Source organism: Chenopodium quinoa, unplaced genomic scaffold, assembly GCF_001683475.1.
Source record: "Chenopodium quinoa cultivar QQ74 unplaced genomic scaffold, ASM168347v1, whole genome shotgun sequence".
NCBI lineage: Eukaryota > Viridiplantae > Streptophyta > Magnoliopsida > Caryophyllales > Amaranthaceae > Chenopodium > Chenopodium quinoa.
In genome coordinates this window covers 3,627,032-3,699,120 of record NW_018745286.1, presented here as the reverse complement: position 1 = coordinate 3,699,120, position 72,089 = coordinate 3,627,032, and the positions used below count along the sequence as shown (strand labels likewise).

The window sequence follows — 72,089 nt, the reverse complement described above, 5'->3', positions numbered from 1 at the left end:
GTATGTGTTTCAGTGTATTGTTGCCTGTTTTTTTTTTATCTTGTGCTTTTGTGGTTTAGTAATTGCTTGTTTTGCCTTTATTATTTAGCAGATATTTTACTTGGATCGGTTGGATATGGATCCTATTCAGTGGGATGTTTTTCCAAGAATTAAAGTGTGGATAATGCAACAGATTGGGAAGGCAGCAAAATTAGATAAATTGCTGTCCGGCGACTACGGGAAACTAGGGGTAAGCACTTTTGTATTTGTATTATATTGCATAGTATGCATAGTGTTCTGCTTCAATCAAATAAGGTTTAGAGTAACCTTTTTCCATTTGTATTTGGTTGTGTGGTTGAAGCTATTGGATGTTGCTTACGGTGAACAACACCCAAGGGATGCAAGGGATAGTGTAGGACCCCTACAAGCTGGAGCGAATAATGTGAGGTTTGATCTTAAAGTAGTTGTTTCACCTGTGTACTTTGAATCCGAATCTGAAGTAACTTTGTTCGGATGCAGATGCATGAATTACCAGTGCCTGGGGTTAACTTCAAGGCCAGGCAAAGGAGGGGCCGAATGCCTGAGCTGACAGATCAATGAGCTCAGTTACTTGTATTTCTATTTGTATTTTTTTCCAGTGTGGAATGTTCTGAATAATCTTATAGGATTTGGATATTGTTAATTCATTTCAGTTTGGAATGTGTAATATGGGTTCTAGGATATGGTTATTATTTTCAGTTTTGTTTAATACTCAAAAAGTTTGTCAATTGACGAAATATTATTCCTATTGTTTGTTGTATTAATAATACTCCCTCCGTTAATTTTTATTTGCAACTTTGGGGGGTTTTGCGGTTCACGAGGCAAAATTTAAGGGGCAAACATTAGTGGGAATAAATGAAAGTGATTAAAGTGTTTGGAGAGAGAAAGTTGGCCCACCCACTAGCAAATGAAAGTGATTAAAGTGTTTGGAGAGAGAAAGTTGGCCCACCCACTAGTAAAATTATTAAAATCAGAATTTTTAATTAAGGGTAAATTTGTAATTTTCAGGGTTTTTGTGTACTAAAAATAAAAATAAAATAAAAAGTTGCACATAATGGTTAGCGGACTAAAATGACAAAAGTTGCAAATAAAAATTAACGGAGGGAGTATAAAATATTATTCCAGTTGTCAATTGTTTGTTGTATTAATAATACAGGGTTAAGGTCTTGAGATCATTTTCAAGGCTGTGTAAAATAATTCGTAGAGTGTCTTCAAAACTAATGTTTGAATGAATCAGTTTTGTACTACAGTCGCCTTAAAGAAAAAGAAATCAATGAGCTCAGTTATTTGTATTTCTATTTGTATTTCATTTAAGGGTTAAGGTCAAGGCCTTGAGATGAGTGAATATTTAATCCAAATTTGTCTTTTGAAAATAAAGCCGATTATAACTTAGAAAACAAACTTTGAAAATATCGGACTTGAACAATACAACCTGTATATTAGCAATGGCTTTGACTTCCATCAAACATACAAAAAAAGCGTACAACCCACTCCCAAGTCAAAATCACAACTGATATAAGCTTGTTATAGCACATATTATCTCCCCTTGTTGAATTCCGGCAAGGATGAAGGGTCAATAGGGTGATGGAATAATAACAAGTATACTCTAAAAGGGGGGGTTGAATAGAGTATGGCCAATTGTCGCAAGTTTTAAATTTAAAGGTCTTGCCGAACGCAGTTTCAATGCGTACCTGATTTAACTATTCAGTGTCAAGGCTTTGAGATTGACTTCAAGGCTTAAAAACAAGTTGCGTAAATAAAATTGAAGTAAAAGCATTACGAAGTTCGGCAAAAAAATACCTACGTCTCCGCCTAGGGTTGTTCAAAGGCGTAATAAACTGATTTAACTATTCAGTGTCAAGGCTTTGAGATTTACTTCAAGGCTGAAAAACAAGTTGCGTAAATAAAACTGAAGTAAAAGCAGTAAAATAAAGCAAAAAAGCAGTAAAAGAGACATATATTATTACAAAGTTCGGTAAAAAATGCCTATGTCTCCGCCTAGGGTTGTTCAACCCGTAGGTTTTTAAACGTTTTTTTTATTTCTTCCTTTAGAGCCCTAAATCACTTACAAGATCACCTCTCTTCTACCTGAATCACCCGATTACACTTTAGAAACATTTAGTAAAAGAATTCAAAATAGGAATAAAAAAAATGCCATGGAGGAACAATGATAATATGCGTGACTGTTGCTTCTGTTGTCTGGATTGGTGTTCCGCTAAAAGTTCTCATGACACTCATCTAAACTTTTCATTACATCAGGCTGCTCGGGTGAGAAGTTACAGGTCTGATTCTCGTTGTAACAGAGAGAATGATGACACTGACTTCCATCTAGATAGGATTAAGTTGCGTGGACATGATTTGACCGTGACTGAAATCTCTGCAAGTGATGAATCTTTCAAATAATTTTACCATCCCAATTGATCAAAATTACAGGTAGTAAAGGTCAGATAAGAGCATTGCAAGTGAGACCTTACTGATAAAATTCTCCCTCACCGAGTACTTGTAAATATAGCATCTCTTTCCAAATCAAATCCAAGCACATCATTTTGGTTATATCTTCCTCAAGTTTCGATAACCAATTTTCGGCTTTTTCCATCTTAACTGTTAAATTCTTCTGCTCTATAACTAAATCCTATTTCTCTTTGTTTAGGACCTGAATCATTTCATCTTTCTCTCTCAAACATTCCAATTTCTCCCTCTCTAAAACCTCCTTAACTTCCTCAATTATGGTTGGTTTTTTCAGGATAATGACGCCATAAGCCACCTTAAGAAATCCCTCGAGAGATACTTCCCCAAGACCCCAATTTCAACCATTTTTTCACTAGTCACCCCAAAAACCCAAAATTGAATGCTAAAGTTCATCACACATACAAACATCACTTCCGATCTAGGTTCTGGCGTGACTACTAGTAACCAAATAAACCCAATTAACAAAATCGGCTACCAGAATTAAATTCAAGGAGTTTAAAGCACAAGTTGGATAAAAATATTAGAAACCCATTTACCAATTTACAGAAAATCAAATACCCAAAAGAGTAAATGATTAAATTACTCTAAAAATAGTATAAAAAGTGAGAAATTAAGGTTCAAAACTTACAGTAAATGGGTATAAAATCTTAGGCAGGGTTTTGAACCCACAAACTCGTGTTTGATGGGAGGTAAAAAAAACCACTGGGCTGCAGCTTTAATTCTTGACATATATCACACAAATATTCTATTTAACCCTTTTCCTCTTTCTCTTTTTTCTTAAAAAAAAAAAAACTTTTCAATTTTTTTTAAAAAGTCAGTGGGTTCAATGAACCCACTTGAACCCACATTGGATCCGCCCCTAGCTGCTGCTGATTATTGAAATAAGCCGGAACGTGATAACATCATCCTTGACAAGGGCTTCATCTTCGCCGTTTTGATTGTCAAGGGCGCTGTTTTCACTGTTCCGGCTTATTTCAATGACCTGCAGCGTCAGTATCTCTCGAGGGATTTCTTAAGGTGGCGTATACCGTCACTATGGAGAAAAAACCAACCATAATTGAGGAAGTTAGGAGGTTTTAGAGAGGGAGAAATCGGAAAGTTTGGGAGAGAAAATTGAAATAATTCAGGAACTTAACAAAGAGAATTAGGATTTAACAGGCAATGGACTTTCTTTTGAGCACCATTGCTAAAAAGAATGAAGCTTTGAGGTGGAGATGAAGGTGAAATAGGTGGAGACAGGAGAGAGAGAGAGAACGGGGGCTTAAATAATGGATGAAGTGGCGGTTTAATAGGAGTGAGAAGGTGAAAAGGTGGAGTGAAGAGTTGTGATTTGACAATTCAATGGATGGAGACAATAAGTACATATGCATGTATTTGGCAATAGGGACGCAGGAAACAAGGTTAATAAATACCTTGAAAATCGGAAAGGTTTTATCAAAAATATAAGTTATTTCCAAAAAGAATTTTTCAAAACCTTATTTAATAAATATCCAAAGATATATTCATTAAATATTATGTTCCTATTTTTTATTCACTGCCATTTTTCTGTTCCAATATTCATCAAATTTTCTATTTTAGCTTTTTTAGTTGTTTTTTGTCTCCTTTTTTTTTATGGAGTTCATACCTTATTTTCATTTTTAATATAGGTTTAAAGTTATTATTTCAATTATTGTTAAGATAAGTTACATTGAAATAATACTTGAATATTAATTGTAATTGAATTTGACTATTACAATTAGTCAAGCGTTGTTGTCAATTAAAATAAAATAGATTTATTTAATTCAGAATGTATTGAGGATCAATTTAGGATTCAACTGTTTTAGTCAAAATAGATTGAGGAATATTATGTAACTTAATTCTATTCATATTTGGTTTTAAATTAGGTCAAACATGTGTACACATAATTAAAACACTTTGACAACATAGTACATGGTTATTGTTATTGGAATTTGATTGTATATAAATACAGATTCTTCTTAACCATAACATATTAATTGTAATTTCTAAAACGTAGAGATGTATAGTAACCTGCCATGTCATATTGTTATGTTTGGAGATGCATGTAGACATACTTTGGTAGGTTATTTGGTTTTTGTTTTATATATTATGTATGATTTATTGTTTTTTTCCTGTTTATAAATAACTTTGTGAATATTGTAGGTACTTCCAGAGGAATGGACTTCCATGTTGGCTGAAGTTTGTAGTCCTGTGGAAGTTCTTCGAGGCCCTAATAGTCGTATATGGCCTATGCAGCTAGTGAAGGTTATTGAAGATACTAAAAGTAATATGTGTCTTGATATTGGGTGGGAAAGTTTTGTTAATGAAAATTACTTGGTTGATGGTGAGATAATGTTTATTTATTATGCTGGTAATAGAACATTTTATGTTAGGGTCTTTTCTCCGGCTATGGTTGAAAGACTTGCTAGTATTGAACCTATTAAAAAAGATGAGGATATATAAATTTATGTAATTTTATATTTCGACTTTATGAATAAAACATTATTAGAGGTAATTTGAAACTTAAATATTTGACACTGTTCAAAGATTTTGGTATGTATTTTCAAAATAATAATACACCACAGTGGTCTATTTTTTCCGTGCCTTCATCGGTAGTTTACAGTGGTCTATTATTAGCTTTAACATAGAATTATGAAAATGTATATCTAAATAGTTAGCTTTGTTGAGGGGGATATTTAAAGATGGGCTGAATATTTCTGTTGAAAATTGGACGTTGTTTTTGAACCCCAAGTAAACCGCAAGACCTATTCAAGTACACGTTCAGGCTTCAACAACTTTTGAATGTCGAACCTCATATATAGGATTGGAGTTGGGCATGTTAAATAAGAGTGCATCTTCTCAGGGGGAGCAAAGGTGTGTTACGCTGCATAGTATTTCAAGACCTTGACCCTCATGTCGAACAATTGATTTCTTAGTTTACGAACTACAACAAAATGAGTGCATATAAGCGCATAACAGCTATTGATTTATCATGTATATAGGAGGGCGTTTTGGTGTTTTCAATTCTTTTTTCGTTTGATTTTTTTCTACAGTGGTAAATTTAGATGTACCATTATGCTACAATGGTACATTTAGATGTACCATTATGCTACAGTGGTACATTTAGATGTACCATTATGCTACAGTGGTACATTCATGTGTACCATTATGCAACAGTGGTACATTCATGTGTACTACTAAGCATGCATAACGTATAGTGGTACTTTTTACCATTATATTTTCCACCAAATTTCCTTCCACTTTGGCCCACTTTCACGTGACAAACTTGCACTTAATAACAACTTTGCCATCGTATACATTAGCAAATCAATAGCTGGTATGCGCTAGTAGTTATCCTAACAGAATACAACTACAAGCCTACAATTATAAAACATATAGCATCGAACACACATTTTGTACTATATTGGTAGATACTAAAAATAGCCACCTTATGTCAAGACATCATTAACGCAAAAGCACAGAAGGACATCAGCATCTCACAATTCATTAGGTACTTCAGTATAAAGAAATTGTTGTATTAGGCCAATAAAAACCAAATCTTTCACTAACAATGCAAGAGCTTGATCTAAAAGTTCAAAACTAGTCACAGCCTCACAGGCACAAAACAGATCCTAGTTATCAGCATCGTCGTCGTCATCATCAACAACAGTTAACACAGTAATATGGCACAAAACAGATCCAGGACCACGTTTGAGACAATATTAATTAATGGTACATCGGGAGCTTATGTAAGTTCTTCCGGTGTTTCTTTCCCACTAAATGCATATTAAGACCATCGTCGCTTGTGCAGCTGATTTTACAAACATCACACCACGGTTCTTGGACTCTTCTTTTCTTTGGAAGGTTGTGTTGTGCACTGGTTTCCCCGGTACTCACTTCAAGTTGTGTTTTAGCAGCAGTTGTGTTTGGAATAATGAGGGGCAGTGAAGCAATAGTTAAGACAGTATTAATGGGGTTCTGGTTGAGCTTTCGTAAGCTCTTCTGGTGTTTATTTCCCACTAAGTGCATACTAAGACAATTAGTGCTCGTGCAGCTGATTTTACAAATATCACACCATGGTCATTCAGTTTTTCTTATCTCTAGAAGGTTGTGCTGTACAATCCGATTATCATCATTTATCAAAAATTAGTGAAAATAAATCAGAGAGAAACAAAATACAGAACTTCGAATTTCACAAACAGTAATGTGCAAAGATTGGATGAGATGAATATCACATAATCTAAACAAAAAAAGATAATAATCGAATTATTAATAATAAGAATCTGCATAAACTATAAATTAATAAGATGATTTATAGTATAATTATTAATAATAACAAAAGAAGGAAATGGACAAAATATTACAGTACAATTGAGAACATGGAGAAAGAGGTCAAGTCATTTTTTTAAAGGTATGCAGCATACCCATAGTTGAGTACACATGTTTATGCTTTACTCCATCAAGAACACATAAAAGTCAATCATAAATCATAAACTCAATTAGAAACAACAAGCAAACTTTCAACAAGTATCCATTTTTCAGAGATTACGAAAACATACCACAGAATAAGTAATAGGGGCAGATTGTCTGACAACCCAATTTGATTGAAATTGAGCAGGGTCCGAATAAAAAGGTTGTGCTCCAAAACCCGGAGTATTTGATGGATATTTCCCAGGACCAAAACCCGGAGTACTTGATGGATATTGCCCAGGACCAAAACCCGTAGGTAGAAAGACAGAAGGGTTAGAGTAGAGAGATTGAAATTAAGGAGGGTATGACAATGAAGGATTATGAATTGAAGGTGGCATAGATTGCCCAGGAATATTAGGGTGGTGGGTGTATGCTGCTTGATTGTTTGGTTGATACATTATTTTATTTTTTTTGGTAACGTTATTGGAGAAATTGTAGATCTGGACAAGAGAAGAAAAGAGAAAGGAAGGAGTATGTTAGGAACATTTGTAGTCGAAGTATATTATTTTTTCAAGTAAATTAAGTTTATTACATATATTTTTTGTTATTATTAATTTTAAAATTTTTTAACAGAGTTATTTCTATTTTATTTTTTTTCGTTGTTATATTTTATTAGTATACTTGTTATTACTTATTATTTATTAATATTACTTCTTATTAATAAATATTTATATTTACTGTAGTTGTAATTGTTTTTGGGAATAGTTATAATTTATTATAATTATTATTTATTATAAGGAATTACTTATTACTGCCGAATAGTGGAACAGTACATCAATGGCTTTTATTATACGCATTTCCCACTGACATTTGGCACTGTGATGTCACTGTGATAAATATTTGTGCTATCATGATTTTTTGCTTCTGCTTTTCAGGAAGTGTGTCATTGTCATTTTATTGTATTGTCATTGCTTCTGCTTCTACTTTTTCCACACTTATTGTATTGTATTGTATTATCACACACCCATTTGAAAATCGTATCTGTAGTGTTGGTAATGCAATTGTGACATTGTGGATTACAGACGCCTATAATTGATGGAACTTGACGATGACAACTGAGACAAAACCGAAGATAACTCAAGCTAACTACTTCATAGAACTTCGCAGTTTTCGCAGATATAATCTCAAGGTCTTGAGATCAATAAACTGATTTGAACAGTGAGAGGTTCAATTCGCAATTTCCACAGATAAAATCTCAAGGTCTTGAGACAAGACACATAAACTATAAACTTAACAGACGAGTATGTTAGCACATCACATATTGGTCTTCAAAACTACAAGATATTAACAGAAATAGCATTACACTCTCCTCCTTTTTGACATTACATCCATTCAATCAGAGAAGAAATGTGCAACAAAAAATCAAAAACATTGTTTAGTACAGACCAAATATTAAAAAGATTCAAAGAAAAATTGTTTAAACAACACAGCTTCAAGGCCTGCATTTCCGGGATCGTTGAAAGCGAACATTATCCCTTGCCGTTTTACACCAGCGCCCATGAGCATCTGTGAAGACTTTGTCCTTCATCATCTCATCAATCCTCCGTTGCTCCTCCGCTTCCCTGTACTTCTTGACAACCCCATATTCCTCAACAGTAATAATTGTAGGTTCGGTCTGCTGAGGTCGTAAAATAGGCCTGTCCTTCACACTACGTACACAATTCAATTAAACATTGGCAGACTTATCTCGCGCCTGCTGAGCAGCATCTTCATCTAAGGGCATTATGCTACCAGTGGCTGTGTAGATTAGGGCATTGAGATAGAACATTTGATTGACCTTGGCATTAACAATTGCCAAAAGTTCATGAGTCTAATCCAACTTTTTTCCGTGGTCTTGAATTTCAAGCATCATATCACGACAATTTTCATCTTGACCGAATTCGAGGGCATCAAGACGAGAGTCGAGGGCATCAAGACGAGAGTCGAGGCCATAAAGACGAGAGGAAGACAAAGGAGGGTTATCAAGGGCTTTCTCTTTCCCTTTCCCTTTAGACAGAGACGATGGCAGGGCAGACATTTCATCAGAGGATAGCTCAGATCGGAGCTTCCATGTACCATCAGGAAGACAGAAAATCCCGATTTTGTTAAAAGAATCCATACCAATGTTAGGGGTTCGGTTTCTTTCGACTTCCTCATTCCCTAAATCGATATCAAAGAACTCAAATATTTTGGGAAGCAGATTGGCGTAAGGAAGAGGGGTATGGTGGCGTGACGAAGAATAGTAGTGAACCATGTGGTTCAAGATTATGTTAGGTAAATCGAGGGTGTAACCATTAAGAAGCAGGAATATTATTTCAAGGGTTTGATCTGTGACGAGTTCCCTGGAAGTTGTGCGGGGAACAATGCATCGAACAAGATATGTAAAGATAATTTTTGGTTCAAGTTTCAGAGAGGAATGAGTTAATTGCCTTGATTGTGGAAGGTCTGGAAGAAAATATTATTCTCTTGCCTTAGAAACACATTCCTGACGAGGGGGATGAGAGTCTGTCCATAAATCTGGGGTAGTTTGTAAAATTTGGGCCAATGTAGACGGATTCAGGATTATTTCTTTCCCTTTGAAAAGGGTTTTAAGATTAGTCTCCCCCCACGATTCTTGGTAACAACCATGTTTATGAAAAAAAGACGAGTAAGACGGGAGTATGCAATGTCAGAAAGAGATGACATTTTAAATAAAGAAGACTCTCTAAAGACCTTAAAACAATTGAAAGTAGCAGAATCAATCAGGTCAGTATTCATAATTGCATAAAAACAGAGTCGGCGAGAATGATACCCATCTTTCCACTAACCCAGTGTTTGGTTATTTCTAAACCACGATGAAGGAAGGGAAGAATTTACCTCGGGTTCAGTAGGACATTTGTGAACTGGAGACCGTGGAACTAAGGAATCTGAGGAGAACTCCAATGGGGATGAAGCCTCGGAAGACGAGATCTCGGTAACCTTCTTCTTAGAGGAAGAAGCGGTTTGAGTGGCTTTTGAAGACGGAGGTTTCAAAGCACTGGTCTTTCTTTTGGGCGCCGTTGAAGCCAAACCACAGAATTACGGTGTTTTTTCCAAAAAGTTCAGAGAGATGAAATAAATCAGAAAAATTGGAAGAAGAGAAGTGGCGGATGAGAGAGAAAGTGAAACGGGCTCAAGTGTAATAAAGGTAGGAATTCGAAAAAGGCTGGAATTCCAAAAAGGTCCTTACAAAACGACGTGAAATAGGGAAGAGGAGAGAATCAAGGTTTTGATTTTTGAATAAGGGAAGAGAAAGAGAAACTAAAAGGCGGAGAGAGATGACAGTTAACACGTGACCAGACTACTCAAGAAGAGAAATAAATACATTTTGAAAATCAAGGACTCTTAATTTCTTTTTGAAAATCATAAAAAAATAATTGCAACGTCCCTCTTTCTATTTAAACTACCCCAGCCACTCATTTGAAGCTTTATTGTTGTTCTTCTCAAATTTCCCTTTACCCTTTTTTGATTTTCGCTTGTCTATGTCTTCTTCTGGCATGGGTTCTTCAACTAACAGGAGTGGAAGTGGTTTGTGGTTCAAATCAGTAAACTGCAACTGTGACCCCTCAAGAGCTGCTGATATACGATTCTCAAGCTCTGTTTCAAACCCAGGAAGGCTCTACTACAAGTGCAGATTCTGTGAATTTTTCATGTGGGTTAAGGAGGACCAGTTTGTGTGTGACACAACAGGTAAGGTGGGTAACACACCTGAAGCTACAAGTGTTCAAATTTTGAGGAGAGAATTCAATGAGTTTATGCACAAAACAGATGAATTTGCTGACTTTGTTCATTTTGTGGTTAAAACTGGTGTTGTTATGTATTTGGTGTTATTACTGGTAGCTTTGAAATAATGTGATGCATCTGTAATCTGCTATTTCATATGAATAAAGCTAAGTATGTTCTGTTTTTGGTAATATAGCTGCTGAAATTCTTATTTAAAGTAGAACAATTGTTGTATCGTTATTCAATACACAAAAAATAGAAACTGCATTTTTAAGCTTGGAAGACCAATTTGATTGTCATTAGCATAATTCAAAATGCTCCAATTAAAACTAGATTACCAAAAGCTACTGACCAACACAAGGTTTCAATAGACATAAACCAGCATAAACCCCCTACAGACATAAACAACACAGTCAAAAGCTACTACAGACAAAAACCCCCTACTGGACCAACACAATTAAAAGCTACTACAGACATAAACCAACACAAGGTTTCAATAGACAATTGATTTCTTAGTTACCAGCATTACCATCATCGACATCTGTTAACACAGTAACATGGAAAACCCCCTGACCAACGTAACGGACACTGAGAGTATTACCATGCTCAACATCATTGTCAGCCACAAACTTCTCCCAACCAGAATACATGAACAGACCACGAGCGTGACTAAGATTTGCACCGAGCAATTCCACAGGCCACGATGGCCCTCCCGGACCACGTTTAACACGAACAAGACCCAAAAAAAACAGAAGCAAAAGACTTCCAACGTCTAGGAAGAGGCAACGCACAAGGAAAACAGGACAAGAACAATAGGCACACACATTCCACGAATACAAAGAAAAATACACATACATAAGTTTAAAACAATATCAGAGCATATCTGTGGTGGTTCTTATAATTAATTATGCATTCCATCTCATCATCAACACCACCAACCTCATTCCGTTCTCCAGGACCTCCTCCAACGCCACCTTCATCCCTGTGTTGTACATGACCTCCTCAAACACCAACATTCCTACGAAGCTTTGCAATGCGCTGGTCTCGAAGCCGCTTCAATTGGGCCGACAAAACCTTCATTTCTTGTAGCTTTGCCGTATGTTTCGCTCTAATTGTAGCCAATTCTTCTCCCTTGACCTTCCACCGGGCACGAATTTCAGCCAATTTAGTGTACACCACTTCAAGCTGCGCTTGCAAGTCACTGACTTCCCTGTTGTTCGCCATGGTTTCGGTGTTCGTAGGATAGGAATAAGAGGAAAAGATTTCTAACAATTTAGATTAACCCTAAACCCTAAGCTGCGTAAAAAAAAATGACAGAGAAAACGGAGAACTGAAAAGACAACTAAAGGGGTATTTTTAAAAACAGGTCTGATGAGAATTGAAAATTCTGTAAATAAACAGTAAAGGAAGCAATGGTAGGAAGAGAAATTGCCACATTTTTGAAAAGCCACAAGTAATCCATCATTACTGCATTGAATAGACAAGTGGGTAATACGTAAGCAATTGCAGACAATAAATTGTGATTAACATGTAATTAAGTTGATGAAACTTGATTACTTCTGTGTATTTAATCAATTTAATGAGAATCACACATTTTTTCACTAATCACAAAAACTTCTCTCTGAAATAACCTCCATTAATAATTTTAATAAGAGCATACGTGGAGATCCAATCATTGCTCGTGGACCAATATTAGAGAACGACACTTGACGTTCTAAAGATCTCTAATTGAAGAAAGAAGTGCCCTCTTACTTTTTGGAAATCACACATCGAGGGTATTATAGACTACTTTAGGTGATTCGTGTAATTTATATGCATGAGATCCTGTTAGTTGTTAAGAAATTGTTTCTTGAAATTCCGCTAACTGCATCTAATTTCACCTTGTACAATTGCAAAAAAAAAAAAAAAAAAAAAAAAAAAACCACAAGAATTTGTTTCCCCCCTCATAGCAGTGAAGTACCCTAACGAACCCATAATGACAACTGTCTTGTACCCTAAAGGTACAACATTTGCTTTTTAAGGTACAACGTTGCATTACACGAGTGATGTTTGTTAACGGTTTTGTTGTGTCACCTACGTAGCGTGCTTTGTGTTTATTAGTGGTAATATGAAGTTTATTATATGACGTTTAAATTTTTTTTTACAAAAAGTAATATAAGGATACTTTAGTGTTTTAGATAGCACTCTAAGGGATGTCATTACTTTAAATTCAGTTAGTAATTTTAAATAATTTGTCTAATTTTATAAATTGGTCTTTCTTAAGTGATCTTTGTTTAATTAATTATTTTCCAAAGCTAATTGTATTCTCTTTAGAATTTTAGGCCATGTCTGGATTGAGTTGAATTGGGGATGAAAATTAAAAACGATCTTTCTTAAGTGGTCTCTCTCTTTTTCTTAAGTGATCTTTGTTCGTGATCTTTACTCATCCATTCGTGATCTTAGTTTTTTTTTTAACAATAAATAAAAAAATAGCCGTTTTAAGGTACGTGTTTAAGTTCCATCAATTACAGTCATTCACTTACCACAATTTCATTACCAACACTGTAGATACGATTTACAAGTGGGTGTGTGTCATGTTTGAAAATATGGGTGTGGTAAAAGGACGATTCAAAATCGTGAAGATTTGGCTAAAATGATACTTGACAATGACAATACAATGACAATGACCCACTTTCTGAAACGCGAATATTTTTGAGTAGTTGACAATGACCTTACACTTCCAGAGTTCATGGGAAACAAGCGTAATGTTTACACCGATGGGCTACTTCGCTATTTCGCAGTGAAATGGTCACGAAGTGTTGGAGGACATACAGTTTCTTCATCATTTCTCTCTACTTAATCTCCCAAATTTTTTTCCCCATTTAAATTCAGAATTACCAAAAACAAAAATGTCTAAACCTAATAATCAAGCATTGTCACCTTCAATTGTTAATCCATTTTAGTTAATCCATTTTTCAGAATTGTACTGTAATATTATCAACATTTCCTTCTTTTATAAAAAAATATGTATAACTATACTATAAATTTATTGTAATAATTCGATTAACATTAATGTTTGTGAATTTCGAAGTACTGTCTTTTGTTTATTTCTGATTTATTTTCCCCAATATTCCGGAATTTTTCCTGATAATCGGATTGTACAGCACAACCTTTCAGAGATAAGAAAAATCGGTGAACCATGCTGTGATGTTTGTAAAATCACCTGCACAAGCAATGATTGTCTTAAAATGCATTTGGGGGGAAAGAAACACCAGAAGAGCTTACAAAAGCTCCAGAGCCCGATTCCCTTATTTACTCCAACCAACGATGCTGCTAAAACACCAGTTCCAGTGAGTAAGAATGCACAACACAACCTTTGAAAAAAAAAGAAAAGTCGAAGAACCATGGTGTGGTGTTTGCAAGATCGAGTGCACAAGCAATGATTGTCTTAAGATGCATTTAGTGGGAAAGAAACACCAAAAGAGCTTACGAAAGCTCTACAACCCCATTAATTAATAATTTCTCCACTATTGCTGATCTCAGTGCTATCCCCCACCCCACTTAGCTCTTTCTGGTTGTATTATATTTATCTAGTTGTCTGTTTTAAAAACAATATTAGAAGCGTATTAGTATGGTACATTGGTCGGACTATGTTCAGAGAATGCATTTTGCATATAAGCTATTCTGTGGACATTAGGATGGAATAGTTATTAAGGGTTTTGCCCAACAATTGCATGCTTCTTGTTGTGTTTATAAAGTTTATTTAAGATCAGGACCGGATTATTATTAACAGTAAACTAATCGCATTAGTTCACAAATCATGTGCTATTTCAATAAATAAAAATCTTGTGCAACACTCTCGTACTAAGCATATTGATGCACGACATCATTTTATAAGAGATCATGTTGAAAAGGTGATGTTTCTATTTCTTTTATCTCTCCTACTTATCAATTACTTGATATTTTCACTAAGCCTTGAAGTGAAGAACGATTCAATTTTATTCGACTGGAGTTGGGGATGCTAAATAATCTTCGTAGAGGGAGTAAAGGCACAATCTACATATCTTATTATTTATTGTGAGTGACTGATGGGCACGCTACACAGTATGTCAAGGCCTTGACCCTTATGTCACGTCCTTGATATACATCGTCAGTAAATAAATATTGGATCAGCATATTTGGTAAAAATTCCGTAAATATCTATTAAAATATCTTTTTAAATTATATTTTGAAAATAACCGATTACAATTAATCTCCATATTTGTCTTAAAACATTATGATTACCTAAAACATTATGTATACCTATACATTTGGGTGATTTTTGTACCACTTTAGACACGAACATACGAAATTGTTCAGGGTGGTATAAGTGATATAAACAAAATTGTACCACTTTTGACACGGTGGTACAAAACCTACCACTCTTGAAACATGGTGTTACCCTTTTCAATTTCGAACTGCGAAACATATCATTATGTGTAACCTGAACAAAAAATGAACAAATCATAATCTACAAGTTTGAAAAAGAAATGTCATTAATACAGATCATATGCATTACACAGGACCGGTGAGTAGACCACGTAGTATTTCATAAAATACGCTTATTTCCCTAATGCATTTACAAGTCATACAAAATATTGTACTTTCCGCATCCTCGTCGTAAAGAGGATCCCATGGGTTTAAGTTCTTCTCGTGCTGTAGTTTTTGTTTGCAGAATATTTTCGGCTGTGGTATATGATGTACAATCATATGATTGTTCATCCAATTTGAAATCACCATCTCACGTAACTTCAATTCCTTCTGCACTAGACTATCCCTGCAGATCCGATGTTGCTGATAGTGTTCTCCAAAAGCTTAACACCCCTTTCTTCTTCTCCGGTGTATATGAATATGAGGCTTACTACATATGCTGCCACTAAATTCTGCAACTCCGTTGCTCTTTCCAACATCGTCAAACCTTCGTCTACCACCAAGGTGTTGAAGTATTGTCGCTACGGTAAAGTGAAATGCTAAAACAGTGACTAGAAGTCTACAACATATATTCTAACGTACAAAATTCACAATAAATGGGAAAGAAGATGTACAAATCCAAACTCAAGCAAAGCTTCAAGATGTTTATTCTACACGCACTTCATGAAGAACTTCTCCGCCGCTTGTCGGTGTGGCCACAACATTCGTGTTTTAATCCAACAGAGGTGAATTTGTTGAAGGACCCCTTTTTCTTCGGCTATCCGTCGCAGTCCTTTACAACTATTATCAAGTTATACGACAGAAATTAGATTATTACATTCTCTATGTATGTGATGAGAAACAGAGTGCATGTTGCAAGTATAAGCCTACCTTAATTTGCACCGAAATAAATCAGCAGGAGATGACTTAGCAACGAAACTTAGAATGATCGCCAACACTTCTAACGGAAGGATGTCAACCATGGAAGTTGTAAATTTTCGCCTACTCTCTTCTACATCCATTTTTAATTTTTTTAGACAGGAAGATCACTTTGTTTGAATAGAAGGAAGTTAAATTTTTTTGCAAAAAGTGTTTGACACATAAATAGACTTCAAAGTGACGGTTCACCTTCATGCATGGGAGTGGATATAGTGCTTTGAGAGTTGTGATGATGATGGTGGATAATTGAATTAGTGGGGGAGATTTATAAACCGGCGAGGATTTCTTGGAAACTGCAATTAGAAATTACGCATGCATATATTAATTAATGGTACATATCTTACGCAATAAAAGTACCAATAAATGTACCACTATAGCAAGATTTCTAGATGGACAGGGTAAGTTATTAATATATCTAACACATAATTTTGAGGTACGCCTTGTTATTTGATCCAGGGTACCCCTAAGACAACATAGATACCACTGTATTCAAGGTGGTACAAATCAATTTAGAGAATGAACCACTATAAAAGGAAATGGATTATTAATAACAAGGGTGGTACAAATACCTGCAGCGTAGGAGAACGTTTACATCACCCAACTAGTCAAGTTACTAATAACTAATTACTAGTCAAGTTTCTAATAACTAAGTCATCATCGTACACTTGGGTGATTTGTAATGATTTGTAATTCAGGACGTCCGGATATTTACGATCACCGTATAACACTGTTGTTGAGAACTTTCAACGGCAGTGAGCGGGTTCAGTCCCATTTTATGCCGTAACACCTACATGTACCAACAGTAGAGTTCTCTTAGTGACTAAATCTTATTCCTTCAATTTTTTCTTTGAATCGATGTAGGTTGTTAAACCATTTTACCAATCAAACGTGTCATGTGCCTTGTTATTTGATCCAGGGTACCACTAAGACAACTTAGGTACCACTGAAGTCGAGTTGGTACAAAGACACTTACAAAATGAACCACTAAAAAAGGAAATGGATTATTAATAAGCACGGTGGTACAAATGCCTGCGGCGTAGGAGAACGTTTTGCGTCGTAGGAGAACGTTTACATCACCCAATTAGTCAAGTTACTAATAACTTATTACTAGTCAAGTTACTAACAACTAATTCGTCATAGTACACTAGAATCTTAGTGATTTGTAATTCAGGGTACCACTAGGACAACTTAGGTACCACTGTAGTCTAGTGTCAATAGGTAGGTATCTTTGAAGATTCTGCCAAAGCCTTGGGTCTGAAAACAGTTAGTGTCTTAATTCACTTTCAATGTAATATCTTCAATAGGTAGGTATCCTTGAAAATTCTGCCAAAACCTTGGGTCTAAAAACACTTAGTGTCTTCATTTACGTTCAATGTAATATCTTCCACGATCTAATCAACAAAATTAACACAAATTATGGATTCAAATACTCCTAAAATACCAAAGCGCTAAACAAAACGCTAACACAAAAAAAACAACAAAAAAATCACCCAATTATCCTACATCATGAAAATTGTCTTCAAACTCCCCCTAATCACCCACTAAACTTAACCTTTACCTTAAACTTAAACATATTGTGTAGATTACACAACTAAACATAAACAAACCAAACTAATCCCAAGGATCGTAAAAGCTGGTAGGATTAGGCCGCCTGTAAGCATCTGAATCGACTGTGCCGATGTCGTCATCATAAGCGGGATACTCACCTCCATCATCATCAGAGCCAGAAGACCAGCGCCCTCCATGACCAGTTTCAGAATCATCTTCAGCAGCTGCACCCCCGTCCTCATCCCCATGTTCATCATCTTCATCTTCTGCATCTTCGTTATCCTCATTATCTTCATCGTCGTCATCCTCATCATCTTCATCCTCATCATCAGCATTCCCCTATTGATTCTGGTCCTCCATCTCCTCGTCACCATTACCATCATCAGCACCACAAACAGCCACAGCACCACACCTGTCCTCCTCGATAATACTCTCAACAGGTTGGTCATTTCTAACAGTCGTGTCATTTTCGGCATAACCTGGCATTGAACGGATTGCGTGAATTTCCCTCTGAAGGAGTGCAATTTGCTGTTCCTGGAGCTGGTGCAAACGGGCCGACAAAACCCTCGCTTCTTTTAGCTTTGTCGTATGTAATGCTCTAATCTTAGCTACTTCTTCTATCTTTATCTTCTCCTCTGCATTGATTTCGTCCAACTCTGAGTACAACTTTTCAAGATGCCCTTTTACCTTAGTCACGACCCAGTCAGCCATGGTAGCTTCTCTGACAACCAGAGACAAAATTGAAAGGGTAAATCCATGCTTCTAAATTGGTACAAAACAGGGGATTTTTGTACCATCATGACTAAAGTGGTACAATAATCTCATCCATTTATTGTACCATTATGAACAATTTCATATCATTGTGACTTTAATGGTACAAAAATCGCCCAAATAAATTTACAAAAATCATAAACCCGACATTAATGGTTTAAAAATTAGGCAGAAAGGAAAAACAAATATTTCAGTCCCTTCCCCCTCCACTTCTTTGCCGGGCAAAGACAAAATTGAAAGGGTAAATCCATGTTTCTAAAGTGGTACAAAGCAACGGGTTTCTGTACCACTGTGATTAAAGTAGTACAATTTCATCATCAATATCATGTACCACCTTGAACAATGTCGCTGCATCGTTATTACAGTAGTACAAAAAACCCCCACATAAATTCAAAAATTCATAAACCCGAAATAATTAGTTTCAAATTTGGGCAAAACGGGAAAACAAATAATTTAATCCCTTTCCCCTCCGCTTCTTTGACAGCTAAAGACAAAATTGAAAGTTTAAACCCATGTTTCTAAAGTGTTACAAAACAAGGGGTTTCTGTACCACCGTGAGAAAAGTGGTACAATTTAATCATCCAATTCTTGTACCGCCTTGATCAATTTCGTATAATTGTAACTAAAGTGGTACCACATGCAGAACGATATAAAAAAAAAACCAACAAAAAGGAAACTACCAATAAAACCACGAAGTATAAAAAACAAATAACACATTATTATAGAGAAAATGCAGGAAACATAATTAAAGAGTCCCAAACCAGTAAACGGCTATTAAAAAATAGGAACATACCTTGGAGCAGAATTCACTTGCCGTGTTTTTTTTGAGGTTTTTTAGACGGTTTTGAAGGGGGATGAACAGGTGTTTTACTCTTCGAACGAAGTATGGAAGTAAAACGAATACGGTGATGAACTATGGAATTAATGGTTCCAATTCTCGAGGGGAGTTAATGATGGCGTTTCATTTGAGAGTTTTAATTATACAATTTCACTGTTGTTTTTTTTTAAATAGGGAAACCTTACCAATTTCTAATTGTATCAATATGGGTGTGGTAGTTATGTGTAACCCCCAGAAGTGCCTCGATGATGTTTGCAAATCATTGTTCTCATTCATACAACCTGGATCATAATGAAAATCAAATTAAACCTTTCATTGTTTTCAAATAACAAGGATCATAATGAAAATCCCAATTAAACATTACAACAAGGATCATAATAAAAGTCGTAATTAAACATTCAATCAACTAGCTCATGATTTTTAGCTGATGGTGTTAGGTTGTTGGTGTAACATCAATCAACTAGCTATTACCCATACGCTATCAACCTTTGCACAAATAGAACTTTTTAGCGACTCAAAAAAATGGGAAAAAGGATTCCCCAAAAATGGTACAAGTGCAACCATTACGTAAATTAAAATAACAAAAGAGTAAAAGTGGGACCAGCCAACACAGATTCAACCCCATTGTACTGAACAAATCGGAAATAAAACCGTACAAACCCTCCAAACCCTAAACCCTAAACCCTTCAAACCCTAATGGCTAAACCCTTACATATGATCAAACGCTGCAGGATTAAATTTTTATGCAAATCTAGTAATGTAACTACTTTTTGGAAATTGTAGTCCGCCTTCTATTCTAAATTATACATTTAATAATTGACATTATTTTGCTTAAATACTAGCTTTTTAGTTGATTGAAGTCGGGTATGTCGTAGTTGAAGTAGTGAACCGTTCATGTATTACTATCTACTTCAGCATTGAAAACCAAATGTTACTGTTCTTCACGCAATGATCGTATTGTGCCATTCATTGCTCCTTTGGATGATTATATTGTGCAAGTTGATCGAAGTTCCGATGCTCCAGTCATTGCTTCTGTAGTTGTTTATATTTTCCAATTTAAAATCATGTAACGGTATTAGACAATTGTTGACTCGCTCATAGTTGAACTAAGCACCGTTGTTAGTTACTTTCCCTCGTCGTCATCTAACGTGGTTAGATTTAACTAATCTACTAGATCGGAATATACTTTTAATTTTTTCACAGTGCACTAGTGTGGTACATTTTCTTTGATTAAAGGATCCATTATATAAGAAAATTTGTTTGTTACAAATGATTTTAATAAATCATACTAAGGTTAGGCAATGATTTAATAATTATTTGTTATTTAAAATTTTGAGGAGCATTATAATTTTGTACTATTCCAATGAATTGCTCCAATAATATGGTCTTAACTCTTGAGTATGGTTGCGGGTGTTTCTCCTTTAAATTAAATTGTTCTTCTGATTGAGTATTGGTTTCAACGAATTTACGGTTCGGGTCCCGTTCCAATTTCAACATAAGGTTTCGGGCTACGATCGAATAACAACCTTTACGTATTAACTTACATATTTTCTTACAAAAATAAATACCAACTGCAAATATACTTGTACATTTTAATATCCTACTCAAATTACCATCGTATTCTAGTGCAAGTTATTTATAAACCTCATAAACGCAAATTTATAACCTCGAATATATATACAAGGTGATTTGTTGAATTCTTCCATGCTCCGGCGAAGAATTATTATTCCTTCACAATTGCATTGCATAACCAAAATTGCAGATACGATTTACGAATGGGTGTATGAGATATTTGAAACTATGAGTGTGGTATAAGGACATGGATTCACCGTAGTAATTCACCTTAATTCAAGTGACACTTTTTTTGACAATGACAATGCAATGACAATGACACACTTCCTAGTGATTCAAATATTGTTGACAATGACAACTCAATGCCAAACTATCTGAGATATTTGCAAGCAAGTCATTCGGACTGCTGTTGTACAGTTTTCTCTACCAATGATAATAATGGCACTACAGTGACGGAGGACGTAAGTTGACAGTGAGCAAAGAACCGTCATAAAATTGGCTTCGTTTGTCGAGACTTGTTTGGCACCTGTGAACTTATGTGATGAAATATTTATTTTTTACCTAACACTGTTTCGAGTACAACACGAAGTCACGAACCCTTTACGAACAAACCCTTTACAAGAAATGAAGTTCAATGACTATGTCTATTTTATTTACAAATTTGCCATTGTGATGAAATATTTATTTTTTACCTAACACTGTTTTGAGTACAACATGAAGTCACGAACCCTTTACGAACAAACCCTTTACAAGAAATGAAGTTCAATGACTATGTCTATTTTATTTACAAATTTGCCATTGTGAGATACAATTATGTATCTCACTGTGAGGCACTGGGGCCTCCTCCAATACGATATTACCCCGAAAATGTATAATTTAGACAGGTTGATGATGGTCAACGAGGCTGGTGAGATTTTTCCTGCTCACTTACCCCACATTGCTTATGTCGTAGGTAAACCGGAGGTGCAACATGCCATTCATGAGCTGGAAAAGGATGATAATGGCAATTTTTCTTGATGCAAATTTTTGTTCGACCATCGACGGCAGACTGCTTTAGCCAACTGAAGCGGAGTTGCTTGACTAATTCTATTATTGGTTGAGTAATATTCCAATGCTAAGTTAACATTGATTAGGTCAAGATTTAAGTTAATCATGACAGTTTTGAAGTTAATCATAATAATTTCTAGTGTTGAAATTGGTATCAATGCTATGTGATTGAAGGCTATAACTTTTCGGAAATTATAATTCTCAACGGCCTTGCAATTAGTTTCAAAGGCGGAATAAACTGCTCCAATTATCAGAGTCAAGGCTTTAAGATGTACTTCAAGCCTCAATATTGCAACTTGGACAGAATAAAATTTTACTTCTACAGAAATTAAAGGCAAAGTCAATTAAAACAGAAATAAAAGCAAGTCAACTACAGTACTAGTTCAACAAAGACACAAAGCATTTTGGAGTGTTTGATCCCCGGTTCATCATAGATCTTTCCCAAATCCCAGGTGGTGGATGGAGCCATCGAAAGCCAAACCAGAATTGAAGTAGTAACTTCCTGGCTTTGCCTCCTCGTCTAAGCTGAACGGGTCATTGTTAAATTGAACTTGTGTCGGAGGCCAAGATGGTTGTGGTGGTGGTGGTGGTGGAGCCTGTATTTGGAAACAACAATTAGTTACTTAAATAATTTAACTTCCATTAACTTACACTCCAAACAATATTATAAATCAAACAAATTACCTGGAAAAAAGTATCAACAGCCACCCCAATCAGCTCACTCGATATGTGGAAGAAATTGGCCCTTAGCATATGTTGTTGCCAACACATCATAACTCCACCAGGCATTGACTGCGGACCACATATCTGTGCTACATAATCACCAGGGAGGCTACGAACAACGAGATTGTTCGCCTCATGTTTTCCAACACGAGCTTCCAAAATGATGAACAACATCGGGTTAAATTTATTGTGCAGGGCTGCGAAGTTTTTTGTGAAGGAGGGCCTTGTGCACCCTCGGGCATTCCAAATTAGAATGTGTGACCCCCGAGCAAGTACGCCATACTCTTTGGTGGCTGAGGAAAGATGCTCTCCTTTATAGGCAACACGGTTGTACCGTTTACGAATGAGCCAGCGATAGTTAAGACTGGGATTACAAGTACAACCTTCAACTTGGAACCTCAGGTGGGTGTTACTAGTATCGACCGTCATGAGGTGGAGGGTATCCGTGAAAGAGGCAACAAATATTGTGCGCCACATCGTGGGGAAACTGTAAGCAACTATGGAGTCGGTACAAAGATTGGGCTTCAAGTCTATTGCTTCCCCTATGTCAGGTGGTACTGTGAGAGGGGACGGCGAGGAATATAACCTGTCTATGAGCCAGTACAGCATAACACAAGCTCCCTCGTCGCAGCAACCCACCAAGTCCTCTAAAAGAGGAAGGTGCCCCGACATCGACCTCCCATCTTGTAACAGCATGCCATTAGTTTGGCAGCACATTGACTGGAAGAGATGTGCTCTAATGGACTGCACAGGCAGGTATATCCCATTATAAAAGGCGTAGCCGTTCCTGAAATACTTAACTAAATTCAGGTTTATTTCGGCAACCCCCCTCTCGTTTTTTTGAAAATACAATATCGGTTGTCGTGGGTGGGGTAAGGGTTGATGACGTGAGCTACAGTATTTCACAACGGAAGTTCCGGCCATTATAGTTGCTTGTAACCGGGGAAGGTGATGCAGATGAGATGAAATGAGAAATGGAAGGCAATGGATGCAGAGTATGGATAGAAAGTGAATTTATTTGTGATGAAATCGTTTCAAATTCTTTTAAACTCATGCGTCAATTCCCTAGTGTATTTTCTTGTCAAATAAAGCACAACGTCTTGGAAAATGTACCTAGGTAGTCACTGTGTTTCGGACTTCCGGTGGTACATTTGACTTCTGTATTCAGTGGAACCATTTGCCTCCTTTAGAGAAATAAATGTACCAATGTACGTATTGTTTAAATTTTTACCTTCAGTTACGGTGGTGAATTTTTTATGTTCACCCTTTTACAGTCTGTGCTTAACAAATCATTGAAGGATTATGATTAGGTTAAATTACGAAGGATAATAGTGATACAAAAGTATTTGAGGTAAATTGTCCTCATATGAGTAGACTGTGGCATTCCTACACAGGGTATTAGTAACATACAAAGGTTGTTATTTACAAATCAATAACATACTAATATACTATGACTTAGTTAACGAGGTCAACTTTATTAATTAGTTATTAGTAACTTGACTAGTTGCCAACGTCCTCATAGGCAGGTTTTTGTACCATCTCCTGAACAAGAATCATCCACTTCATTTTCCAGTGGTTCTATTTGTAAGGGGTTTAGTACCACCTTTACTTAGGTGGTACCCTAGTTGCCTTAGTGGTACCCTTGATCAGATGACAAGGTATACTATGACCTTTCCACGTTGGATTAGTAATGTCGTTTAACAATCCATAACGACTAGGGAGCTGATCAGTCGAAGCAACAAACGAATGAGTCAAAGAAATAATTCAAGGACTGCGATTTAGTCACTAAAAACAACTCTAATATTGATACATGTAAGTTGTACGGGAGAAAAACGTAGTGAACCAGCACACTGTCGTTGAATAGTTCCAACAGTGTTCTACTATCACCGTAAGTATACAAATATTGTGATTTACAAATCAATAACATACTAATATACTATGACTTAGTTAACGAGGTCAACTCTAGTAATTAGTTATTAGTAACTTGACTAGTTACCAACGTCCTCCTAGTCAGGTTTTTGTACCACCCTGAACAACAATCATCCGTTTCCCTTTACAGTGGTTCTTTTTTTAAGGGGTTTAGTACCACCTATACTAAAGTGGTACCCAAGAAATTTAAAAGCAAGTGTAGAATGTTTGTTGTTATGAAGTTTAGTTTACCTATTGTATTGTTTTGTATAACCAACTGTAACAATTTTGCTATGGACGCATTTGTTGGCTATTAAAAATTTTGAAAGCAACTGTACATTGTTCGTTGTTATGAAGTTTAGCTGGTTGTCAGTTATTCATGCAGCAGGGATCAAATTCCCCTTGAAGCTCTCTGTCTTTGTTTGATTGTAACTGTAGCTGTAGCTGCCTTTCACCAGAACTATTTTTCTGTATTGCCTAACAATCTGTTTTGGTTATGCCTTAACTATGTTCGACTATGCCTTCACTGCATTCTTTTATGGCTTCAACCTTGATTGTTTTACGGTTGATTGTTTTTTTAATGCATGTATTAGCTTTGTATAATCTGATTTAATTTCTGTTTTACTTCGCAAATGCAAATTATATTCTGTTTACGGTGCAATGTTGAGACTTGAAGTATATGTCAAAGCCTTGACACTGATAGGCGAACCTTTGAAACCACTTGACACTGATAGTCTGTAGCCCTTGAGAACCCTTATATCCAAAACGATCGCTCCTTCAATAACATAGCATTGAAACCACTTTGAACCCCTGAAATTATTTGTACCGTTAATGAGTTAATGGTGCAGTAATATTGCTTGAAACGTTTTAATCCGGGTAGACTACACGGCATTCTTCAGAGTTTCAAGGTACACAAGAAAACTATTTTTAATCCTCCTTGAAAACACACAATTACAACACTTTCCATATAGTTTGTTGTTTCATTGCCCGGTGGTTTAGTGCAAGTCACGAGAATCGAAGCTATTTTTTTGACGAGAATCAAAGCCATTTTTTTGACGGTTCACTGCTCATTTTCGTAGAGTACGTCCTCCGATACTGTAGTGCCATTATGATCATTCCCATAGAAAATTGTAGTGCCATATTTTTTACGGTTCACTGCTCATTTTCGTAGAGTACGTCCTCCAACACTGTAGTGCCATCATGATCTCCGACACTGTAGTGCCATTATGATCATGCTCACTGACATGCTTTCAAATATCTCAGACACTTTGGCATTGAGTTTTCATTGTCAACAATTTTTGAATCACGAGGATGTGTGTCATTGGCATTGCTTTGTCATTGTCAAAAAAAGTGTCACGTAAATTAAGGTGAATTACCATGGTGAAACCATGTAACTGTCCTTTTACTGCACTCATACTTTCAAATATCCCATACACCCATTCGTAATCCGCATCTGCAGAGTTGGTAATGCAATTGTAACCGAATAATAATTGGACGAAGCTTAGAAGAATTCAAGAATTGAAGAATTCACATTGTATATATATTCGGGTTTATAAATTTGCGTTTATGAGGTTTAATTTATATATAACTAGCGCTAGAATACGATGGTAATTTGAGTCGGATAATAAAATGTACAAGTATAATTTGAGACGTATAATAAAATGTACAAGCATCATTGGAGCAATTCAATGGAATAGTACGAAATTACAATGCCCCTGAACATAGATTGTATTAAATAATTGCATAACCTTAGTACGATTTAATAATAAAAAATGAAAAGTAGATAAAATAAATCTAATAACCCCGTTACTTGGAAGACGACGAGGGGAAGTAACTAACAACGTTGCTTCGTTCAACTATGAGCGAATCAACAATTGTCTAATACCGTTACATTCTTTTAAATTGGACAATAGAATCAACTACTAGAGCAATGAATGGAGCATCAATGCTTCAAGCAACTTGCACAATATACTAATCCAAAGGAGCAATGAATGAAACATCGTTATATACACGAACCATAAATCTCACAATGCTAGGAGGAACAACAACAACAATACGATGAACTTGAGAAGAACAGTATACTGATGGAACATTTTGGTTTTCGATGCTGAACTAGATAGTCATACATGAACGGTTCGCTAGTTCACGTACTACATATCCGATTTCTATCAACTAAAAAGCTATTATTTAAGCAAAGTCATGTCAATTAGTAAATGTATAATTTAGAATAGAAGGCGGATAACAATTTCCAAAAAGTAGTTACATTACTACACTTGCATAAGAATTTAATCCAACAACGATTGATCATATTTAAGGGTTTAGCCATTAGGGTTTGAAGGGTTTAGGGTGTAGGGTTTGAAGGGTATGGCAGGGTTTGGAGGGTTTGATTTTGATTTGTTCTTTTATTACTCAACTACAATATTCAGTACTAGGGGTTGAATCTGTATTAGGTGGTCCCACTTTTACCCCTTCGTTAGAACTGATTTGACCAATGGTTGCACTTGTACCATTTTTGTGGAAACTTGTTTCCCCTTTTTCTGAATTGCTAAAAAGTTATTTTTGTCCAATGGTTAATAGCTTGTGGTTACTGGCTAGTTGATTGATGTAACACCAACAACATAACACCAACAACTAAAAATCATGAGCTTAATAGGTTTTAGTGAATTTACACGTCGTCAGCAATATTTTTTTTTTTTTTTTGTGTTCTGTAGGTTTCCTTTATTTTGTAATTAGTTTTAAAAAAAAACAACTTACAAAAAAGGAGTGTGATAATAGGGTATTCAGTTGCAGCATAATTGCGTAACATATTAATAGTGTAGTAGACAGATTAATAGTGTATTAGGCAGATTAATATAGTGGTAAACTATATTCCAGCATTTGAACAAGTTTCAAAGAACTCTTTGTTAGGATAAACAATATGAGCAGTTGTCAGTTTAGCCTAATTTATTACAGTTAGACAAATTTAGTTAGGCAAATCATGAATAATTGATGTTTTAACGACTATCGGTAATTTATAGTCAACACAAGACAGATGGACTACTAAAATAGAAGCTCTTGACGGGTGTACACCATTACAAAGAGGGGAAGAGCGAAAGAGTGAGTGTACGGGGGTAAAAAACAAATATATTATGTTTTCAAGTAAATTAAGTTTATTACGTATATTTCTTGGAATTATTAATTTTAAAATTTTTTAATAGAGTTATTTCTATTTTATTTTTTCTCGTTGTTATATTTTATTAGTATACTTGTTATTACTTATTATTTATTAATATTACTTATTATTAATAAATATTTAATTTATTGTAGTTGTAATTGTTTTTGGTAACAGTTATACTTTATTATAAGTTTTATTTATTATAAGTAATTACTTATCACTGTCGAATAGTGAAACAGTACATCAATGGCTTTTATTATGCGCATTTCGCGCTGGCATTTGGCACTGTGATGTCACTGTGAAAAATATTTGTGCTGTCATGATTTTTTGCTTCTACTTTTCAGGTTGTGTCATTGTCATTGTATTGTATTGTCACAGCTTTTGCTTTTTCACATTCATAATTTCAGATATATCACACACCCATTTGAAAATCGTATCTGTAGTGTTGGTAATGGAATTGTGACATTGTGGATTACGGACGGCTATAATTCATGGAACTTGACGATGACAACTTAGACAAAACCGAAGATAACTCAAGCTAACTACATCATAGAATTTTTCGTTGAATGACTTCACTTTTCCGAATTTGATTTAATTTTACACAATGGTAAGATTTTAAAATTATTTGATATAATCACTTAACGAAAATGTACGAACTAGCTGAAATATTGATGATAGCATGTGATTTAATTATTATTTGGGAAATTATCAATAATACACTCCGGTTTTGACTTTTAGGAATTACACTTCATTAAATTATCATCACCACTAAGTATTTGTTGACAGCGTTTTAAAGGTTCGTAGGCTAAAATTACTGCATTGCGCCACTCATTTAATTTCCCTCCAAAATTACCCTACCATTTTTCCCTCCTAATTGGCGAAATTTCCCCTACTTTCTACACTTTCCCTGTTTGCACTCCCCCATTCCATTTCACGCTCTTCCTTTTGGTTTCATTTTACGCTTCGTCAACTAAGAATCATGTGCTTAATAGGTTTTGGTGAATTTACACGTCGTCAGCAATTTTTTTTTTTTTTTTTTTGTGTGTGTTCTGCAGGTTTCCTTTATTTTGTAAGTAGTATTAAAAAAAACAACTTGCAAAAAAGGAGTGTTACAATAGGGTATTCAGTTGCAGCATAATTGCGTAACAGATTAATAGTGTAGTAGACAGATTAATAGTGTAGTAGACAGATTAATAGTGTATTAGGCAAATTAATATAGTGGTAGACTATATGCCAGCATTTGAACAAGTTTCAAGGAACTCTTTGTTTGGATAAACAATATGAGCAATTGTCAGTTTAGCTTAATTTATTACAGTTAGACAAATTTAGTTAGGCAAATCATAAATAATTGATGTTTTAACGACTATCGGTAATTTATAGTCAACACAAGACAGATGGACTACTAAAATAGAAGCTCTTGACGGGTGTACACCATTATTCTTTGAGCAATCAATGTTGTATATTTGCTAATCGCAAGGTTACAACTCAAATTATTGATCCAGTCAAATAATGTTGGTAACGCAAATACATAATGATAAATGAGTCCTAATTATCACATAGCACTACAATTGCACAATGTTGCGCTAAATCTGACAACAATAAAGAAATGAAACCGGAAGTAAAATTATTACCGCACCGTTTCTCACATGAAATCATTTAAACCGGCAAAAAAATCGTTTCAAACCGCGACCGATCTGCATCGAACCGGATTCCAATACAGGGTCTAATAGGTCAAATGAACATATTAAATAAATATCACACCCACAACGACTGTATTCCTATCAGAAAACTAGAATTCGCAAAGCACTTGTTCATTTGTCTCACCCACACACAGATATTCAATCCAAATGGGTTCCTACACCCCTTCAAACCTCAACCCCCACCGTGGTCCGATCCTGTCCAAATCCGCTCCACCGTTGTGGAAAAGGAAGACTAGCAACCGCAGGAGCTACCTATTGGAGAAGTTAGCATGTGGCGTGAGGTTCGCCGACCTAAAAGACGCCGTGGAGTATGCCAGTCATATGTTGCTTCGATCATCGACGATGCTGTACTTGACCTAACGACACAAAGAGGACTTCCTCGTAAACTACCCAAGGTTGCTTCTAAAGATGTTATTTCTGAGGAAACCTAGAAAACCCGGAAAATGAATGGTGAGGAGAAGCATGATGTCGCTAAGGAGTACAAGGATGTTGCTCCTGAGGAGCACAAGGAAGTCGTTGATGTTGAGGAAAATAAGGGCCTTGCTTGTGAACGTGTTGTTGTTCAGCAAGTGATTGACATTCCAGGAGACGACCCTGTTCGGATAGAAGATGATGAGGTTGATGCTGTGGTTGTCTTGGCACCTGCCACTACTATGTCAGGGCTGTATAGCCTGCTGCCGAGTGAGGGGTTGTAGCTAAGCAAGCAAGGGTTAGTCGTCCAAATCCCAGCAACTTATTTCCAAAGATCTCATTCAGGGTTCGGGGCCTAGATGACGACGATCCCGGTCTCCAGTATGACCTTAAGATCAATGAAACATTCCAACAAATTTACTATGACTATGCTAGGAGGGTAGACTGTCACGCAGATGATATTACTATCGTGAACGCTCGCGGCATCGTTTCGAGGAATAACAGTCCAATGGTGGGTGGGATTGTGAATGGGGTTGTCCTGTGGGTTCGGAGCCAGGTTCGGTTCTTTTCCTTTCGTAATGTACAGTCCAAATTTTATGTCATTGTCTGTAAATGTCGTTTTTGTTTCTCACAGTGACTAAAATGTACCACGGTGACTAAAGTGACTAAAATGTACCACGGCGACTAAAGTGGTACAATTTTATCATCCATTTCGTAAATAAAATGTACCACCGTGACTAAAGTGGTACATTTTAGTTACGAAACTGCCACTGTGAGAAACAAAAATGTTTCTCACAATGAGTAATGGGAAGTTGGAAATTTGGTTAAATTATAGTTGTTAATTTGGACTAACTGTAGTTAATAAATAAATTATAATTGTAGTTCTTAAATTACGTTTAATTTAATTATATTTGTTAAATCTGTAGAATTTGTATTTGTTCATTGCGTTTAAATTATTGGTAAATAACGCCAAATCATTCGTGTTGAAATTAGGTCGTCCAAAAATAATGTCGTTGAAAATACGTTAAATTTTAGTTAAATTGGCCTTGTGATTTTCGTTAAGTTCTTCATGTTAATTCATCATTTTACAGTTTCCCATCTTGTAATTGTAGTGCTTACTGTCGTTGAATTTAAGTTTGACAAATTCGTATAATAGAATAAGTACAGTGGCCTGTTTCGGAGAATTATAGTTATTCATTTCGATTTATTTGTTTTACAACGACTAATTTTACCCGTTACTTAAAATATGTTTTAGTTGCTGAAATTATACTTTAGTGTTTTTCCATTCATGTCAAGCTGGTTGATTCGCTGGACGGTCTGTTTCGAGCTTGGAGTGAGGAGGTGAATGTGTGTCCAAATAAAATCCTTATGATTCACGAGAACAAAGAGCTCTCGCCATTAATGGATGTTAGGGGTGCGGCCATGAGGAATGGAGATGAAATATTTTGCTTCACAAACAAATAGGGCATGTGGAAGCCTTAGGTGTATTTGTTTGTGAACGAAAATCAACTAAATTGTGTTGTTTATGTCTGTAGGAGGTTTATGTCTATTGAAACTTTGTGTTGGTTAGTAGCTTTTGGTAATCTAGTTTTAATTGGAGCATTTTGAATTATGCTAATGACAATCAAATTAATGCAGTTTCTATTGGACAGTTTTTGTGTATTGATTAACAATACAACAATTGTTCTACTTTAAATAAGAATTTCAGCAGCTATATTACCAAAAACAGAACATACTTAGCTTTATTCATATGAAATAGCAGATTACAGATGCATCACATTATTTCAAAGCTACCAATAATTACACCAAATACATAACAACACCAATTTTTAACCACAAACTGAACAAAGTCAGCAAATTCATCTGTTTTGTGCATAAACTCATTGAATTCTCTCCTCAGAAGTTGAACACTTGTAGCTTCAGGTGTGTTACCCACCCTACCTGCTGTGTCACACACAAATTGGTCCTCCTTGACGTTTTAATTAAAACAATGGTTGTTTAATTATGTTTTCCATTATGATTCTTGATGTACTGTTTAATTACGAATTTCATTTTGATCCTTGATGAATGAATTTGAACAATGATTGTTTATTTACGATTTCCATTATGATCCTTGATGTATGAATTAGAACAATGATTTGCAAACATCATTGAAGCACTTCCGGGGGTTACACAAAAATACTAGAAACATTTGATAACATTTGATAGGATTGGAAAAGGGAGAGGATTCCTTAAATGAAACGCCTTCATTATTATCTCGATTATTGAAATGAAATATGACTTAATGCCTTCCCATAGTTCATCACCGTTTAAATTTTACTTTCGGACTTCCTTCATCAAAACCTTCAAGAAAACCTCGACAAGTGAATTCTTACAGTGAGCAAATGAGTCTTGGCAAATGTGAACGTCCTCCCACGACGCAGGTATTTGTACCACCCTGAAGAGGTATAATCCATTTCTTTTTCTAGTGGTTCATTGTATAGGAGATTTTGTACCACCCTGGCTTTAGTGGTACAACAGTTGTCTTAGTGGTACCCTTGATCACAAGAAACGGTGTACTTGAAACTTGACACGTTTGATTGGTAAAATGGTTTAACAACCTACATCGAGTCAAACACAGAATTCCGGGACTGCGATATACAGTCACGAAAGAGAAATCTACTATTGATACATGTAGGTGTTGCGGGAAAAAATGGTATTGAACCCGCTCACTACCGTTGACTAGTTTCCAACCGTGCTCTACGACCATCGTAAATATCCGAACGTTCTGATTTGCAAATCACTTAGATTCTAGTGTACTACTGTGACTTAGTTATTAGTATCTTGACTACTAATTAGTTATTAGTAACTTGACTAGTTATTAGTTATTAGTGACTTGACTACTAATTAGTTATTAGTCACTTGACTACTAATTAGTTATTAGTCACTTGACTACTAATTAGTTATTAGTAACGTGACTAGTTGGGTGATGTCAACGTCCTCCAACGACGCAGGTATTTGTACCATCCTGAAGAGGTATAATCCATTTCTTTTTCCAGTGGTTCATTGTATAAGAGATTTTGTACCACCCTGACTTTAGTGGTACCACAGACGACGCAGGTATTTGTACCACCCTGAAGAGGTATAATCCATTTCTTTTTCTTGTGGTTCATTGTATAAGAGATTTTGTACCACCCTGGCTTTAGTGGTACAACAGTTGTCTTAGTGGTACCCTTGATCACAAGAAACGGTGTACTTGAAACTTGACACGTTTGATTGGTAAAATGGTTTAACAACCTACTTGGAGTCAAAGACAAAATTGCAGGACTGCGATATATAGTCACTAAAGAGAAATCTCTCTACTATTGATACATGTAGGTGTTGCGAGAAAAAATGGTATTGAACCCGCTCACTGCCGTTGAATAGTTTCCAGCCGTGCTCTACGGTCATCGTAAATATCCGAACGTTCTGATTTGCAAATCACTTAGATTCTAGTGTATTGTGACTTAGTTATTAGTAACTTGACTAGTAATTAGTTATTATAATATTGACTACTAATTAGTTATTAGTAACTTGACCAGTTGTTAGGTATTAGTCACTTGACTACTAATTAGTTATTAGTAACTTGACTAGTAAGTGACAGGTGAACTATTTTAGGGGTAATTATTCAACTAATATGATGCTGGAAAGTAACACTACTGGAAAAATATTACTCAAAAAATACTTTTAAGATAACTTCTACGATAATGGTACATTATAATTGCATAATAGTACGAAAAGGTATATTATAATGTACCACCGTAGAGTCAGCTTCTGTCCATAAACTTGCCAAATTTACGTTGTTGCCCTTCCGTATGCTTTGTAAATACATCGCGACTATAACACCCAAATATACAATCCTTGAATGATGGTGAGGTGCACGTGACCTCGTTGTTGTTTGAACTGTTACGGATGCCCGATTTTGTTAATTTTAATATTCAGGGGTTTTACTTCCTGTTTCATTTAGGTCCAAAATTATTCTCTCCCTATTCATCTCTCCTTTCCCTGTAGTTACTGTGCTCTTTTCCAAACAAGAGACTAAGACGGTGGTTATTGCTGGAGCTAGAAAAGAATTTTGGTGCGTCGGCAGTTCCGTGAATTGTTTTCCGGCAGTCGTTGCTTCCTTTGACTTTTTTTTTGGTAAATAAGCAATATTTTATTACCAAAGGAAGAACGTTACAACTTAAAAAGGAAAGTAATAACTCTCCAAACTACACAAGCCAAAAAGGCAAACAAACACCAACCCCTACCTCCCCCCTAAGAGGGCACCTTCTAGGAAGGGTACCTCAAGAAGGGAAGGGGACCAAAACTGACCTTGCTAATGTGGACTTAATTGAAGGTATGGACTGGAAACCGACTATAACAATTTTTGTACGGACTCAATTGCTGGCTATTAACAAATTTAAAAGCAAGTGCAGAATGTTTGTTATTATGAAGTTTAGTTTACCTATTTAGTGTTTTGCATAACCGACTATAACAATTTTGCTATGCCGATGCATTTGTTGGCTGCTATTAAGAAATTTGAAAGCAACCGTAGAATGTTTGTTGTTATGAAGTTTAGTTGGTTGTCAGTTATTCATGTTGGGACAAACTTCGTTGGGCGTGGTTCTAAAACTCTTAATTGGAACGCATTTGTTTTTATTATGTTTTAGTTAATCTGATTATCCAGTGAAATTAGCGAAATAGGGTTTCCTTTTCTGATCAATTTTATAGTTGGGAAATCCAATTTTTGAGCATTAATTTGAACTTGGCAGGAGGAAATAATGCCGCGGTGGAAGACCAAGGGATCATAAATGGTAAGTTATTGTTTGTTGATATTAACGATTTTGTGTTTGCTGCATTTGGGTAGTACCGGTTGTGTGTTGTAGTTGTTTTAAGGTGGCAATTTTTTTTGCTTGTGTAGGGGCAGTCTAAAGGGAACGAAGCGGTGCCTAATAAGAAAGCAGCTAGTAAAGGGAAGAAGAAACTGAAATCACATCCAGTTTTTGAGGAAGAGTATTTAAAGGACTCTGATGAACCTGGATATGATGCTCGTGGTAATACTGAATCTAGTACTGATGAAGCTTTTTCTGATGATGTTGATTCCTCATCTGTCGATAATGAGGAAGATGAGGATGCGAAGGACGATGGTCAAAGTAGTGAGGACGAACCAGAACAGGACAAAATGAGCTACTAGGATTTCCTGATCTAGTTATTGCGGGTCGGGGTTGACAAAGGGAAGCGCAAGCGAGCTCATATTGAGAAACGGACAGGAAAAAGGGGCAAGCGAAAGGTATGTCATGTTGGATGGAAATGGTAAAAGCTTATTGGATGTGTAACACTTGGATGGAGAAATGAAATGTGTAATGTCATGTATAGGTCAAGAAGACGAAGGGAGACGTGGTGAAGGAGAAAGGGGTTGTCGTTAAAACCCAATCAAGAAGTACGCAGAAGGTACTCTCTGAACTTTATTTGTTGAAATCCATGACACGGAAATGTATGGTTAGTTATGTGGTTGGGCATTTGTATAGTGAAGGGAGTTGTTTGGTAATTGAACTGAATTACTAAAGATTAATTGTAAATTGCAGTTGAGTCGTAAGTTAAGTATGACTAATGTGAGTCCATAAGTAAAGTTAAATTCCGTTGGACAATATTCGCAACTTCGCAAGTAGTTTGAATGGGATTGTATAATTAGTTTATATTTAGTTTTTGTTGTGATTTGGTTCTAAGTGTAACTTAGAAGGAATGTAATCGGTCATTTGTCTTGTTTGAATGTATTGTTGTAGGCCCTAAATTTGCATGGTGTGAAAGCTTTTGCAACTGCAGTGAATAAGTTTGATTACTCTAGGAAGAAGGTGGTCACAAAAATGGGGTTTGGAGTGTTATTAAGTATTCCCCTGACTTATGTACCCCGGAAGTTTGTGTATTGGATGTTGACAAGGGTGATGGCTGATGGTTCCATAACTTTTGGAGATGAGTGTGTGCTTCCTTTGAGTCCTGTGTAGGTTGAGTACGTACTTGGGATTCCCATGGGGTCGCGGGAATTGCCGTGTACGATTCCTGAGGATAACAGGAAGAGCATCGCAGAATCTTGGAGAAGTTTGGAAGAAAGGAACACATTTCATTAGTATCTGCTTTGGAGGCACTGATTAGACAGGATGAGGAAGGTAATGTGTTGTCGTTGCCGGATGACGGGAATGCTGATTTCAAGATAGGCTTTCTCATAGCAGCTCTAGGCTGCATACTATGTTCTACGGCAAACACAAGCTACCTTGGAGTGAAGCTTGTACCGTCGTTGTTGGTTTATGATGAAGCGGATGAATATGACTGGTGCGCTTATGTATTTAACTGGATGGTTATATCAGCCAGGGGTTTCCAAAGGAAATTTGCTTGTGATGGATATGTAGCAGGTTGCGTGGGTTGTATCCTTTTTTTGTTGGTGAGTAAATTGTTGGTATTTGCCACTCTAGATCAAAAGCTTATTTAGTAATCTTATCTAATTTTCTATCGTGTCCTTTTTTTGTAGATTTTTTTATTTAGATTACCTCAGTCGCGTACCAATGAGGTGGGATGTGAGACCAAGACTGGAGGCATGGTGCGAAGAAAAGATCAATGAGGTGGTTGGCGATGACAAAAAACAATTTGGGAATTTCGGGAAATTGCGGGTTAGTATTAGTTTGACTTTCTTTTGATAGGAATACATCCCTACTGAAGTTGTTGTGTTTGCTTCTTTTTCAGTCGCTGAATGTAGCGTATGGGGAGCCGCATCCGTTGAGTCCTCGGGAGGGTCAAAACCAAAGGGTGGAAAGCGTAGATGTGCAACGGACTACGCGGGAGGTAGACGCAGAAAATATTACACAGCAAGTATAATCCAAGTCAATGATACTTTCATATGTAGCTCTGTAATGTGTAAAAAATAAGTGACATATGCTACGGCAGTTGTTAATAGTTTGTGTTTATGCTTTCCTGAAGGTGTTGGATAGAATTACTCCAAAGTTGGTGGCTCTGATAGACGCAGAAAATATTACACATCAGGTATAATCCAAGTCAATGATACTTTCATATGTAGCTTTGTAATGTATAAAAAATAAGTGACACGTGCTATGGCAGTTGTTAATAGTTTGTGTTTATGCTTTCCTGAAGGTGTCGGATAGAATTACTACGAAGTTGGTGGCTCTGATAGATTTTAAATTAGCTGACGTTATGAAATCACTGCATAAGCTGATGTCGTAGTGCGTTGACGTAGCTAATGCCCAGAGAGTGAGTAGGGGGGCAATCGAGAAGGGTAAGCGAACGGAGAAGGATGGTGTTGCGCATGAAGAACAGGGTTTGGCCAGTTGTTTGTTGGGGAAGACACAACTGGAAGAAGGTGCAAACGTAGTTGGTAGGGAAGACCATCACGCTCATGTTGTTTCCGGTGAAGATGACCTGGACCGTGTGGTTCGAAATATATCGGTTGATCCACTATATGTAGAGGCTGGGGTGTGGCCAACGTGGTTGGGGATGAATCCAAGGTGGTTGGGGCTGATGAGGGTGTTCTCTCAGAGTTAAATGGTTGTTTTTCTAATCATGACGTGGAAGATGGGAACGTGGAGTCTGGACCTAAAATAGTTGTGGGCTTGCTTGGGACGAGGGGAACGACTGTCTTGGTTGATGCTCGGTGCAGTTTGGAAAAGTCATTTTCATCTGATGAGGAAGATGAGTCTGCTGATAAGAGGGTGGTGAAACCTACCGAGGCAGCCTTGTCAGCCATGTTCACCAATGTGTCAAACACCCGTCGCCATACAGCGTTGGAGACACGTCTGCTGCATTTTGTAAAGCAGTGGAAGGACCTGAAGGATCCACTTAGGTAATTCAGGAAAGTGTAATTGAGTGTGAAAGGTCTTTTTATTGTGCATGCCTTTTGCAAAGTTTTTGTTTTAATTGTAAATTCTAATATGTTTATGTGTATACTTGGTGTTATGATGATGGTTCACCATAAAGCCCTGGTATGGTGATGATAAAGTGTGATTGCATGGAAGCCAACTAGAGGGATTGCTATGAAGTGGTGCACAATAAATCGCGGGTTTCCACTGATTACGTTAGAATGGCCAGTGTGCTATACACCAAGCAATGGGCCACCAAAGACTTTTGGAACAGAAGCAAGCGTATTTTGCTTGATCCAAGCTTTTCGGTAAGTGGTTCGGAGTTCATTTCACCTTTGAGGTGTCATATTTACGTGCACATTTGATGATGGTCATGCTTGTTGTTTTTATTGTCTGGATCGTAGAATCGACTGTTGTTGAACGAAGGAAAAGAAGAACATATTTGTAACAAGTATGCCAAATTTCTCTTGACCTTTAACCTGTCGAATATTCGAGCGGTCAGCAACTTACTCACATAGTTCAATAATATAGGTTTAAATGTGTTTTTCATGCATATGCGCTAAATTGTGCTTACGGCGTTGACATTGTCAATTAACCAGGTTTTTGTCCCAGTCCTCGAAGTTCCTCAAGATTCCCCTGGCAAGTCGCACTGGTGGTGCTTAGCATTACACATGAAGGCTCAACAGTTGTGGATGATAGATTTACCCTGACCCGTTCACCACACATGCCAAAGAGACTGATCTTCTAGTACTAAAACTAATGACTTTCATTCTAAACAAACATGGTATTTATTGGGACCATTTGGTAATGTGTAATGTGTTTGTCAAACTACAGCTTAGTGGCATTGACGTCCTTTTCCGACTCCGTGACCCAGCATGGAAGGCTGGTCAGCTACATTCTTGGAGCAGATGCACTGTTGAGATCTTAGAGCCAAAGGATAAGTAAGAACTTTTGTTTCCTTGTTTGCTTACTGTGCCAATAACTATCAGCCTACCTTTAAGGTCAAGAGAACGTATCTTCAGCTTTCATATTGATTGTTGTCCTCCAATATGCAGCCCATACTGCGGTGTTCTTATGCTGGCGTGTATTAAGTTCTTTGCCAGAAGATTCACCACGAGGTTTAGTGTGGTAGGTGGTGTATATATCTGTTTTTTGTGTGAAGATCTCTGGAATGGTTGGCTAAAGTGTTTGTTCTGTTCTTACATTTACAGGGGAAGATACCTAATGCTCGGGCAAATCTGTTCTTGGACGACGTACAATGTGAAGTGAACGAATTGAAAGACTTTCTGGGAGATGCAATTCCAGGTCCTAGGAAAACATCGTGAAAACTGTGATGTGTTGGTGTTTGTGGCCTGACAAACAATTGGAATATTGTCATTTACATTCCATTCCTCCAATGATGATCTTATTATGTACAATAATGTGTATTAACCGACTCGGTGTATATGTCTTTGTAGGACTATGGGTTGTGCTGTTTGAACTTGATCAGTTTGTGTTGTCTACACTAGATAGTATCCTGAATTTTGAGGTGTGCTATGTTATGCTTATTTTGCTTTTGTTTTTACTACTTTTGTTTTTACATGTTTACATGTAAAAACATGAAAATCAGAGATACTCAGAGCATTTAAAGTCTCGTTTTTTAAAAAGTGAATCAATTTACTCCGTCTTGAAAATGATCAAGACCTTGAACCTTTGTCTGTATATATATTCATCGCCTTGAAAATGATCTCAAAGACAAATGTGATGATTTTTCTTACATGTTTCAGATGCTTAACAGTTTTACAAACTATTGAAAAGAATATGCTCCCGTAATCTGTTTCTTCATATGCTCAAACAAACATTAAACCCCGTAATCTGTTTCTTCATATGCTCAAACAATAAACGGTTCTTCATATGCTCCCGTAACAACAAGCTACATTTTCTTCGTATTTAATCATGCTCAGAATCGAGTATATTAATTTAACGACACAACTCAAATGGTCACGAAATGGCCATTAGTTTATCAAGACGTTTCTACTTCACCTGTGACAGGTGCGATGTGTTCAATGTCATATAAATAATCACTGAGGTAGAAATGACATAAATTTAGTATTGAAACTTACAGGTAGCTTCCGAGAAGACGTATTTGCCTTCCCCTTCCCCTTCCCCTTTGTTGTCTTCCCCTTTGACATACCAGGTTCTGCCATTCTAGCCTTTTCCTGCATCCTCCTCCTAAACACCAGATCCTGCAACACCATTTCCTCCTCCTCAACACCTGCATCCTGCCCAACACCATTTGTTGCTGCATCCTCCTCAACACCATTTGCTGTTGCATCCTCCTCATCACCACCATTTCCAGCATCCTCCTCAACACCATTTCCTGCATTTGTTGTCTTCCCCTTTGTCTTACCGGGTTCTGCCATTCTTGCCTTTTCCTGCATCCTCCTAAATAACAGATCCTGCAACACCATTTCCTCCTCCTCAACACCTGCATCCTGCCCGACACCATTTGCTGCTGCATCCTCCTCCTCACCACCACTTCCAGCATCCTCCTCAACACCATTTCCTGCATGCTCTTGTATGATATAGATATAGATATAACAGCAGTCAGAAAATAATAACAGGAAAAGCAGTCAGACCCTTTAAATATTGAAGAAAGCATAAATCTTACCAGGCTAGGCTTCTTACTCGTGTTGGTTTTCTTGTAGCCAGTTTCAGCTAACGTTTTGTGCCTTGAACCCTTAGGCCTGCCCCTTTTCCTTTTCTTAATTATAGGGTCTTTGATAACAAGGTCCATGGCAGCTGGACAGGAGTCTACGGCAGTAGCATCAGGAGTAGGATTCCTAACTGAGAAAAACGTTCTGCCTTCAGTGGCTGATGACAATGTACTAACTACAGGAACAATTTCCTTACTCTTCTTGTCCCTACGCTCATTAACATCTAATTGAAGCTTCGATAGTGTTTCAATTACCATATGGACCGTTTGATCGTCCACCAAGGCAGCAGTTTCACATAAGGGCTCGAATATTCGCATCACTTTGTTGAATCTCTTCACATTTACCGTGTCCCCCGGATCATGGTAGGCCACCTTCACCCTAGTATGCTTCCGGGGTATGTCTTTCCTCCAACAGTCTACAATGTACTTCTCTGGTAGATCTTCAACCAAGTTTTCATCCAAAATCCTAATACAGTGTTTGCAAAGTATGCCACTTGTCTCAAACTTCCTACAGTCACACTGCACCTCCTTTGTCATTGGACAGAAAGTAACATTATAGGTTCTTCGCCTGTTTGTAATGACATCCTCACTCGCACCGGGAGGTACTATCCATACACGATCGACCCCCGAATACTGAATAAGGTTTTCAGACAAAACCTTCTCTCCACGGACGTTGCAATACATCATTCTTGTACACTCCTTTTGAACTTCTTGAAACTTGTTGTCCGTGTATAACTTTTGGAATATTTTTTCGACTTTGAATCCACTAACCAACCTCCTAAGGTACTTCGAGCAACGTGCATATGCACTCAGTTCATCTCGAACGCGTTGATCCAAGGCCATGCAATACTTTTGAGGAAACTCATGGAGTTTTGTTTTGCGGTTCACATAGCCGTAAAAAACCCGATTGATGCTCTCCACCCTTTGTGTGGTCTTCATACCGGCCCAAAAAAACTCCTTCACGTACGCAGGCACCCACATACGACTCTCTTTGCGTAGGCTCTGTAGCCATTCATTGTCCTCCAACTTATACTCAGCAATAAACTCTGCCCATCGGGTTTGGAACTCGTCGGGGTCAAAGCTCTCATACACCAGCTCTTTGAGGGGGTTGACGAACTCTTTGTAACTAGACAAAAATGATAGCAGCAGAACAGCAACAACAAGTTAACTTGTCTTTAATAAGGGAATCAGATTATTACGCCTTTCAAACTAATATCAAGACCTTGAAAATTGTAAAGCCAGGAGGAGGAATTTCACAACATACAGTGCACACTTGCCAAGTTTCTCAGGGATCTTGCTCATGATTTTCCATATGCACGAATGATGCACCGTGTTCGGCATGACTTCAGCAAGGGGCCTCCGCATAGCTGCCGCTTGGTCGGTCAATATGGCTTTAAGAGCTCGATTGTTCATGCAAGCTAACCACTGTCGAAATATCCACGCAAACGTATCGCAGTCTTCATGTGAAACAAGAGCACATCCCAACAACAACGATTGCCCATGGTGGTTCACACCAACAAAGTTCGCAAATGGGAGCTCGTACTCATTCGTTAGGTATGTTGCGTCGAAGCAAACCGCATCACCAAAGTCCTCATAAGCTACCCTACTTCTTGCATCCACCCACAACACATCCTTAAGCCTCCTTCTTCATCCAAGCGTTAAGCATGGAAAAAATTTTGGTTCCCGGTTGGCATTTTATCAAAGTACTCCATCATTGCCACTGAGTCCCCTCCAAGCATCTTTAACCGCCTAGCCTTGTATACCTCATGTTGTAAATCTTTTACTGTGAGATCCATGTTACCCTTTCGTTCGGTCGCCATGCAACTGTGTATTTGAGAAATTGGTACACCTTGCTCATAGAAATCTACAAGCCTCTTCTTCAATTCGGAGGTCATTTGCTTCATGCGGTACTCCTTCACAAGCTTAGAATTTGCCGGATCAATCCCGTGATTATGCTTTAGTTCCACGCTCTTCAACTCACACAAGCCATCTTCGTTAACTTTAGCATAAACACGGGCCTAACATTTGTACTTTTTCGAAGTCCTCTTCGTACCACTTAATTCATCCTCACATACCACCCCATCAACTAAACCACCTGAACCTCCAAGACCCATTACCTTTGCCCTCTTCTTCGCTTCCTCCTAGCCCTCATGTCGGGTTTTCCCCAACACTCACACTTCCACGTGACTTTGATTTTTTTTTATCCCCCGTCTTAGAATTTACACCTTGAGCCCTTGTCACTCCAAACCCCATCTGCTCAACATAGTCCTTATAGTAGGCTTCAACGTCTTGCCAAGACTGGAAAACCATCCCTTCCTTAGGCTCCTCAACAACTACAACTATTTCGTTGCTACCAACTACAGTGTGAGTCGTATGAATTGTTTCCACGGGGGATAAATACCTAACATCCATGTCAAGTGCACAACTACCTGCATCATCTACGTCTTCTATACCCTCCTCCATATGGACGTTACTCCGAAACTTAACTCCACTGTCACAATCACCAACACCAACCTCACTACCCCTTATAACGCTTTCTGTTTTCATTTCCATAATATCAATTTTCTCCAACACAAACAATTCACCCTTCAAAAAAAGAACACCAACATAATTACTACGATACAAATTAATACAGAACGCCAACATCATTATAATATAAAATTCAACACAAATCAACCAAACATGTTTTCACAGCACACGTTCAACCCAACACAGAAATACAACCAATCGACACAAATCAACCAACCAATTGAACAACCAACACAACCAATTTTCACATAACCTAACAAATCAACACAGGGGTTTTTTAAAAAACATACGAAACACGTTGTTTTCAAAAAGTAAAAAATTGCATTTTAAACAAAATCCTCCGGCCATTTCCGACAACCTCAACCCCATTTTAACAAAGGAAATAGTCCTTAAAATCTAATTACTTTCCAAAATTATTCCGATTTCGGTCGAAATTATGAATTCAATTTCATGAATTTTGGGCGCATGGACACCAACAGAACAAAACTCACGACTACAACTAGCGACGATAAAATAGATCAGAAAAATACCCCGTAATTCAAAGATGTCCGTGATTTTTCAACAGGGTATGTACAATTCGGCGATGTGTGAAGAACAGAAAACTACCTGCTAATTCTCTGAACAAGCTTCTGGGTATGTGAATATTTTCCCGCCAAAACGTGAGGAAGTTAACGCCATCCCTCCAACAAATTGACGGAAGGATGTCCCCACTCAACAATAGGTACACTAAGCAACTTGACACATAGACGAATCCAACTCAACAACTCAGGAAGTGGAAAACTTCCACTTAATTTCCGAAATGCCACTGTGAGTAACAAATTTGTTACTCACAGTGAGTAACAGGGAATTCGCCGTATTCTAGTTGATAAATATAAAAAGCTTCAAATGTCTAGTAAATCAATTACAAATTTCATTATACAAGGAGACTATATAATTCACAATATGTTTTGTATTACAATAGTTTTGTGAAATTTTAGTCGTTGAATTTTGGATTGGAGAGAGTTCCATACAGAAATTTCATTAATGAAGTTTCAATTCGAATATCACTCTTTTTTTAGTTGATAACAATGAAGTTTGTTCCATTTGGTGGAAGCCGACTCCATTTATTTCATGTAAACACCAACTCCATTTGCTTTAATGTCGAAGTTGGTAATTATTTAGGTGTGTAATTGCCACTAAACATATTGCAATTTTAATTGACAATACACCTAAATAATTGTTGTAAAACTTTAATACAAACTATGTTTCTGATGAAGTAAATTTAACCGCTAGCTACATATTTGTATTAAAGAATACCTTTTAGGGATACATTAGCTTCGAATTTGATGCTAATTTCCCATATTAGCAATAACTTTGATGCTAAGTGTAGATTCATAGGTTATATGATGCAATGGTATTTTGAGGTAAGCTGTTATTGATCTCTGGTTGATAAGAGGAAGGTGGGAGCTATTATTTTTTTGACTTGATTTTTGAGACATTTCCTAAGTTAGGTAATGAGAAGTAGATGTATATGGGTTTAAATTATATTTAGAGATGGTTTTTTTATCCCTTTTGGTATTGTGTAGTTGGATAGGGTAGATATCAAGTTTTGTATATATAGTCAGAATATAAGTATAATTGGATAGGGCACATTTCCATATATTTTATTGGTTGTATTTAATAATGACGTAGATTCCAAAAGATTTTCTTTTACTTTGTAACGTTTGTAGATTATGTTTAGTGATTGCTTAAAGATTTTCTTTCAGATTCATTATATATGGTATAGATTCTTGAAGATCGTGTTCAGTGAATTGTTTGAAAAAGTTGATTAATCAATATACAGGTTTGCTGATCAGAGTTAATAGTTGAAGAGGACATGTTTGTGCCTAAATAATGCTTACTTACTAAATTTATTAAAGCTTTGTTTTGAATGATTTTTTTTAGTGCTTTAAGATTATGTGCAGCTTTGTCAAAAAAAAAAAAAAAAAAAAAAAGATTATGTGCAGCACTTTGTAGATCTGTTCAATTTTTGTTTTGTTTTTTCTTTGGTTGAAGGTTGTGGAGTGGAATCATGTTATAGTAGTGGAATCTGATTTATTAAGGCTGTGCTTGAAGTTTGAATTTTCCAAGCTTTGTAATGTTTGTAGATTAAGGCTATGCTTGAAGTCTGAATTTTTTGAATTAGTGAGGTGGAATCATATTGTAGTAGTGGAATCTTATTGACTACAAGTGGAATACGCTGTGATGATAAACAATTGGTTAATTTTAATTAATTGCGTACTCAGAACAACTTAAAGATCAATAGCAATTCTAAACTTTTTAAACATACTATAGTGTTTCTTATTGCTATGTTATTTTTTATTATTTAATACAAGAAACACTATTAATCTTTATCCCAAATAATGCACAGCTAATCTGAGTATATGCTGCTATATTATTTTTTATTGTTAAGCATAGTCAAAACAGCATAAACAAAGAAAATTTGTGCTTCACCAGCATAAAGAACAATAAAGAGGCTTCACATTATCTGTGGGCTGAAAAGGGTGCTTTTATGCTGCATAGATGCTTTTGTTTTTGCTTACTTTGTATTATGTACCTGCTACATCATGCACATTTTTTTTATTGCTGTATTGATCAAAATTGGAAGCCTTGACAGTTTACTAGTGATGCTTTTATTTGTTGGAGATTCACATCGCTACAGCTTTTGAATATGTGATTGTTGTTCTATAATTTTTTTAATTCAAATTTGTGCTGTTAAATTCTTTTTTTTTTTTTTTTTGATTTGATGTTCATTTTAGAACACTTGGTTTGTGTGATTAGTTTGAGTTTAGAATAAAAGGATGGTAAACTTAACTTGTAGCTGATATTTCAATGAGTATTTATGTTAGGCCACTTGTTTTCTTAGAGATTTGATATCATTTAAAAGAGCTCAATACTCTTAAAAGCCATTAAAAATTATACTTAAATCAATTGATAATGGGGTAAATTAATTTACTGAAATTTCACACAAGTTTTCATCAGTAGCCTTCTTATTGCAATTGTTCTGGTTTTCTTTGGTACTTATAATTTGTCAAGGCTTTAATTATAATCTGAATCCTATACTTTACAACTTTAAGAAAAGGAAACTTTAATCATGTTTTGCATTACTGCCATTGTTAATAGTGCTGAAAAAGGGTGCTTTAATCATAAATTGAAGTATGCTATGAGACTTGTTGTAATTTAAATGCTTTAATCAGAAATTGATATATAAGTATGCAATTTTTATAAACTGTAGTAGCATACTTACTGTAAAAGGTTCTATGCTACAGCAAAAAGTAATGGCTATATACTTTTAGAGCCTATAAAAGGAAAGAATTAGTCATTTTATTCAGCACTTTAATTAGCTCAATACTACCAGTTTTAAATAAGTTGAGTTTCTTCTTTCTAGTTTTATACAATCTTTAATTTCTTCTACATCTCCAAGCCTTATAAACTGATATTAATCATTTCATAGTCTAACAACTTTATCATGGTTATAGTAAGTGTATTACCTCAAACATTTCTACTTTTAAGCTATTATAAAGCTCAAAAACACATAAACACATCAAGATTGAAGTATCTTATTTTTCAACAGAATAGACTTCTGAAAATCCGATAGATATGTTTCTATCACTTATCATAATTTTAAATCAACGATGAAGTTGATGCTAGTGGCTAAAGCCGACGATGAAGTTGATGCTAGCCTCCGCCAACCTTCTTGTACTACTATTCTAACATATATAAGAGGTAGGCCAGTAGCATGATGTGTGGCGGTTCATGTAAATAGTTTTTTCCATACAATTTTTTTGTATTTAAAACTATTTACTTAATTACGTCGTTTTAAATATTTATTTTTCAAAGCGATGTAAAAACATAGCACATGCACTATTGTGTGAAGCGAATTTTTCTTTGACAACTATAATTTAATTATTGTTGTTGAAGATGCTACTTCAGCTCAGTTAAGAATATTTTTTTTTTGTTTATTTTTTTAGTTGGAATTTAAAGTGATTGATCACATTTTAAAGTCGTTTATGTATTATATTTCTAATTTACATTAATTATAGATAAAAAAATTTCTAACCGTTGAATATTTATAGTTAAAGGATCGCACAACAATCTCGCTATGATTTGGAAACAAGACTTGAAGGGCTTGAATTGATATTCTTTGGATCCCCTCAGATGTTGCTTGAGGCAAGGATTAGGGTACGTAGTCTTGGTGTTATTAAGCTTGGTTGTGAGAGGTTAATAATTACTTTAGACATTTCAGTGGACTTAGTGATTTAAGATTTATGCTTACAGATGTATTAATGGAAATTTATCTTTGATGTTCTGTAATTTGCGTTGTTTGTAATGTTTTTACCGTATTAATGGAGATTGGTGTGTGGTTATTTAATTCATTTATACCAACCTAGAACTTCATTAACTTGTGTAATGAATAATTTTATATAGCTTTTTATTTTTAGAACCATCTTTACTTATCAGATGAAAAAAACTTTCAGCAAGTATGCTTTTGAAATAAGTTTGTTAAGAATATCCTGTATAATAATTAGCATTTTAAGAATGAATTAATCAAAGACTTGTTGTTGAGTTGATTTTGAACAATCACTTATTAAGTTGTACGTATTAGCTATGGCTTTTTTTTTGGTATATCTAGTCTTTAAACCTGCATAAATTCTTTCTTTTTTGTTCTATATAATTTCTGCCTTTTCTGATATTTATTTAATTAGGTAGTCAGTTGATTTTATAATAGATCACATGTCTACAGTTCAAAAGGTAAGCAAGAGAATAGCATTGTGGTATTGTCCTTATTTCTAGTCTTTAATCTTGTTGTATAAAAGACAAGGTTAGCTGTTTAATAATGCTGGACTGTATTAGCTGTGGGATTTATCTTACTCTATCAAAGATGGTACTCCCTCCGTGTTTTAATAAGTGTTACAGTTTGACCAAACACGTATGTCAAGACACAACTTTGACCATTAATTTATCTATTCATGTATAACTAAAACTATAGGAAAATTGATATTATGAAAGTATACGTTATAATGAATCTAATGAGTATTATACAATAACATTTGTTTTTTTTTATATATTAGTAAATTAATCAAGTCAAAACCATTAGGTGAATAGTGAAAAAAGTCAAACTGTAATACTTATTAAAACACGGAGAGAGTATGTCATTTTTTATACTAATTATGATCATATAGCTATATGTTTCTGTGTTTATGTTGCTATTAATATTTATTCTTTTTAATTCTGTATTAGGAGAATAATGATACTTTAATGAAATGGGAGATAAGAGTTGGAGAAGAACATCAGAAAGACATAGTATGTTTTTTTTCTCATGTTAAATAAGTTGTGGAACAATGTTCTTTATTTTTGGTTTTTGATGAATTGTTTATGTACTATTGTTTAGAAAATTCTAATTCATTTTTTATGATATTTTAACTGATCATCAAGGAGGGGGAATCCGTGGTACAGAAGGGTTGTCATGGGATGTTGTTATTAGGAAAAGCTATGCTCGGAATATGATCACTGGTATGTATATTGAACAAGGATGGGAGCACTTTATTTCTGATAATGATATTGAAGTTGGTGACACTTTGATAATGTACCATAAAGGTGAAGGTGTTTTTCACACTAAGTTATTTTCTTCAAGTGGTCAAGAGAAGACCTATCTCAATGTACCAACTACTGTAACAAATGTAATTTGAAGGAGACTCCCCTTTGACTGTTTCATAATTGGATGGCCTGTTAAATCTTATGCAGCTTGAACACCCTGAACCTTCTTTCAAGTATATATTAGATATTTAGAGCATCTATCAAGGAATCATTGTAGGTGACTTCTTTATAATAACTCATATTTCATATTTATTTTTAAGCAATCTAACTCGAAAACTTTGGTGTTTGGTATACTTAGGCAGGAAGTTTCAGTTTCGTTTACTTCGCTCCATTTCTCACATTTACAAGGTTGTACTGTTGTGTTACTCCGTCATAGAAATAGGCAATGGTGTGTTGAGCTACATATAAAGCGGAGAAGAAATGGGATTTCTGAGTGCTCACTTAGCAATAGTGTTAACTTATTTTATGAAGAGCAGCGTATAGTTGCGGGAGTAGGTACTGTGGTGCTCTATCGACAAGGCTATCCTCTCTTGTTTGAATTATTACTTGGACCAGTTTAGCTGCTCTAGTATAGTAGATTATTAGTCTGCATTTGTTCTATTGGAATTGCAATATCATGTAAAATAATTATCAAGTTTTGAATATCGTTGTTGCAGCCAGTTTTGCAATTCTGATCAGGTTATTCTACCTAATTAATCACTTTAAGTTTGTAGCTCTGTATATTTTTCACTGTTACTGAGGTTGTTTTAGTTTGGTAATGATTTTCTGAATTGGTTGTGTTTGAGTTGTTTTAGTTTGATGCAGTTGTTTTAGTTTGAAAGTCCACTCTGTTTTATTTTTGTATCAGTTCTATTACTTTGATTTGTTTATTTTGCTTTTTTCATGAGCTTTATGCTATATATAACTAGAAAAAAGAATATAGACCAAAGTCAAGCTAAAAAACTTAGTACAGTAGCACATGTAACCAACTTTAATATATATATATATATATATATATATATATATATATATATATATATATATATATATATATATATATATATATATATATATATATATATATATATATATATATATATATATATATATATAGGGGAGGGATCCGGTAAGAACCCCTCCTTATATAAGAACCCTAGTTATATAAGAACCAATCTCAGCCGTAGGATTAAGGTAATTTAGACGGTTAAGATTAAAACACGTATTTTTCCTTATACCCTCTACCAACCGATCAAAATTTTCTCTCTCCTCTAACTTTCTCTCTCTTCGTGTTCATCACATTCTCTCTCTGCAAACCCCAAAAATCTCCATAGAAATTGCAATTTGAAGGATTTTCGACTCAGGTTTGTTTTTTTTTTCGATTTTGTTCAAATTTCCATGAACTTAGCATGATGTTCATAGATTTTGCGATTTTTTGATTTGATTTTTGCGATTTTATGTTTCCGATTTTTTGATTTGATTTTGCGATTTTGTGATTTGATATTTGCGTTTTTCTGTTTTGATTTTAATGAATTTCGCATGGAGTTTGATTTTTTTGAGTTCGATTTTTTCAAATTTCGCGTTCGAATTTAGGGTTCTTTTTTTGCGGATTTAGGATTCTAATTTAGGGTATTCGAATTTAGGATTTAGGATTCAACACACAACAAACCGCTTGTTTTCTCTCTTTTTTGTGCAATAGTGTGTATAGCACAATGATTATATTAGTGGCTTTGCAGCCATTTTTCCCTGCTTATATTCATTGTTGTAATGTTCTGTATCAATTTTGATTCATTGATTAAATATATCAGGTTTTGGGTAATTAAACTCGTGTTATTAAAATTGAAAAACATTTATTTTTTTCCTTTTTTTGTTGGTCATTAGTTCAGTTCATAGCAGTAGTCATCCAAATTATGGTGTAACAACTACTTGTGTATAATGCCTACCCCGATACACTCAAGAATAAGAATAAGTTCTGTTAAAAATTGTTTGTTAAGTAAACAATTCAGGCTAAACAAAACTTTTAAACTCGATTAATGAGCAAGCATAGCTTGAACAACTTGGCATTACTTGTTCTGCTTGCATCAATTCGTCATGTCTAAAAACAAATCTGGCTTATTCTCTATGTTCTATTTTTTCTTATTTTTGCGGATCTATAGTTCGAATTTAGGGTTCAATTTTTGCTGATTTTTTCGAATTTTGATTTCGAAATTGGTGATGTTGGTGCGATTGCCCCTGCTTGTAGGGGTTGTGGTGTGGTGGTTGATTTATGCAACAGCAGCTAATTGGTTAGGGGTTGTTGGTTGTGAACTTGTGATTGCAGGGCTGAAAATAAACTTTAGAACATAGGTAGAAAAAATTTGGAACATAGAAAAAAATTAGAACATAGGTTGAAATAATTTAGAACATGGTGTTGATCTTTCCACGTTGTTCTTGTCGATATGTTTATAGAATGTCAATGTTATGATCTAAAATACACTTTTAAGATACGCAAGCAACTGACATAGCTTAGCATGTTCTAAACTCTTTTTAAGCATGTTCTAAACTCTTTTAGAACATGGTGTTGATCATTGTGGAAATATATGAAGTAACCAGCATTATTCGTTCAACACTTCTGGTTATTCTCCATTTTGTTTTATGGGAAGTTTTGAAGCTACATGTGGTGCTCTTCCATTCTGGTCTAGACTGGTCCTCTTCTCTTTTGTGAACTATAATGATTTGGTGTTGACTGTTGTTGCCTAGCTGGGTTTGCTCTTTTCTGTTTCTTGCTCCTATCTGTGTCCTGCTCCAGCTTTCCTGCTTTGTGCTGTTATGTGCAGCTGTTGCTTGGTGTGCAGGCTGGCTTTCTCTGTTTCAGGCTGCTGTTTGTGGTGCTGGTTCAGGCTGTGATGCCTGCCTTGCTGTGTGTTGCTAGCTGTTTCCTGGTGTTGCTGGTGCTGTTCTTGGTGTTAGCAGCCTAGTCTCCTGCTAGCTGCTGTTTCTTTGTGCTGTGTTGCTGTCTGGTGCTGCAGCTGGCCTTCTGGGCTCGGGTTGTTGCTGTTGTCCGTTTGGTGGTGCAGCTGGTCTGCTGAGGTCTGTTTCTGGTTGCTGCTGCTGTTGTAGGTTGGTGCTGCTGGTTCCACTTGCTGCTGCTGTTTCTGCTTGCTGTTATTGCTGTTTCCTGTTTTTGTTCGGGTTTTTTTTGGCAGTTTCTAGGCGTTGGTGTTTTGGTTTCTATTTGTTATTTTATCTTTGGCCTTTTCTTTTGTTCCCCATTTCTGGCAATAATAAAGAGTATAGTTCATTCTATATTATGGGACTGCTTTAGCCTTCATTTTTGTGTTGTCGATATTCTTCGCATTCAACTGTCTTGTTTTGGTAGGACAATAAGCTGGTGCATTCGAAAGTCTGAGCCTCTTATTGGAATTCCAATGGTTAAGGTGATGACTTCCCGTCTTGGGTCAGTAAACACAATGAACTGTCAATTAAACTTTCAGTTGTGTGTTGCAGGGATTATGCTCATTCAGGAGCGGCATGTTTAATTATGCTTAACTAAACCTAGATTATGTAACGGTAATGACACGATTGGAGCATTGTCTCATATTAGGGAAAGGTTAATTCACGGCTAACCTTTGATTCAAATACACCTAATTCCTACATTGAGTGCCGTTACTTACTCGTTACATTCTACTATCCCAAATTTTGCACAAATTATTGACATTGTTACTAATAAAACTTTAGAACATAGTTAGTAAAAATTTAGAACATAGAAAAGAAAAACAACTTTAGAACATAAGTAGACTAAATTTAGAATATAGGCAAAAGAATTTAGAACATAGGTAAAAGAATATTTAGAACATAGGAAAAAAAAAAACTTTAGAACATAGGTAGAAAAAACTTTAGAACATAGGTGTAGAATATACGAACAACTTTAGAACATAGGAAAAATTTGGAACATAAGAAAATGATTTGCAACATAGTAAAAATTTAGAACATAGGAATATAGAACATTGGGAAAAAAAAGATCATAGGAAAAAAAATTGGAAATTTAGAATATTGGGAAAAAAAAAGAGCATAGAAAATAAGTTTAGAACATATACTAAAAATTTAGAACATACGGTGAAAAAAATTAGAACATAAGGTAAAAATTTAGAACATATGATAAAGTTTAGAACATAGATAGAAAAAATTTAGAACGTACGGAAAAAAAAATAGAAAATAGGTAGAAAAAATTTTGAACATAGGATAAAATTTAGAGCATACAGAAAAAATTTAGAGCATATGAAAAAAATTTAGAACATACGAAATAAATTTAGAACATAGACAAAAAAATTTGAATATAAGATATATATTTAGAACATGGACAGAAAACTTTAGAACATAAACAATAAAATGTAGAACATAGGAAAATAGTTTAGAACATACATATATTTAGAGCTTAGATTGAAAAATTTAGAGCTTAAGCAATAAATTTTAGAACATATGCAAATAATATTTAGAACATATGATAAAACCTATTAGCTCAATTGGAAGAGCATTATGCAAATGCATAGAGGATGTAGGTTCAATTCCTTCATAGGTTATCTTTATAAATAACTAAAAAAAACTTCAAATGTTTTTTTTTTAAAAAAAAATCCAATAAAACAAATTAAATTAGCACTAAGTTATATGAGCAGAAAATAAGTAGACTAAATTTTGAACATAGGAAAAAAAAAACTTTAGAACATAAGTAGACTAAATTTAGAACATAGGAAAAAACAAATTTAGAACATAGGTAAAAGAATATTTAGAACATAAGAAAAAAAAAAAAACTTTAGAACATAGGTAGTAAAAATTTAGAACATAGGAAAAAACAAACTTTAGAACATAAGTAGACTGAATTTAGAACATAGGCAAAAGGTAAAAGAATATTTAGAACATAGGAAAAAAAACTTTAGAACATAGGTAGAAAAAATTTAGAACGTAGAAAACAAAACTTTAGAACATAAGTAGACTAAATTTATAACATAGGGAAAAAAAATTAGAACATAAATAGACTAAATTTAGAACATAGGAGTAGGCAAAAAAATTTAGAACATAAAAAAAGAATTACAGAAATGCCATTACTAAAGAAACTTTAGAACATAGGTAGTAAAAATTTAGAACTTAGGAAAAAAAAAACTTTAGAACATAAGTAGACTGAATTTAGATCATAGGCAAAAGAATTTAGAACATAGGTAAAAGAATATTTAGAACATAAGAAGAAGAAAAAAAAACTTTAGAACATAGGTTGGAAAAATTTAGAACATAGGAAGAAAAAAAAAAAAAAAAAAAAAAAAAAAAAAAAAAAAAAAAAAAAAAAAAAAACTTTAGTATATAAGTAGACTAAATTTGGAACATAGAAAAAAAAAATTAGAAAATAGGTAGACTAGATTTAGAACATAAGAGTAGGCAAAAAAATTTAGAACATAAAAAAAGAATTACAGAAATGCCATTACTAAAGGATGGTTTTAGATGGTTGGATCAAAACTAATAAATGGTTGAGATTGGTTCTTATATAAGATTGAGTTCTTATATAGAGGAGGGTTCTTACATGAGCCTTCCTCTATATATATATATATATATATATATATATATATATATATATATATATATATGGGATCATATGAGACCAAATCCGTTATGTGAGAACCCTTTTATATGTGAGGACTCATTATAACCGTTGGATCAATTACATCCAACGGCCACAATTAATCCCGGTCAAATGCGTTTTTTGTCTCTCCTCCTTCCTCTTTCACGCACAATTTTCTCTCTCCTCGTTCAAGTTTGTCCTTCCTCAGAAAATTGAAAATCCCAACAAAATTGAAAGATGTTAGAGAGAGAAGCAATACTATGGCAGTAGAAGAGCTTGAGAAATCAATGGCGGCAACTGAGATTGAAGACCAGAGAAAAGAAGATGATGATTTGGAGGAAGGTGAGATTATCGACGACAACTCAAACGCCGAAAAACCCTGCAAATCAATCGCAACAACTCATCCTTTTGAGAATGCTTGGACTTTTTGGTTCGATAATCTTACAGCTAAATTGAAACAAGCTGCTTGGGGTAGCTCGATTCGACCCATTTATACTTTCTCTACTGTTGAAGAATTTTGGAGGTTTGTCTTTTTATCTTTGTTTTTCAATTTTATTAATTTGATTGTGTATTTATTGAATTTGGTTGTTTGAATCTTTTTGTGATATGGGTGATTGAATTAGGGTTTTGATTTCATTTTCTTGGAGAAATGTTATGTGGGAGACTAAGGTTTTCTTGTGTGATTTTGTTTAGTTTGATTTCTTGTGTTAGTTTCTTGATTAATGTAGCTAATTGTTGATCATTATGCTTGGATTAAGAAAACGGGAGTGTTGAATTTGTGAATCAGGGTTAATGGTTTATGTGAACAACTTGATTTTTCGAGGCATTTGGTAGGATTAGTGAGGGTTTCTTGTGATATTTATGGGTTTAATAGTCTAATAGGATCAATTTTTCAACTGTCATTTGGTATATTGTTGATGATAATATTTAGGGGAAGAGAAGGATTTAGCTCTTTTAATCAAATTGGAGCATTCGTTTCGAATATTGGAAGAACCTTTTGTTACCGGAATACCGAGTTATTGGATCTGCTTGCAAGAACAATATCATAGGTCTATTGGATAAGTGACACTACTTGAGAAATTATTCATTGAATTTTGGCTGTTGATGAATATTACATTTCTGATATCCATGTTATTGATGTCTCAATATTACGTTTTGCTCATCAAAGTGCGCTAACTCATGCCTTTTAAATATAAGGGGTGGATGAAGTGATAAAGGTTTAATAGTGTAAAATTACGAAGTAGTTCATGTCGTAGGTTATAAAGAATCCATTTATCCTTGGTGTTATGAAAGATTCTGCTTCTGGTAACCCTAGTAAGGCCATAGATGAATTGCATCAGTCGCACTGGAATAAGTTGTTCAACCAGACAGATAGTTCTCTTTCCGAAGAAGAGAAACAACTAGTTAGTTAAGAAGAAGACGGTGATTTTGTATTACAATTTGAGCACTTTGTATATACTTCTTAAAAGTCATTTGCTAATATTTTATTTAGATGAAAGCAACTAAAATTACTCGTATTTCACTTGTGGTAGGAATGCTCGCTGAACCAAGTAAATGAAATGATGCTTCATTGTGATCAAGGCCTGCAACATGTACATTGGAACGCTATATTTGAGATGCAGCATATGGGAATTGTATATAACAATTTAAGGTAGAGCTTTAGTCCTTGTCACTATTGCTTTAATGAGAGTATATGTTCATTTCATTCAGCTATATATCTGATTACTGCTTACTTTAGATTAAACTGATTTAGCATGTGAAGATGTGATTGCTTATTTTTACTTGATAACTTCCTATGCTACTGATGCGTGCTTTGGTTCTTATATGTATTCGATCTGCAAAAATTGTTTCCTCTGTTTTGCTAGAGAATTCTACTTTGGTTGCTATTGATAATTGGCTCTATTGACTGAGAATTGGTTCATCAGTTGCATTCAAAACTTTGATTATATAATGCTTAAATTGGAAGCAAGAATCGTAGGCATGAAAATAAGAGCTTGCTTGGCATATTTGAGAAAGTGTTTTTATTGACCTTAGGAGAATTGTAGGCATAAATATAAAAGAAAATGATCTGTCAGTAAAAAAAAAGTCTTATTTGGGGTGTAAATGATGTGCTAATGCTTGCATCACATGGCTCAAGGAAATTCGTCAATCCTTGCATTGTGGGGTGATGTTTGGTTGTATATTCGAATTTGTAGCTTATAGGATGTAAACTCTATTGCCTCTCGTTGTCTTAGTTCTTTTTTTGTTAAAACCTTTTGTTCCACAACAATATTTGTCTCGGTTAATTTTTTACAGAGGTTAAAGAAGTAGAGAAGAGCTAGTAGAAATGTTTTTGATGAAACAGTGAGTGAACAAAATGAGGACTAATAGTGTAAGCTACAGTTTTTTTAAAAAGGTTTTTTTTTTTTTTTTTTTTTTTTTTTTTTTTTTGCAAAACCTGGTTAGCAGCTGGCGTTTCTTTAGCTTTCCAAAATTGTTTTGGATGTGATGATTTTTTAAGTTAACTTATGCCCATCAACTATTATTTGAATGGTCAGATTTAAAATTTATTAAGGTATGCCTTTTCTTCTTTTGACTACAGATCAAAGATTAATGATCCAGAGAAAGAGCTATCTGTGAGAGCAGCTGCAGTTTCTATATACTCGACGTGCAACTTTCTATCTTCAAGGGAAAACGTCAGCTGCTGCTGATCGTTCCTCACAACTTCTCTAAATCCCTTGTTTTCAATTATAGTAATCTTTTTTTTCCCCTCCCTTTTTCTCTCATAGTTCGAGGAGATCCTCTGATCTCCATGTGCATTTATCAATCTGTGCTAATGGAGGCAAGTGAACAACCTTAGACCTACATGAACTTATGTGGCGAATCTGTGAGTCAGCTTCCTATAACTCCATTGTGTTATTATTGAGATTTTTGAAATGAGCAAAGAAATACTTGTTGATTTTGATGAATGATTAAAGAATGTTTGCTCATTTGACAAATGAGCAACTAAGTTTTTGCTCATTTGTTAAATTAGCGACTAAGTATTTGCTCATTTGACAAATGAGCAACTAATTATTTGCTCATTTGACAAATGAGGAACTAACTATTTGCTCATGTGCTAAATGAGTAAAAAAAATGATTGCTCATTTCCCAAATGATCAAAAATTTGATTGCTCATTTCCCAAATGATCAAATAAATGTTTGCTTATTTTACAAATGAGTAACTAATTATTTGCTTATTTGACAAATGAGCAAACCAATGGTTGCTCATTTCACAAATGAGCAAAAAAATGCTTGTTGATTTAATGAATGATTAAAGAAATGTTTGCTCATTTGACAAATGAGCAACTAATCATTTGCTCATTTGACAAATGAGCAACTATGTTTTTGCTCATTTGTTAAATTAGCATCTAACATTTGCTCATCTGTTTACTTTGATTTCTTGTGTTAGTTTCTTGATTAGCGTAGCTAATTGTTTAGTTTGATTTTTGGGCTATTTACTGAAAACCAGAAGCCTGGACCTGTTGCTGAGAGGAACTTTTGGTTGTTTAGGCCCGACTTCACCACTATCTACGATATTGGTGTTCTGAAGACTGAACAAAAGGTAAGTAACCTTCATCAGTAATGTTTTCTTCCTAGCTGTTTCTATTGCTTTTGTAGTTTAACATTCATGATACACAGATTAAATTAGTTTATAGTGCCGACTCTAAGAAGAAATTTAGTCCTTTCTTTCCATGTAGTAGATTGTTAAACTTTGTTAGTGTGATTCATAGCTTAAATCTCAGTTAATAAGAACCAGGAACAACCGGATTTTGTTCATGCTTGCTTAGTTTTATCTTTGGATTTATAACATTTCATTACTTGATCAATAAGTCCTAAAGAGGAATCATGATAAACTGTCACTAAAATTTAAGAAATAATAGTACTAAGCCAGCTAGAAATGTTTGATAGAGATACACCTTGAGTTAGAATTGCCCATTACATTCATTTTTCGTGCATTATGGATTCTTGGAGTGAAACGAAGAGCCATATGTAAATGAGATAAATGTGCGTGAATGATATTGTACTAATGTACTTCGACTATCCCTCTCAACCTCTTATCATGTCTCATGTCTGAAGTTATTTATAGTTTCGAATCACAATATATCATGATGATCTAAATATTCGATGTTTCCTTGGCTTGCAGTCTCAGACGCGTCCTAGTCTTGTAGGGCCACCAAAATTGACTGCTCGGCCTGCTGGACTTGGCCCTGCTAAAGGATGGTGTGTGCTTAAACAACAGGCCACTGATGCACAACTGCATTCCAACATCAATTACGTCTACAGCCAAGGAGTTGATTGTAAACCCATTCAACCAGGCGGTGCTTGTTACAATTCAACCTAAACAATGCTAAGGCTCACGCGACCTATGCCATGAACACATTCTACCAGACCAAGGGTCGCCAACCCTACCACTGTGACTTCTCCTCTAACCAGAATCCAAATAAGTATCAAGGCTCCTCTATACATATTTCTATGTGCTAATTAATAATGACATGTTTTGACTCCTGATCCAGAAAAGCCTAATTTGAAGATTCTCTATGATACGTAGATTGATCTAAGTTTTAGACCTCATACTCTCATATCAACCGTCTTTTTTTTTTGCTAAACTGAAATATTAATGATTAAAATCGATTTAAGCTAGTTTAGTTGTTAATCAAGACTATTTTTTGATCGATTTACTAGTTTACTTGTCATACATATGTAGCCAGCCTACCGATTAAAATTAAATTCTACTTGATAACTAAAAAATTTACAATTGACTTGAACAAGGCCTTAAACATGCTATCATATGTTAATTAATATTACGTTTTGCTCATCAAAGTGCGCTAAGTCATGCCTTTTAAATAGTTTGCTCATTTGACAAATGAACAACTAAGTTTTTGCTCATTTTTTAAATCAGCAACTAAGTATTTGCTCATTTGACAAATGAGTAACTAATTATTTGCTCATTTGACAAATGAGCAATTAATTTTTTGCTCATTTGTCAAAAGAGCAATTAATTTTTTGCTCATTTGTCAAAAGAGCAATTAATTTTTTGCTCATTTGTCAAATGAGTAAAAAAATTCAATGCTCCTTTATCAAATGAGCAAACTATTTAATGCTTCTTTGTCAAATAAGCATGTGATTCTTGCTCATTTTGTCAAATTAATGCTCATTTGTGAATGTATTTGAATGTTTTAAATATGTTAGCCTACTAGCTCAAGGGTAGAGCATTGTGAAAATGCACAAAAGATGTGGGTTTGAATCCCACGTAGGTTCATGTATGTAATGTGGAGACACAAGTTTGTATGAGAGTTTAATTGTAACAAAGTTTATATAGTTATAAATCATTTCAAACCTTTTTTTTGCTCATATAATTAGTTCGAATTTGGTTTTTTTTTTTTAAATTAATTTTGTTTATAAAGATAACCTATGTAAGAATTGAACCTACATCCTCTATGCATTTGCATAGTGCTCTACCAATTGAGCTAATAGGTTTTATCATATGTTTTAAATCATTTCCTATGTTCTAAATTTTATTCTTATACTGTGAGCTTTCTTTATGTTCTAAATTTTATTCTTATACTGTGAGCTTTCTTTATGTTCTAAATTTTATTCTTATACTTTGCGCTTTCCTAAAGTTAGGAGGAAGACGATAAACCTGAAATTCAAACCAAAGCCGACACCCCAACACCTCATGGCACCACAAGCTCTCACAAGATCTTGGATGAAACTCTTAACCCAATGTTCTAATTTTTTATTCTCATGTTCTAAACTTTCTTCCTATGTTCTAATCTTCAGCTCATTCACTTTTACTTTTTACTTGTTCTTTTCCTTTTGGTTAATATAAATTTGTCAATTGTTTTATGTATGCAACACACAACTTTACAAACTAGGCAACTCATTAAACCAGGCGCAACAACCAGCCACCTGTTTTGCACTTAACACACTCATTTAACACTCTACAGCCCTCCTATAGCATCTGCACTCGCTGCCCAAAGTGCAGCCACATTAGAGCAAACTTCTTGTAGCCTCACAGGCATACCAAAACAGCCCAATAGCCGCAACATCTACACGATACGCACACAGCACATGAACAAATTTAGTAACCAAACGGTGGAAAAATATGAGTAACCAAAGCGCGGTAAAAATGAAATGTGAGGAGGATCATTTTAGTTATTTTTGCTCCTTTATTTGGAAAAATAAGCATTGTTGTGATATTGTGTATACTGAGTACTTATAGATTCTTAAATTACTTGTGAATTACTTGTGCATATTGTGTATACATGAAATCTCCTTCTTGAGGTCAGATTTTGACCCTTCATTTAAATTCCTACATTCCATCTTTCAAGCTATTACTAGCTCCACCAGTTAATAGAAATGAGTTTATAGAAATGGATTTATTTGAGTACAAAAGGCCAAAACAGTTGTAGTAAGCTAGCTAAGCTTAGTATGAACATTACACTTCACAGTATACACAACATACAAATGTTCACTCACTCAGATTGTGCATTAACAATATACAGTATATAACAATTAAGAGAGTTGGTTCAGTAGTTCATCATACACGAAAAACTCATAAATCAAGGCCGATATAAAGATCAGATGAAGGCTGGCAAAAAGCTCAGAAGACAAAAAATATAACAGAGAAATACCTAGTACTATAATAATGAGAAACATACTTTTAATCAAAATGATCCATAGTGAGTACAAATCAAAATAATTATCATTTGACATCATCAAAACATTGGTTACATCTATCAGATAATAAGAAAATTTCTCAAAGGACTTGATGTTTACGAGTAATGGTTGTTTGATATACTAAAACTTTAAAAGGTCGGTAAAATCACATTGTTCCAAGGGAAGAACTTACTGAATTAATAAGAAATTCTATAGCATAAACCAAATTGCATTCAATTATTAAAATCTCTATCAAATTAATCAAACCTAAATAATTGATTCAATTCAAAAAAAATTCAACGAAGTAAATTCAATCAAATCAATAATTGATGCACTTAAACATGCAATTCAATGATTAATGCAATTTGAAAATTAACATGTAATTCGATAATTTTAATGAAAATTTAAAATCAAAAGGTAATTCGATAATCATCACAACATGAAATTATAATTTCAACAAAAATTCAAGAAGCTAAGAAGAGGAGAGAGAAATTGACGGAATGAACATACCTCAATAATTGACGGAATTTCTGTACTTGTGAACAAGCTAAGAAGAGGAGAGAGAAATTGTCAAGGTTGAGCCATTAAATTAGACGCCATTGATGAAGTCAGTTTTAAGGAAGTTTATGTAATTAATCTAGGCTGTTGGATTTAATATAATTTAATAGTTGAGATTTGTTCTCACATAAGGGATGTAGTCTCACATATAAGGTGGTTCTCACCGGATCCCAACCTTATATATATATATATATATATATATATATATATATATATATATATATATATATATATATATATATATATATATATATATATATATATAATATGCACATTAACAAAGCAGTACATCACAGCATAGTCTTAGTTTGGTGTTTGCCAGGAACACTAACTATTGTTATTGTTCCTGGGAAACCTCTCAAAAGATTTCTCTCTACAACATTTAACTCCTACATACATGAAGCCATGGAGATAAACTTTAGGTTTAGTACTATATGATGCTGGAGTGCTACATAAGATACTTGGGCAACTATCTGTTGTACGTAGCATGAGATGTTGTTCTGCAGTCCCAGCAAAAGTAAAGTTTTATAGCTGTCTAGATACTTTCAACTTAGCAAAAGATTTAACATTCAAAAGGTGTGTAGGTAGTGTACCTTAAGTAGACGATCTTCCATCTTCATCATCTTATACTATATACATCCTTTGAACTTTAGGTACTAATTTGCTTTGGTGTTAGATTCAGTGGAGGACTTTTTCACATTTTCAGTTTTCACAATGACAGGTGTGCTTTGCTTCTGCTCAGGTTCAAGCGTGTCAGATACATCTTCATAATGATCTTTTCCAAGAGATATCCTAGGGTTTTGACCTCTATTGTGCTTCTTTGGAGTCATTCCACCAAAGCAAAGTTTCTTTTTTGCACCAATTTCTGATAGTGGCAGCTCTGATACATTTTCTTCAGCACCATACTCCATAGGACTTTTCCCTGAGGATTTTTTCCTTTTAAGTGATTCTGAAGTTTGCTGAGGTGATTCAGGTGTCTCAGCGAAAGTCTCTTCTTGTACGTTCTTTTCTGAAGATCTCTTCAAGTTTGGAGTAGGAATGTACGGTTAAGAATTTCCTAATTTAATGTTATTCTGCGCATCATCTTTTTCATTTGCTCCTTGCTCTTGGTTAGAGCTGTCAGCAAATACTCGTGCCACCTCTCGTGTTTCAGGATTATCTTTCAGCTCTACAGCCTAGAGAGTCCACTCTAGCACATTGTTCTTAGCCAAGTTCCAAGTAGGCCCTACTTTAATATAAAACGGTGTGCTGCTAAGTATGTATTGAATAGCCTTGAATACATCATGATCATCCTGCATTCAATGTATTATCATGGTAGGTATTAGAATTTACTCAAATATGTTAATTGCTTTAACATATATAATTGGTTGTGCTGCAAATTAATATTATTTATTTGAACAAAATTTATGCTGCCTTACTCGTCCCCTTCTTCTCATGTCCTCCGCCTCTCTCCCTCCCTTTATCTACTTTAATTCCCCCTGTCAAAGCTACCTCTTAATAAGAAGCAGCTGTTTGCAAAGATATCGTATTTAAATTACCATGTAAAAAGTTTGAACAGACACCCTTTCTACATTCTCAGAAGTAATGAATCTTGAAGAGAAGAATTCGGTCTTTAAATCTAAGTTGATTAATCCTAGGTTTAAATTACATTGCTGTTTGCGATTTGAATTACTTTGGAATTAAAGTTTTTTATTATTTCTTCTCAAGTTAAAAATTATATATAAGCTTCACACCAAAATACAAGATAGCTAAAAGCACAAATGTATTTTACCGCTTCTTTTATGGCATAGATTTCAGCTGCAGTTTTCCTGAACAATCTTTCTGTATCATTGTTGAATGTGGTAAATGCCATAGTTCCTGTGTCGTCGCTAGCTTCAAACTTAAATGTAGCTCTGACACAAATAAGAATTAATCATTGCTAAGTACAATCTTAGTAAATAGGGATGAATATATATGGTATTTCGTATTATACCTCTCTGTACAGATACATTCTTTTTTCGAACAAGCAGAGCAAGAATAGCGTTTCTGCAATGGGAGGTTGGTGCGGTTCCAGCAGTTTGAACAACCCGGATATGCATTCACTTTTTCTAATTCAGCATTTTGAATAAGGTGTTGCTTGGCTAGATACACATAATAATTTATGGAATATCAGTTATAATTTTTACGCTCAAGTTTAATCCAGTAATTAACTTCGTAAAAATAGTCCTTAATTCACTAAACTTTACCTTTTTCTGCCTTAGTACAGCAATTGAAACTATTTTTTGGCTCTCACTTGGGTAGAAGAGGTTAGCCCTGCCATAATATTAATCGCAAAAAAATTAGTATATTGTGAAGGCTATTATTTCTATTAAGTTTATTTTTAGGAAATTACCAGTCAGATAGCACGCAAGCTCGATCTCCTTTAGGTTCATATATTATTCGAGTGGACATACCAGAATTCATTTAAAAACCTGATCAAAACAGTTAGTCATTTTTTACTTGTAGTAATGAACCATTTAAGTAATTCAATCATAGTATTTTTTGTCTTACCACGGCGAGTATGTGGCTTTGTAGCCCTGAATCCTATAGCTTGAAACGTTTCTGCCCAATTTTGTAACCTGTCGAAGTACCTTGGTGCCGTAAGGTCATTCCACAGTGAGATGGTGAGTGGTTGATCACAACTGTTACATGAAATACACATTCTTAGTGATCTTATTCTGTATCTTGTATCAAATAATATATTTGGTATATTAGGACATTTACTTCTTTGGAAAGTAATCTTTGATCAGTGATGACTATTTCTCGAACCAAGCTTTCTCGTCCTCCATCTCTAGCTTCAACTCTCCTAGGTTCTTCCTCTACAAATAGCACCACACCTACGACATCTGTCAGTTTAAGAGTTGTTTGTCAGCATCCATATTATTTAGCTTTTATGTGAATTCGTTAAGTAACAGCATTACACCGTATCTCTCATCAGGAACTATTGCACGAGGTATAGTTGCTATTAGTTGATAGTTAGGTAGAACTGGTCCTAGCTCTGGATGAACTGGTTGAATCACAGCTCTACTACCAAAAGTCATTTGGTAAGGGAACTGATCAAGCTCAGTTCTCCATTTTTCATCAATAAATCTAATTGGTGCAATAGAAATGTCGTACTCTACCAGATACCGTAATGCCTCCTCAAAGGCTTGAATTTGATCACCAAATAAAGTACCACGCATCCTATTACCCTATAAAGCAGATAAAATTAATTAAGTCAAATGAGCGTAAGCATAATATTAAAATTATCTACCTATACTGTTTAGCATATATACTTTGATTTTAAATAAGGAGAATTGGTCTTGCAGGATATGTTGTTTATAATTCCATATAACAGCTGCTTTATTTAGCTTGATTGTTTTTAAAACAAAGTAACTCTATCATCAATGTAATAGGCTATAAAATAATAATAGGTCTATTTAAAGCATATAACAATATCAAGTTTTGTGGAGTAGTATAATAGGAAGATGTTTTCAATCCTATTGTAGGATGAACTTACTTTATATTTTATTTGAATCATAATCATTTAGACATAAGTGGAGCTGCATTATAGTGCAAATTATAGTATAATTCAAATAATCAGAATTTAAGCTAAGTATGATTATACCATAAGAAATAATATATTATAAGTAAAATTATATTATAAGTAAAGTTACAGTAATATAATCAAACTTAAGCTGCTTTAAATTATAATGTAATTATAATTATTGTACAAACTATCCTGTTGGCTGACATGAGTAAAATTGCATTCACACATGATCTAAGAAATAAAGATTTGTTGGTTGTGTCATCCTAATTATTTCTACGGTGCAGTCTTTCAATTTTATCATGTATATAGCAGATCCAATATAATAACCACAAAGTCCGTATCAGCGCATAGCAGCTATGGGCATATCAAGTGTATAGGAGGGCATAAGCGTCATTTACCATGCATAAAAATAAAAAAGTGGAGTGGAAGGCTGACTGTGTTTTGGCATCCCGTTATTTTTCGAAAACTAATGTCATTACCTTTAAAGCTTACTCCTCTGTTTCTTGTTTTCTCTCGACTCTCTCTCCTCCCTCAAGGTCCTGTACTCTGTTCCAACGAAGACGCTAGGATGGTGGTTATCGCCGAAGCAAGAGCAGAAGTTTACTGCGGTGTAGTTGGTGCGTAAAGTGTAGGTAGCTGCTACTACCTTCGTTATTTGATTGAAGGTATGAGCGCAAAACACTTCTCGAATTATGAATTTATGTGTAAATGTTGTATTTGTGACTTTTTTTTGTTGTTATGAAGTATTAGTTTATGTAATCTAGGGTTTTCCAGTGAGTTTAGCGATTTAGGGTTTCCTGTGTTGTTCATTTGTTTAGTTGGGAAAATTTTTAGTGGGCGTGGTTCTAAAACCCTTAATTGGAATGAATTTGTTGTTATGATGTTTTTCTTTATGTGATTTACGGTTATCCAGGGAAAATACGAAGTAGGGTTTCCTTTGTTGTTCATTATTATAATTGGGATTAATTTGAGGTTGTGAAACCTGTAATTGGTATGAATTTGTTGATATGATGATTTAGATTATGTGATGCTTTGTTACCCACTGAAATTTGCGATCCTTTGTTGTTTAATTTAATTTAAATCCATGTAAATGAGTGATTAATTGTGAGTTTTTTGTGGTGGAAAACGTATTGAATTATGAATAAGTGATATTGTTACATTAAGAAATTATGACTGTTGTGGTATGTATATGTGAATGTAGTGGAGAAATTATATGTGAAGAGTTAAGGGTTTGTTGAAATGGTTTTATGTAGTTGGAAAATCCCATTTATCGAGCGTTCATCTGAACTTGGCAGGAGGAAATAATGTCGAGGAAGAGCAAGGGATCAAGATTGGTGAGTTATTGTTTGTTTAAATTATCTGATTCTGTGTTTGCTTAGTGATGGTTGTGTGTTGTAGTTGATTTGGGGGCAAATATTTGTGTTTGTGTAGGCCCGGTCGAAAGCCGTGAATGAGGAGGCGCCTAAAAAGAAAGCAGCTAGTAAAGGGAAGAAGAAACTGAAATCTGATCCAGCTTTTGAGGTAGAGTATTTAAAGGACTCTGATGAAGCTGAATCTGATGATGGTGGTTATGCTGAATCTAGAAGTGATGAAGCTGCTTCTGATGATGCTGCTTCCACATCTGGTGATTATGAGTAATATGAGGATGCGGAGGACGATGTTCTAGGTAGTGAGGAAGAACCAGAACAGGACAAAGTGAGCTACCAGGATCTCCTGATCAAGTTATTGCGGGAAAAGGTTGAGAAAGGGAAGCGCAAGCGAGGTCATATTGAGAAAAGGACAGGAAAAGGGGGCTAGCTAAAGGTATGTCATGTTAGATGGAAATGATAAAAGCTTATTTGTTGTGTAATACTTGGATGGAGAAATGAAATGTGTAATGTCATGTGTAGGTCGAGAAGACGAAGGGAGAAGTGGCGAAGGAGAAAGGGGTTGTCCTTAAAACCCAATCAAGAAGTACGCAGAAGGTACTCTCTGAACATTATTTGTTGAAATCCATGACATGGAAATGTCTGTTGGGAGTTCTGTGGTTGGGCCTTTGTTTAGGTAGTTGGGAAAATAAGCTGAATTACTAAAGATTAATTGTATATTGTACTTCAGTTGTAATTTAAGTATGAATATTGTGAGTCCTTAATTGGATGTGCAAGATTAAATTCCCTTATAGAATATTCACAAGTAATTTGAATGGGATTGTATAATTAGTTTCTATTTAGCTGGTTTATATGGAAGGACAGTTGCTGTAATTTGTTGTAATGTAGTTGGAAATGTAAGAAATTGAGGTAATCTAGAAAGGAATTAGTTAGAATTGAAGAATTTGAGTAACCTAGAAGGAATTTAATCGGTTAGTGGTGTTATTTTGTGAGCCTTGGACCGGTGTCATTTGATTGAAGTTTGTCTTATTTGAATGTAATGTTGTAGGGCCCAAATTTGCATGGTGTGAAGGCTTTTGCAATTGCAGTGAAGAAGTTTGATGACTCTAGGAAGAAGCTGGTCACAGAAATGGATTTTGGAGGGTTGTTAAGTATACCCCTGACTTTTGTACCACGGAAGTTTGTGTACTGGCTGTTGACAAGGGTGATGGGTGATGGTTCGATAACTTTTGGAGATGAGTGTGTGCTTCCTTTGAGTCCTGTGCAGGTCGAGTACGTACTTGGGATTCCAATGGGGGCGAAGGAATTGTCGTGTACGATTCCCGAGGATAAGCAGGCAGAGCATAGTAGAATATTGGAAAAGTTTGGGAAAAATGAACACATTTCATTAGTAGCTGCTTTGGGGGGACTGATTCGAAAGGATGAGGAAGGTAATGTGTTGCCGCTGTCGGATGACGAGAAGGCTGATTTTAAGATAGCCTTTCTTATAGCAGCTCTAGGCTACTTATTGTGCTACGGCAAATACAAGCTATCTTGGGTGAAGCTTGTACCGTCGTTATTGGTTTACGATGAAGCTGATGAGTATGACTGGTGCACTTATGTATTTAACTGGATGGTTATAGCAGCCAGGAGTTTCCAAAAGAAATTTGCTAGTGATGGATATGTTGCAAGTTGTGGGGGTTGTATCCTTTTTTTGTTGGTGTGTAAAATTGGGTATTTGCCACCGTACACCAAAAGCTTTTTGAGTAATTTTATTAAATTTTGCAGTCTTCTCGTTTGTATTGGTTAGTTGAACTAAATCATCCATCTTGTCCATTTTTTGTAGATTTTTTATCTAGATCACCTCAGTCGCGTCCCAATGAGGTGGGGTGTGAGACCGAGACTCGAGGCATGGTCCGAAGAAAAGATCAATGAGGCGGTTGGCGATGTTAAAAAAGAATTTGGGGATTTCGGAAAATTGCCGGTCAGTATTAGTTTGACTTTCATTTGATGTGAATACTGCTGAAGTTGTTGTGTTTGATTCTTTTGCAATCTCTGGATATAGCATTGATAGGCCGTCGTCGAGCCTACCAAAGATAATAATTCCTATCTTGGTCTCACTAACAATAGTAAGGGTAAGAAAGGGTCGAACCTAAGAGAGGCGTTGAATCAACCACCGAGTACTACCGTTTAAATAAGCTAAATGAATTCTAAATTGGGTTGGTTTTGAGTAACTTCTTCTAATTCAATTCAACTAAAGCTAAGAGGAGATTAACAATATTAAGAGGAATCTAGGGCTTGGGTTATACCACTCAACTTCATCACAAATCACAATTAGCATGCAACAATCAAGGTAAAATGATGGGATAAATTAGGGGAAGTCATCTAAAGCACCCAACTACTCTCTCAAGCTAGAGGGATTACTTGAATCATGAATACAACCTACTCTCGTGGTTACATAGCATAAAACAAGTGTTAAAGCATAATCACGATGACATAAACATTCCCTTGACCGGTAATCCCTATTCTCATGGCATTTCGGGTCAATCAAGCATAAGGGAGCTAACTCAAGTTCATCTCTCGATCCTTCGTTGAGAAAGCTTGGATAAATAGTTCTAGCAATGGCCATATACAAGAACTAAGCAATTAAACCACTTAAGCTCAACTAATTTACATCCCACAACAACCAAATTAGCACATGCAACAAGTAATTAGTGACTACATTGAGGGTTTTGCCCAAACCCTAGAATTTAGACTAATCACAATCCATGGGGGTTAAAGTAATTAAAGATTTCAAGCAATTCATGAACAAATTCAAACTAAGGATTAAGCTAATTAACAATCCAAAACATGCAAGAACTAGCAAATAATTAACAACAAAGTAAAGAGAAGTAGAAAAGATGAGTAAGAAATGGTTACTATGAAGCTTCAAAGTGAGCAACAATGGTGGATTTTGTCTTCCACAATGATTGAATTTGAATGTTTCCAAGCTAATAATTGAGAACTAACTAATGATTTGAGAATTAAATGTTCTAAGACTACAAACTAAGAGGAAAGCTCTAAAAAAAAACTGCCCCCTATCAAATGAGCTCTAAAGGGGTATTTATATGACCCCCAAATAAAAAGGACGGAGAAAACAAGGAAGGAGTTTGACTGCAGGTCTGCACGGACGTGCCAGATTCGGCACGGACGTGCAAGCATAAGCACGGTCGTGCCAGATTCAGCACGGACGTGCAGAGGGGGCAGAATTGAGGCAAAACGTACTGCTAAGAATCGAGCAGCTTCGCACGGACGTGTAGATATTGACACGGACGTGCAGCTACATCTGCACGGACGTGCTTAATTTGGCACGTCCGTGCAGGCCTTGGCAGAATGTTCTAAGTTTCTGGAGCACTCCTGCACGGACGTGCAAGGTCTGGCACGGCCGTGCAACCTCTTCTGCACGGACGTGCCAGATTAAGCACGGCCGTGCAGGCCTTAGCAGCTTGCTGAAACTTTCTGGAACCTCCTGCACGGACGTGCAAGGTTTAGCACGGCCGTGCAGGGTCTTCTAAGCCCTTTTTTTCATCTTTTCTTCTATATTGCTCCTTTCCTTGGCTTCTTTCAACCATCTTCTTGCTTCTAACCTCGGCTTTGTATCCATGGGCTCCATTTGGTCGTTCTTTTGAACCTAGAATCTCAACAAAAACACCAACAACCCGTGAAGCATAGGATACACAAAAATTGCATAATAATAGAGTAAAAATGAACCAAAACGCAATTTTTATCAAGTAAACTAGGTTCAAAACACCCTAAAATCATATCAAATAGCAAGTTATCAAATCCCCCCAAGCTAAGATTTTGCTCGTCCTCGAGCAAAACAAACATGTCAAACCAAAGGAGGAAAACAATTTGCTAATCATCAATCCAAGGAGAGGCAACAAGGGGGAAGCATACATAAACAAATCCGCATGGTGACAACCATCATCACTTTTAGTACAAGTGAGAAGCAATTTAAACCTCTAAGTCGCCTTAGAGGACGAGTTTTTATCTCATGAGGGTTTCCAATGAGTTTGCCCCACAATTCACGCAGTCCACAACACATCGCCAAAAATCGCACAAGTTCAATTTTTCGCCCAAGTCAACTCATCGGGATATGAGACACAAGCAAGACAAGTGAACGACTTTCAAGAATTACCGATCATACAAATGTACACATGAGTTGGGGGTAGAGAGGAGAACTAAACAAGGTTGCACTAGGATACTTCCTTTGGCCTTTTACTAGTTCATTAGAGCACACCTAGATATTCCAAAGTTGTAATGAGCCCTCTTTCGGTTATAAAATCTCAAAATGCTAGTCCACCTCCCAAAATGCACACCCAAGGCCCCTTAATTACACTCTAACTCGGGAATTTCACAAGAAACAATAAACAAAATATTCGACAATGTGTGGGAGGCATCCACAAGTTGACCTCTAAAGAAAAGAAAATCAAAATTTTGAGAATTTTTGGGGGAGTTTTTTTTTTGTTCTCCCTTCTTTTCTTTTTTTTTTTTTTTTGTTTTTTTTTTTTAAACATTATTGCCCTCGCCTCTTTTAACTGTGAGCGGCTCTTTCTTTATTCGAAACGTGTGGCTTATTATGCCACTTATTACACATAATACAACTAGAGCTAATTCCTTAATAGAGTTTCATTTCGGGGAGGAGAGGAGGCACATTAAGGGCACAAGGGACCGCAATTTGACTCAAACATATCCTACTTTGGGCAAATTTAACAATATCCTATGCTAGACGTGCAATTGAGCATTCATCGACTTTCATTTCATATACACTAATGCAACCAGGATTAATAGACCTCTAAATGACCCCAACTCTTGCATACACCCTTCTTAAAGAACTTTTACTCATCACTCAAGAGTTAAGCAAGCAAAACAAATTAGCGTCGTCATTTGAGTTTCATCCTTGGGCAATTTTTTTCATTTTTCAATATTTTTTTTCGTTTTTCGATTTTTTTTTTTTTTTTTTTGAGTAAGAAATGAAAAATTACAGCATTAGGCTAGCTAAACTAAGCATAAAAAAAAAATAAAAAAAAAAACTATACATCTAAATGAAGAGATAAGAGAGGTATTCACAAGATAAGAAATTTGGATTTAGGGTATTGGATTTCAAAGGGAGCAAATTTGGATTTAAAGGATTTGGATGTTAGGGAAGAAGAGAATGGGAATAAACAACATGCAAACTCAATCATGGAAACACGAAAACACAACACGAACCAATGACACATGAGAGAACACTCCCCCCCAAGCTATCATAAACATTGTCCCCAATGTTAAAGCAATGCAAGCACAAAGAGAAGGGGAGGAAGAAACTAACTCATTGGTTCGGGCCCCCTTGGGAGCTTGAGCCCCCTGGGTAGAGATGCCGGTACATAGTGTGGAAATCGCCCAACTCCGATCTGAGACCTTCGAAACTTGTTTTCATATTGTCAAAAGAAGTGCTCATATCTTCGTTTGATTTCCTTAAGGTCTCGAATTCGGTGTTCATGCGGGAAAAATTCGCATTCATGTTGGCTACTTGCTGCTCAAAAGAGAGGTATGGGTTATTTTCACCCACACCTTGATCTTGGTAACCCTCTTGGTCCCATTGTTGGAACTCGTGTTGTTGATGAAATTGTTGTTGCTGAAATTGTTGATGATGTTGATGTTGTTGAAATTGTTGATGTTGTTGTTGTTGTTGTTGTTGTTGTTGGAATTGTTCCTCACCGCCTTGGGCTTGGTCATCTTCTCCACCCGGAATCCACTCAAAATCCGGCTCAAAGACCCAATTCTCGGGGTCGTAAATAACCGTGGCTTCCGGATTTGGCAAAGTTGCATAGGGGCGCCTACTTACCATCCACGTGTAGGTCCTACCCTCTTCATCTTCCTCCAACCAATGCATAGCCTTGAGGGAGCGGATGTCAAGTGTCGTTGGCCCAGGAATGATTTCCAAATCTGCAAAATTAA

At 35.5% G+C, this 72,089-nt stretch overlaps 2 protein-coding genes and 1 long non-coding RNA gene across 3 annotated transcripts; 1 reads left to right on the top strand and 2 right to left on the bottom strand.

Annotated features, from left to right (window-relative positions):
• Window positions 1-17,652: 17,652 nt before the first annotated feature.
• LOC110712056 (nonsense-mediated mRNA decay protein 2-like) lies at window positions 17,653-18,300 on the bottom strand. The gene is made up of 2 exons (XM_021890480.1): window positions 17,967-18,300; window positions 17,653-17,903 (listed from the first exon to the last, which is right to left on the bottom strand). The coding sequence occupies exons 1-2, from the start codon at window positions 18,298-18,300 to the stop codon at window positions 17,653-17,655; spliced, it is 585 nt and encodes a 194-aa protein (XP_021746172.1).
• Window positions 18,301-39,635: 21,335 nt separating this feature from the next.
• On the bottom strand, window positions 39,636-42,384 carry LOC110712055 (protein FAR-RED IMPAIRED RESPONSE 1-like). The gene is made up of 5 exons (XM_021890479.1): window positions 42,346-42,384; window positions 41,978-42,240; window positions 41,535-41,912; window positions 40,226-41,396; window positions 39,636-40,127 (listed from the first exon to the last, which is right to left on the bottom strand). The coding sequence occupies exons 1-5, from the start codon at window positions 42,382-42,384 to the stop codon at window positions 39,636-39,638; spliced, it is 2,343 nt and encodes a 780-aa protein (XP_021746171.1).
• A 3,675-nt stretch (window positions 42,385-46,059) lies between these two features.
• Window positions 46,060-49,302, top strand: LOC110712005. The gene is made up of 4 exons (XR_002509487.1): window positions 46,060-46,543; window positions 46,894-46,999; window positions 48,059-48,121; window positions 48,254-49,302. It is a non-coding gene; the product is annotated as an uncharacterized LOC110712005 (long non-coding RNA).
• The last annotated feature ends 22,787 nt before the right edge of the window (window positions 49,303-72,089 follow it).

Coding starts and splice junctions, on each gene's coding strand:
- LOC110712055 (XM_021890479.1), bottom strand. CDS start 42,384: ATGGGTCTTGGAGGTTCAGGTGGTTTAGTTGATGGGGTG. Junction 41,397..41,534: donor AAACTTGGCAAGTGTGCACT/GTATGTTGTGAA, acceptor ATTTTTGTCTAG/TTACAAAGAGTTCGTCAACC. Junction 40,128..40,225: donor CGAGTAAGAAGCCTAGCCTG/GTAAGATTTATG, acceptor ATCATACAAGAG/CATGCAGGAAATGGTGTTGA.
- LOC110712056 (XM_021890480.1), bottom strand. CDS start 18,300: ATGGCTGACTGGGTCGTGACTAAGGTAAAAGGGCATCTTGAAAAGTTG. Junction 17,904..17,966: donor TGTTTGTGGTGCTGATGATG/GTAATGGTGACG, acceptor ATGAGGATGAAG/ATGATGAGGATGACGACGAT.